This window comes from Phyllobates terribilis, unplaced genomic scaffold, assembly GCF_046119375.1.
Source record: "Phyllobates terribilis strain yellow unplaced genomic scaffold, ASM4611937v1 Scaffold_100__1_contigs__length_5926523, whole genome shotgun sequence".
NCBI classification, from domain to species: domain Eukaryota; kingdom Metazoa; phylum Chordata; class Amphibia; order Anura; family Dendrobatidae; genus Phyllobates; species Phyllobates terribilis.
In genome coordinates this window covers 5,694,973-5,767,061 of record NW_027362860.1, presented here as the reverse complement: position 1 = coordinate 5,767,061, position 72,089 = coordinate 5,694,973, and positions in this window count along the sequence as shown.

Genomic DNA, 72,089 nt, shown 5'->3' with positions numbered 1-72,089 from the left:
TACAGCGAATACGGGTCCCAATTCTCCCGATAGGTGCTAGGTTGCTCTTCCAGGACTTCTACATATCAAACATTTGTACCATATACGTTCTATGTGCCATTATCTCAGATGATAATACACCTTAAAGTTTTATTGTAGCCCTTGGGATTGGTTCATTCTGACAATGTGAACCTTGGACAAAAAAGCTAGTACATCCATGTTTTAATTTGTCTCTTTACTACTTTACCCAGCATTATCTCACCCCCTCCCACGAGGTATCATCTCCCATCCAAAAGATATCACTGCCCCTCTAATATATCACCTCTTCCCCTTCTACCTCCTCTCCCCCGAGTTTAATCCCTGTTAGGCATCAGCTCTCCTTTCTCTCCCCAAGCATCGGCTCCCCAAGTTCTCACGACCTCCCCTCCACAGATATATCTCCCCTTAGGTATCTTCTTACTCCCTTCTTTTTCGACCCATCATCTCGTTTGCTACCTGCTCTTACTCTCCCATCCCAAGTATCGATTTCCCCAGGTGTTACCTTTCCCCCCAATATCACCTCTACATTCCCTCCAGTATCATCTCTCTCGTCCTTAATATCATCTCTAGGATTATCCACCCATCTTTTTCCTTCAGTATTATCTCTCCTCCGTTATCATCCAATTCTAATTCACTAGAGATGAGCAAATCTTTTAAAATTTGTATTTGACAGATTTGCCCTAGTTGTCTCATGGAAACAGCCTCGCATCAAATCAAAATCTCTGCAAAGCCTCCAATTGCCCTGAAAAACAAGTATGACACTATTACACTATTCTCTTTTTCCTGACACACTAATTTACTTCACTATAATTGTGGACGTGTTCCATTTTTGCACCAATTGCAGTAGAGCCACAACATTTTTACTGCAATAGTCAAAAATCGTGGTAAAACAAAAGCTTTGCAGCAAAACTCCGGAAACATGTGAGTGCAGCCTTATAGGTACCTTAGTGTTTCATAGTTTCTCTCCCTATCTCTATAGCTAAGCTGTGAACTGTGACATTCTATCACTATCCAGAATGACTCTAAAATAGCTGCTTCATTTCCTGCTTCTGCTTTTATGCAGGCTATGATAGTTCCTTTTTATTTGTTGTGCTATGTAATGTGATGTGATAACTGCAAACCTGCCCCACGTCATTTGATCCTTCGGTCGCTGATGTAATCTTCTACATTGTATAAACTCACAGCAGCCATTTTAGGCAACTTTTGCAAAGCGAATCGCAGATTGTTCAAATTCCCTGAGTTCAGCAACTTTAAGCTTGTGGGCTCCAATGCAAATTCTCCACTAGGGGACTCAACCATCACGAGTCTTTGATAGGATTTGTGTACTCATATGATACAAAGGTACCTTTTGGGTCCACCTGAACTCCAGGTTCTGATAGCAGCATAATGTAGAGCCAGAGACCTTGACTCCAGCGATGTGTTACTTACTGGGCTGCTTAGTGTAGTTTTAATAAAATCACTGTTTTATCAGGAGGAGATTATCATTAGAGGATTAGTAAACTTGCTGCCAGGTAGTCAAGCATATTCATGAGCTCTGTGTACACTGTACATGAGTAGAAAGCTGCCAATCAGTGATGGGGGCGGTGTTTTACAGAGCTCAGCATTCAAAGAACTGCTAGATCTGCAGCAGATAAAACTGTGATTTTATCAAAATTATATTGTAAAGGACATATTGATATTCATGCTATAGCAACTCCATTTTGTCTGCTTGTTTCAAAATCATGCTATTATCACTCCTTGCATAACATTCTTCTTTCCTGCTTTTCTCATGCTTTACATGGAACTTTCTCACACTAACTTTTTATCTCAAGAACATTTTGTCAGACACCCGCTCTTGTTATCTAACTAGTCTAGGCCAGGATTGACCTTGTACATTTCCATCGAGCTTCGAACTAACGATGATAATATGACCATATATGTGTTTCCGTAATAATTGCACTAACATTGGCTCAAGCCTGTAGTACTGTAGTATGGCTGTAGGGGATTGGCTATTGATAAACTCAAAACAATATAAAATGCTAAGCAAAATAAACGGGATCAGAGATTCTTTGAATCCTCCCATACAGAGCATTGCCTCCGTTTGGTTTTCTGTGGATTGCGCAATCAACATAATAATTTGACACACACTTGGTCAACCGTGAAGGGTTATTGCCCTCCCTCAACTATATCAAGCAGCTCTGTAAGTGATACATCGTTAGAATCAGGGTCCCTGCCTCTATATTATGCTGTTCTCAGATGGGGTAGCAAAAACCTAGCGACAGATTCCCTTTAACTCTTGAACCAGACTTTCTTTTGTTCTTTCATTTTTTCATCCATTTGTTCCAAGAACCACAGGCTTTTTTTGGAGGATGAGTTGTAGTTTTATATGTCACTACTCATTTTATCATAAAATATATTGAAAAAGCGAAAAAAAAAAAAAGTGGGGTAAAATGGTGTTAAAAATGAAATTCCATAATTTGTATGTATGTGTGGCATTCAGTGTGCAGTAAAAATTACCTGTCAATATGATTTCCCAGGCCAGTATGAATAAGGCAATACTAATCTAAAAGGGGATCTGTCATAATTTTTTTCACCTTGATTCAAGGGATATGTCACTTACTAGGCCGCTTGCTGTAGTTTTAATATAATCACTATTTTAGCAGCAGGAATATATCACTAGTACACCTGCTACCAGGTAGTCCTCCATATTCATGAGCTATGTATATCCCTGTCCCTCACTGATTAGTTGATTTTGCCTTTGCACAGTGTACACAGAAAGCAGCTAATCAGTGGTTTGGCGGGGTTATACAGAGCTCCACATTCAGAGAACTGGTAGATCTGCAGCAGATAAAACAGTATATTTATCAAAACGGCAGCACACAGCCCAGTAAGTGATACAGGTGCATCTCACAAAATTAGAATATTATCAAAAAGTTTATTTATTTCAGTTCTTCAATCCAAAAAGTGAAACTCATATATTATATAGATTCATTACAAACAGAGTGATCTATTTCAAGTGTTTATTTCTGTTAATGTTGATGATTATGGCTTACAGCCAATGAAAACACAAAAGTCATTATCTCAGTAAATGTAAATAATTAACAAAAAACACCTGCAAAGGCTTCCTAAGCATTTAAAAAGGTCCCTTAGTCTGTTTCAGTAGGCTCCACAATCATGGGGAAGACTGTTGACTTGACAGATGTCCTGAAAGCAGTCATTGACACTCTCCACAAGGTCCCAGAGTTACAATTTTCATTTGGAAATCAAGGTCCCAGAGTCTGGAGGAAGAGTGGAGATAGTCCCAGTGTCAGCACCCGGGTAAGTGGCAGGGCCCTGAGCAGGCGGGGCGGGGGCCCACTCGCTGTCGGGCACCCAGCATGCTATGGGGCCCATGAGCAGAGGAGTGTGGTGCCAGCGCTCGCGAGTGGGTTCCCCCCGCTTGCTCAGGGCCCCGGCACAATACTTACCTCTCCCAGCTCTGGTCTCTTCCATCTCTTGACTGTGACATCTTAGGTCAGAGGGCGCGATGACGTCTTTCCAGCGTGCCCTGTGCTGAGCAGTCACAGTGCAGACAGTGGGAAGACACCAGCGACGCTGAGGAGTCCGGAGCAGCGGCAGCAGGAGAGGTGAAGTGAGTATTTGATTTTTTTAGTTTTTTTATGTATGGAGGCATGGGGCATTATATGGGGCCCATACATGATGGAGCCCATACAGGATGGAGCCCATACAGAATGGAGCAATCTATAGGACCCATACAGGATGGAGCCCATACAGAATGGAGCAATATATGGGGCCCATACGGGATAGAGCAGTCTCTGGGGCCAATACAGGATGGAGCAATATATATGGCCCATACAGGATGGAGCATTATATGGGGCCCATACAGGATGGAGCCTTATATGAGCCCATACAGGATGGAGCATATATGGAGCCAATACAGGATGGAGAATTATATGGGGCCCATACAGAATAGAGCATTATGTGGGGTCCATACAGGATGGAGCATTATATGGGGCCCATACAGGATGGAGCTTTATATGGGGCCCATACAGGATGGAGCATTATATGGAGCCCATACAGGATAGGGCCCATACAGGATGGAGCAATATATGGGGCCCAGTCTGCATGAAGCATTATATGGGGGCCAGTATACTGTATGGAGCATTATATGGGGCCCATAATACTGTATGGAGGACTATACTGTCCGCTCTGCACTGTGTGCTGCGAGGATTCACCAGTTTCTGAGATATTGTAGAATTTACAATAGATATCACTCATATAATGTAAGAAGTGAGTGAAATCTTTGGCATTGTACTATATATATATTTCTCTGCCGCATCTGTGCATCATGAATCATGAATTGTGGTATGTGCTAAAGGGACCCACTGAGACTCTTTCGCCCGGGGCCCACGAAAACCTGGAGCCAGCCCTGAGTGGAGAGGCACACAATCCAAGCTGCTTGAGGTCTAGTGTGAAGTTTCCACAATCAGTGATGGTTTGGGGAGCCATGTCATTTGCTGGTGGAGGTCCACTGTGTTTTATCAAGACCAAACTCAGCACAGCCGTCTACCGGGACATTTTAGAGCACTTCATGCATCTGCCGACAAGCTTTTGGGAGATGGAAATTTCCTTCTCCTGCAGGACTTGGCACCTGTCCACACTGTCAAAAGTACCAATACCTGGTTTAAAAACAACAGTATCACCATGGTCGGTCTGGCCTGGCGGGAAATCGGGAAATTTCCCGGTGGGCCCCGATATGAGAGTGAGAAAATTGGTGGCGGGGGCCCTTTAAAAGCGCGGCTGAAGCAAATGTAGCATCGCGCGCACGTCACATTCATTGGTGACAGCGGGCTTGCAGTGACGTGCATGCCGCATACTTACCACGTGAGTCTCTGACACTGAGAGGACGGATTCTTTCTGGGCGGTGACACGCACCGCGCTCTGCTTTCCCGCTGGCTGGCAGACTGTGGTGTGGTGTCAGGTGACACTGACGCTGACGCCGCTCTCTTCTGGCCTCTGATACGCCGCGGCCGCCCTCTGCAGTGCTTTCTCTCTGCTCCGGAGCTGGCCTCTGAGACGCCGGCACCACCGAAGCTGATGTCTCACTCTGCTCTCCCTGCTCCCGGGCTTCTGATACGTCCCATCCCGGCTCCATATCTGCCCTGGCCTGCTCCCCTGTAGTAATACTGGCTCCCGACCAGGTGGTGGCACCGGCGCACCACCCCCTTCTCTCGTGCTCTGACTCTGGGCTTTTTTATACCGGTTCCGGGGCTGGATATGTGTACGGTGACCGTCCTCTACAGTTCAACTCTCCAACCTGGCCTGGAATTGGAAACAAGGCTGCAGGCCTACAGCTCTCACTGCTTCAATTTCATATCAAGAGCACCGTGCCAAATATTCAATAACGTTTTTATGGGTGAGTCATATGCCTGTGTGTGTGTATATGCCTGTGTGTGTGTATATGCCTGCTGGTGCGTGTATATGCCTGCTGGTGCGTGTATATGCCTGCAGTGCATGTGTGTATATGCCTGCGGTGCGTGCGTGTATATGCCTGCGTGTGTGTGTACAGTGTGTGTGTAAATGCCTGTGTGTGTACAGTGTGTGTGTGTGTGTGTGTGTGTATATGCATGTGTGTACAGTTTGTGTATATGGCTGTGTGTGTACAGTGTGTGTGTTTATGCCTGCCTGCATGTGTGTGTATATGCCTGCATGCGTGTGTGTGTATGTATTTGAGTGCCTGCATGTCTACATGTGTATATGTGTCTTCACACGTGTGTGCATGCTTCCCTGCATGTCTGCATTTTTGTGTGTGATTGTCTGAGTGTGTCTGTGCATGACTGCGTGTGCATTTCTGTGTGTGCTTGCCTGCGTGTGTATGTGTCCCCATTTCTGTATGTGTATCTGCGTGTGTATATTAGGGCTCTTTCACATGTCCTGATATTTACGGGACTGGAGATATCCGTGTCCACCTGTGTGTCATCCGTGTGACACATACCAGCGCTTGGGAATCAATGTACAGTTAGCGCTGTTCCCAAGAGCTGGGTGCTGCCCTCATCATAGATCGCTGCAAGTAGCTGCGATCAGCAGCAGCAGGGTCAATGATGAGAGTAGTAGTCTACTCCCGCCGTGTCCAACTGTAAAAATAGGAATAAAATTAAAAAATCCTTATACTCACCTCTCCTAAGTGTCACCCACTGTAATCCGTGCGAGCGCTCACGCAGAGGAGAACAACTCCTGCAGCGAGCGGGCCCCGGAGCTGTGCTCAGTGATTGACAGGGCACCCCTTGTTGAGCGCAGCTCCGGGGCCCGCTCGCTGCAGGAGTCATTCTCCTCGGCGTGAGCGCTCGCACGGATTACAGCGGGTGACACTTAGGAGAGGTGAGTATAAGGATTTTTTTATTTTATTCCTATTTTTACAGTTGGACACAGCGGGAGTAGACTACTACTCTCATCATTGACCCTGCTGTTGCTGATCGCAGCGCCGGCAGGGATCTATGATGAGAGCAGCGTTCAGCACCCGGTGCTTGGGAAGAGCGCTGTCATCAGTGTGCGGGACGTTTTGCGGGAGGTGCAGCAGGTAAAAACATTCATTTGAATGGGTCTACGTGTACCAATGTCTCTGGTATGTGTGGAAACTGTCATCGCATGTACTGACGTGTGAAAGAGCCCTTAGTATGTGTCTGTGTGCGCTTGTTTTCGTGTGTGTAAGCGCGCTTCTGCATGTCTGTGTGCTCTTCCAAAGATTTATTATATTTGGGGAGAGATGGGAGAGAAATTTTAGGAGACAGAATGGGAAGATGTGTGAAATAACTAGGGGAGGTGTGGGAATGGGTGCGGGAACAGAATGGGGAAGGGGGATGTATGAGGAAACAGTACTGAGAGTGGGGGAATAGTGTGAGGAGACAGTATGGAGGGAGAAAAGTGTGAGGTGACACAGCACAGAGACTAGGTAGTGTGGGGGAAGGTATGGAGATGCGGCAGTATGGGGGAAACAGTGTGAGGGCACAGAAAGGGGGGAACAGTATGCTGAGGAGGGGGAGTGTGATGAAAGGGCACAGTATAGAGACTGGGCAGTATAGGGGGGACACAGTGTGAGAGGACAATGTGAACAGGGGGCCCAGTATAGTAAGGAGAGGACAGTGTGGAGAGCAGGTACCATAAGAGGGGTAGAGTGTATGTCATGTTTTGTGCAGGGAGCATTGTAAGAGTTAGGTTTATTCAGGGGCTCAGTGTAGATATTTTTATTCAGGAGCATTATAATGACACTGCTATCTTTAAGGGCATTGTGTGGGGATGTGCTGCAGAATACCAGAGAAGATGGAAGTCTGCAGAGACGAGCTGTGGATGAGAAAAGTCCTCAAGGGGTCTGGACAAGATGGAGATGAAAAGAAAGAGAACGACTCTAATCAGAGAAGGCGTCTCAGGTAAGATACCTGGATGTAAATGTTCATTTGTGATCCTGCCTGTGTCTCACAAATGAGACCTCAGGCTGAGCTTCATTGAATGACTAACATGGTAGCTGCACCTGGCAACTAGTGCTGAGTGAGTTTGGTCGGATAAGGTGTGATCCCAGCATGCTCGGGTGTTATCTGAGTATCTTGTAGTGCTCTGCTAATATGCTCGAGTCCCCGGGGTAGCATGTTTTGCGGTGATAGACAGAAGCAACACATGCAGGGATTACCTAACAAACCGGCAATTCCTGTATGTGTTGCGTCTGTCTACCTCCGTAAAACATGCTACCCCGAGGACTCGAGCATAGTAGCAGAGCACTACAAGATACTTGGATAACACCCGAGCATGCTGGGATCACACCTTATCCAACCACGTTCGCTCAGCACTAGTTGCCAGGTGCTGCTGCCATGTTAGTCATTCAGTGAAGCTCAGCCTGAGGTTGGCATCCATGGAAGATGTCACAATCAAGGTGCCGGACGTTATTGCAGCACCCTCACCGACCCTATGACAGGAAGCGAGTGGCGGCAAGGAGAATAAAATGTAATTTTCTCCGTGTAGCCAATGCTTTTCCAATAAGCCGTCTAACCAGGCTTTACACCCTATTTACCTGCAGATTACCCCTATATCTGCAGATAAATAGCATTTTTCAAGGTGACAAGTTACCATTAAAGGGACTCTGGCAGTACGGAATGACTGTTCGAAGAAAGTCCTGCCGCTTGGTTCTCCACAGCGCGGCCAAACATGTAATTATAGTACATTATAGAAAAACATAACAAGTAATAAAACCGTTTAGGTGGGCTGTAGTGTGGGCCCCTAGAGTCAGTTCCCCTGGTGGGCCCTAGGCACCCCAGTCCGACCCTGAGTATCACTGTGCTTGATTGGTCAGCAAACTCGCCTGACCTTAACCCCATAGAGAATCTATGGGGTATTGTCAAGAGGAAGATGAGAGACACCAGACGCAACAATGCAGACGAGCTGAAGGCTGCCATCAAAGCAACCTGGGCTTCCATAACACCTCAGCTGTGCCACAGGCTGATCGCCTCCTTGCCACGCCGTATTGATGCAGTAATTGATGCAAAAGGAGCCACGACCAAGTATTGAGTGCATTTACTGAACATACATTTCAGTAGGCCAAGATTTCAGATTTTAAAAACATTTTTCAAGCTGTTGTTATAAAGTATTCTAATTTACTGAGATAATGACTTTTGTGTTTTCATTGGCTGTAAGCCATAATCATCAACATTAACAGAAATAAACACTTGAAATATTTCACTCTGTTTGTAATGACTCTATATAATATATGAATTTCACTTTTTGTTTTGAAGAACTGAAATAAATTAACTTTTGATGATATTCTAATTTTGTGAGATGCACCTGTACATCCCCAGAATTAGGGTCTCTGCCTCTACATCGTGCTGCTCTCAGATGAAGTAGCAAAATCTGGGTGACAGATTCCCCTTAAGAAAAAAAAATTTGAACAAACGTATATATACGTTTATAAAACTTTCTCTCTCTCCTATTATTCAGGCATTTGGCAAATATTAAAAATTATGGTAATCCTAATTGACCTAAAACGGGAAAGGTTTATTCTGATTTCATGTCAGATATTGAGAAAAACATGCATATGTGTCTTTTTATATAATGTGTGTAAACTTCTGGTTTTAACTGTATATATATATATATATATATATATATATATATACATATATACATATATATACTGTATATATATATACTGTATGTATATATAGTTTGTATGTGTATATATATATGTATATATATCTCATATCTATATTAACAAACATCAGTCAAATTGGGCACTTGGTGCAGATTTAGTAATATTAGTAACAGTTGCACCTTGTATTCCACAGATCACCTGGCATAATTTTAAATACCCATGTATTAAATCTCAGTGAAAGGCTATGCATCTTATAAATGTCACTGGTCAGTGGCTGATCACATGACCAGTGGATTGCCGTGCGCTAGCTGAGATGCTTACAATTGATCGGCAGTGAGTGACAGTTGGAGGTGACTGGCGACAGTTGAGGAGATGTCTGCTGAGCAGAGCGACAAAATGGAATCGAATTTTAGGAGAGAAGGAGTGAAGAGACGAAGACCTACCTATGGCACATCTGATGATGTGAGGAAGTCTTCAGTCAAGAGGACAAAACAACCTGTCCAGAAGAAAGATGGAGAGGAAGAGATGAAGGCACATCCGAAGATGGGAGCCAAGAAGCGAGGAGCCATCTTCAGCTCATTGGGAGATGAAGAGACATCTTCAAAGGAGATCCAGGGTATAAAACGATGAAGGATTTCATCAGGACAGAAAGCCATGGATCTGAAGAAAGAAGAGGATAGCAGTGAAGCCACAGTCTCTGATAACTTCAAAAGGAGACTACTGTTCCATCATGTGCTCGGTCGGGGATCTTTTGGCATGGTCGTGCTGGCGGAGGATACATCTACCCGCAAATATTTTGCTACTAAGATCATCAGCAAAAGAGCCCTGCTTGCTTCCGGTGATGCTTCTGGGATGGTGGAGCGACGAGTTTTACAGCTGGCATCTGGGAGCCCCTTCCTTGTCCGCGCAGACTTTGCATTCCAGACCAAGGTAAGATATCCATTACTTAAGCCCCTTCCCAACACTGCCAATTTTCATCTTTACACTTTACTTTTTTCCGTCCCCTTCTTCCAAGAGCCATATCTTTTTTTCTTTTCCATCAACATAGCATATGAGGGATTGCGTTTTGCAGGATGAGTTGTAATTTCAAATTCCAAATTCATTGAAATGGTGAAAAAAAGAAAGAAGAAAAAAAGTAATTCCACCATTGATTTTTTTCTTTTGTTCATGTGGTATTCATTGTGCAATAAAAATGACTGGGTAAAATGAATCTCCAGGTTTGAACATTTACAAAGATCCCAAACTTGTCTATTTTTTTTTTTTAATTTAAGTGATGAAAAAAAATGTGAACATTTGTAAATAAAAAAACATTGGGTTTGTGCGTCCAATTTCTAAGACCTGCAAATGTTTTATTCTTTTTTTTGTGAGGTGGGGAGATGTTTTGATCACATTTTATTGCATTTTGTTAGGAAAGTGTGTCAGCCAAAAACACACTTAATTGAATATTTTGATATTAATATAATTATTTTTTTTATACTTAATAAAGGAAAAGGGTTGATTCAAATTATTATAATTTTTTATTTGGTTTATATTTTTAACACGTTTTTATGTATGTTTACTTTATTTTTTCAGTCCTCTTATGGAATTTAAAGGGGTTTTCCCACAAACAAAGTACATTTTAACTAAGAGATCTTGGAGTAAAAATAAGTTCTACAATTGGATGTGTTAAAAAAAATGTTCCTGTGCTGAGATAATCTTATAAAGGTGCCCTTGGTTTGTACTGTGTAATGGTTGTGTCTGACCGTACAGGGCCATGGACTGATCAAACCACAGCTCCTGGGCAGGGGAGGACGCAAAAGAGTATACAGACATTACAACACGGGATCACAGCTGATTCATTTTGTGAGGCAAAACATTTTGCTGTCTGTTTTTAAGCAATATTTTTCCTGAAAGAAATAATCCTTTGTGATCCTGTCTGTATCCTGTCTTTTGTTTCCTCCCCTGCCCAGGAGCTTTGGTATGATCAGACCATTTTCCTGCACGGTCAGACACGGCCATTACACAGTACACAGCAGGGGCACATTTATAAGATTATCTCAGCACAGGAACATTTATTTTTAAACTCATCCTAGTAGTTCTCATAGTCAGCTGCCATGATAACCCATCCGCACCCAGTGATCAGTGTAACAGCAGCGATCAGAACAATCTCTGATGGCTGCGGTTACAGATGCAGGCTATGTACAGGCATCTCCCTGTAGAACCGTGAGCAAAACGCGCGTGGGGTGGAGGTCACACAGCCCTAACCTGCTCATGCCATACTGCCTCTGTATTTGGCTAATCCCATGTTTAATTTTTCATTATATCCTGATATTTATTCTTATGTTGGCCAATGACTTTTGCACTATGTACATTATTACGGCCATATATTCAAGTTATGTGTCACATGAATTAAATGAGATTTTTCCTATTTATTTTATTAGATGTACTGTTTTTCTCTTTGATGTTATTCTGGTATATACATATATATATCTGCACATGCATTTTATGTATTTAATATATCGATGGTGTTAGTTTACTTGTATTCATGTATTTACTGCATGAAATTCAATATATGTGCATCCTAGGGAGAACCACTATTCAATACATAGGCCGTGTCTCTACACCCCACATGTGTTTTAATGTATAGTTGTCAATTACATGTTTTTTAACGTATTTTTCATGTCTGATCACTGATTTATCCAAATAAAGAATTTACTCCACTTATGTCTGCTGTATTATTTAATCCTTACTGGATTGTTGTAGGTCATTTCATACTTGAATTGTGGTCCAGTGGACATTAATGATTATACACATCTATTCTTTTTCCTGAATGTGTAGCTATACCCCATTCATTGTCAGTGTTATGTGTACAGGCATCTGCCAAGTATGATGCGGGCTCAGCTCCTGAACCTGCTCCATACATAGAGACCTGACATTGGATGAGCTATTACATCATATGTCGGCAAACGCTTTTCTGCGTCCTTTAAAAGTTAGCAGTGGGAGAGCATGATAAAAAGGCTTACCTACCCCCTGAGACCGACTTTAGCTCTTAGGCCACGGCCCCACTATCAGTATTTGGTCAGTATTCGGTCAGTATTTTTTCTCAGGAGTGGGAGCCAAGACCAGGAGTGGGTGATAAATGCAGAATTGGTGACTTGTTTCTATTACACCTTTTTTCTGATTGTTCCTCACCTGGTTTTGGCTTTGGGGTGACAGCTAATATTTTAACAATAGTAGGGGTAACATTAGGTCTTATTCAGAAAAACTGTCTAATATTAAAATTGGCTTTGTTATCAATAGTAATAAAACCTATTTTTTTTTTTTTTTTAATTTTATGTTTAAAAAGCAGATTTATCAGCCATCACCCCAAGATTGCCATGATTCTTTAGGTCATGGTACTCTTTGGATGACAGCTAATATGTTTAGGATTTACAGTAGGACGCACTGGTCCATGTTTATAGACGTCACAATGGTTTAGTAACGTGCGGAATTGTACTCATTACACTGAGCTCTGACTTCTTGGGATGGGTAACAAGGCCATTTTTGTGGTAAATGAGGCCCAATATACCCCTTACTATAGATTATTACATTTTTCGCAGTGTTCCCTCATCTGTATAATAACATCTTAGGTCCTGATGCTCCTAGGGAAACCACTAATATTAGTATAATTTGGAAAAAAACAGAGAAACTAGGAGTTTCTTATGCAAAAATATGACAAAATCTTTATTAAATACACATGTATACATAATAGCAAATAGACAATAAAGACACAGTGTGCATAGGGGTAAGTGTAAGGAAACCCCCCCAGGGGAAAACCAATCAGAGATTATATATAGCTCTATGCAAGGTATAGGCTGGGAAAAGCGGAGTGTTTTAGGCTAGTGGTAACAGGTTGACCCAGGTAATCTATATAGGGCAAGTGGTGAGAGTATAAGCACTAAGTGTGCCACTAAAATACCAACTCCCAGGGTCACCATCAACAAATGTATAAGTATCAGAATAATGGACCAAAGGGCCTATGACCGCTTACCCTAAACTGTAGTATCCCAAGGACCCTCAGACCGGTGGCTAGGGTGGTTTAGCTTCTTTCCAGGGAAACCACTAATATTAGTATAATTTACAGTATGGGGTAAATTATCACATGAATGTAAGCATCAGACCATCTCTGAGACCAGCACAGTTGTAATATGTGATATGTCTGTTTACATGTATTTTTCTGTATGTCTTCAAATATGTTTATGTCTGTATGTGTCTTTGTATATGTCTGTATATGTTTGTGTGCGCACATTTCTGCGACCCCTATATGTGCAAGTCTGCATGTGTATATGACGCACCCCCTGGGCCGTGGGGATACCCGGAACCGGGCCTGTATATGGCTGGGAGTTGTAGTCACCGTGGCGGCGACCCGGTCCGTGACCCAGGGCGGTCAAACCAGTGGCAGTCTATGTGTATTTGATTTAAATGTCCGACTACGCCACCTGTGGATTGCGGTTATGGAGAATCGCTGCTGCGGAGCAGTCCACTGAAGCTGGTGATATGCGCAGCAAGTGTAGTATAACTCCCCACAGGAAGAGTGTAGCTTCAGGGCAGCGCTGGTGAATGATGGTGGTGATTGTGCGGGGCGTCCCAGTGCAGTGAGTGCTGGTGCAGTAAGAAACACGGAGACAAAATGATGCAGTCCCAGGGTCTTTACTCACGGTTATCAGTTTCCAAGTTACACTGCAGATCATAACTTCCCACTTCGTGCTGTGCGTACTCAGTGAGGGGCTCAGTCCACCATCAGGTATGTCCAGAGCACTTTTCAGGACCCCGTTCTGTGTACCTTTTTTCTGGCCTCTCTCCTTGTACCTCACACCTAGCGGCACCTCTGTCCAGTGTCCTCGGGCCTTGGCGGGCGACGTGTGTTCCGTCCCCTGGCCCTATGTGGCTACCTTCCTGATGGCTGGTGTGGGCGGCCTGCTGTACTTAAAGTGCTGCAGCCTCCGGTTCCCAGTTGAGCCCTGTAGTCTCTGCTGGCTGAGGAATCCGGTTCCCTTTCTTCTGGCCTGACCCCCCTACCTCCTGGCAGCGGCGGGCTTACGGGTGGCAGCTGCACGGCCCGTACCCCTGGGGTCCCTTCTGTTCCTTTCCTGGAGCCTTCCTGCTCCCTCTTTCCTCCTTCAGGCTCAGGCCTCTTGACTAGGCCTGCCTGTGGAGCAGAGCTCGTACAGAGCCCCTGCTCCTGTCACTTCTCCACACTCTTCTCTCTTCCCTTCTCCATTGAACCAAAATGGTTCTTTACTTTTATATACTCCTGCTCAGTGCGCCCAGGATCTACGTCCTCCACCCATCCACTACCTAGTTCCCCCTCTCTAGGTGGTTCCTCCCCACTCCAGCCAGGGATCAGGGACAGTTGTGCTTCCCCATAGGAGCATTGTCGCCCTGTCCCCCGGAAATGTGGTGTAGTGGATGCAGTATTAGGGTCCTGAGCTTTACTCCTTCCTTACCTGAGAGTGAGATACCACATTTCTGGGTGAGATGCAATACCTCTGTGGCGACCGAACCCTCAGGGGCGCCACACACCACCCTGGTAAAACACAGCACGTCTGCGGGCTGGAACAGAGTAAAAGACAGGGTAAATTAGGACATGCAGAACTTTTAGGATGCATCCACATATAAGATTGTAAACAACACATCTTCCCTTTATGGGAGGCTCTTTTTCTTTTAACGTTACTAGTTATCAAAACATTATAAATGCACTTTTAATAACATTTTTCTTTCACACATAAGGCATTCTGGAACTCTTTTTCTCTGATATCTTATAAAACACTTTCTGCATATAAAACTTTTCATATAAAACATTTCTTCACATATATTAAACATTATAAACATTTCTTTTGCGTATAAAACACTTCCGTCATAAACATTCTTTATATCAACACATTTGTCATATCAAAAACAATTTTCACATAAACTTTTCAAGTAAACTTTTGGTCAACTGGTCACATTGATGTCTGCAACCAGGTGTCCATTTTGTAACAAGGTGCAAACTTGCAAACAGGAACATGAGGGACCCGTCCCAAACCCTCAACAGAGGCCCTCGGGTGGCTGCAGGGCTTAGATGATCCAGATGCTGGACCTCGTCTTCGGCCACCTCCAATGGGATTTTGTTCTGCGGTGCTCGTTGTATTTCTTATAAAACCAATAAGGGGCACCTGAAGAGGTGCAACTATTTACAAGAAGTGGCTGCTCCCAGTCCTCAGCCAGTTAGTCTCTGGACCCGTTCCGGGCAACTAACCGCACACAAGAAAACATTAACTTTTTGCAGTGTCCCTGCATACCCTAACGGGTAACTTATTTACATTTTAGGTGCTCAGTTCCTCTTGCAGTACTTAGTAAGGGTGCTCCCTGCAGGGAGGCTCTGGTGCATCACTGGCTGACACAGCCGTGTCTTCAGCTCGGTTGGACTCTGGCTCCACCCAGTGGACATTGAGGGCATACCAGCCCCTGACTCCTCGGTGCCTGGTGTAGGACACAGTGTCCCCGGGATACAGGTCTCAATCTGGGTGTCCCTCTGGCAGGCGGGACTCCACATCCCTCCTGTTTACAAAGAGGTCTGTGTCCGATGGCAGGTCCCAGACGAAACCCCATCCTGCGTCAAAGTCGAACTTCACCACGGTCCCAGTAATTCTGGGACCATGAGCCGCTCGCTTGTCATGGCGGGACCGGGCCTTCTCTTCCAGATTGCTGGCCTCAAGTCGCGCCCATCGCTCACGCCGTTGCTTCCGCTCCTTCTCAAACTTGAGCAGCTGTTGGCGGCAGAATTCCTTGCGGCGTGCTGCAGCTACCCTGGTCTCCTGGGAGAACCCCATTAGATCTTCCCCTGAGTGCTCCCACTCAAATTGGGCCTCCTCATCCGGTACCTGGGAAGCGGCGGTGGCGGGCTGGGAGCGGACAGGAGTGAAGGCCGCTGGTCCTCCACCTCCACGGACCAGTCCCAGGGGGAGCGCCCCCACACCCGTTCGGGCGTCGGAGGGGGCGGCTTTTGCAACGGGCCGAGGAGCGGGCCGGCGTCGCTGGTGGCTGGAGCTGGTTCCGGGGTCTGGAGGGCATTTGGACTTTGAGCATCCTGGTACGCGCATGGTGGGCACGTGGCGGTCTCGCCCTGGTTTAAAGGGCCTGGCTCTGGGGTCGGGAGTGGGGCTGCTTCGGTGACGCCTGGGATCTGCGATTCCACCAGGGGGCCCAGGGGCAGGTCGATGCTTACAGCGTCCGGCACAGGAGAACTTCTCCTACCTGCTCCTGCGGCCGCTCCTGCGTCAGACGCGGTCTCCTGATCCCGATCCCTGTCCTCGGAGGCTGGGGCGCTGCCGGTGCTGGGCAGCGTCGCTGGCTGCCGGGCCGCCATCCTCTGCTCCATCTCCTTCTTCCAGTCCGCAATGGCATCTCGCTGTGCCCTGGCCATCCTCCGGCCCAGATCTTTCATGCCGGCGCGGAGGAATTTGGTATCCTCCCGAGGAAGCTTGGTCACTAGCTCCTCCAGGGTATAAGGTGCGTCGACCGGCAGCATGGCGCTGGCAGAGTCTCCGGAGCTGCCACGGTCCATCTCCTTTCCCGGGTGCGGCCTGCCTGGACTGGTCCAGACCACACCTTGTCTCTCAGTTTTCTTGCCTCCCCTCCCCTTTCGGGAGCGGTCCCAGGGCAGTCTGCTGTCGGTCACCTCCAAGGGCAGCACCCCCACGTCAATGGACACATCCACATACATGATCACTGCTGGTGGGGGCTGGCTCCGCTTTTGGCGCCATTCTGGGACCTGGCCCACGATGGGAGGTGACCTTTGGTTGTTGTTTGGCTTACACATAATGGCGTCCATTCTTCAGGGATGGGCGCCACATTCAGTAGAAAACACAGTCTCTTAGGCACACAATACCCGAAGGTAACGGGTGAGTTACGCATCCTGCCGACTACGCCAAAGTTGACGCGCCCCCTGGGCCGTGGGGATACCAGGAACCGGGCTGTATATGGCTGGGAGTTGTAGTCACCGTGGCGGCGACCCGGTCCGTGACCCAGGGCGGTCAAACCAGTGGCAGTCTATGTGTATTTGATTTAAATGTCCGACTACGCCACCTGTGGATTGAGGTTATTGGTAACCGCCACGACGGAGCAATCCACTGAAGCCGGTGAAATACGCAGCAAGTGTAGTATAACTCCCCACAGGAAGAGTGTAGCTTCAGGGCAGCGCAGGTGAATGATGTCGGTGATTGTGCGGGGCGTCTCAGTGCAGTGAGTGTTTAACAAGATGGATCTAATGCCCCTTGGAAAAGTGGTATATGACACAGTAGCTTAACAAGATGGTTTTAATGCCCCTCGGTAGAGACGTGGAGGTCACAGTAGCTTAACAGGACGGTTTTAATGCCCCTTGGAAAAGTGGTGGAGGTCACAGTAGCTTAACAAGACGGTTTTAATGCCCCTCGGAAGAGACGTGGAGGTCACAGTAGCTTAACAAGATAGTTTTAATGCCCCTTGGAAAAGTGGTGGAGGTCGCAGTAGCTTAACAAGACGGTTTTAATGCCACTTGGAAAAGTGGTGCAGGTCGCAGTAGCTTAACAAGACGGTTTTAATGCACCTCGGAAGAGACATGGAGGTCACAGTAGCTTAACAAGACGGTTTTAATGCTCCTTGGAAAAGTGGTGGAGGTCACAGTAGCTTAACAAGACGGTTTTAATGCCCCTCGGAAGAGACGTGGAGGTCCCAATAGCTTAACAAGACGGTTTTAATGCCCCTTGGAAAAGTGGTGGAGGTTACAGTAGCTTAACAAGACGGTTTTAATGCCCCTTGGAAGAGACGTGGAGGTCACAGTAGCTTAACAAGACGGTTTTAATGCCCGTTGGAAAAGTGTTGGAGGTCACAGTAGCTTAACAAGACAGTTTTAATGAGCCTCGGAAGAGACGTGGAAGTCACAGTAGCTTAATAAGACGGTTTTAATGCTCCTTGGAAAAGTGGTGGAGATCACAGTAGCTTAACAGGATGGTTTTAATGCCCCTCGGAAGAGACGTGGAAGTCCGAGTAGCTTAAAAAGACGGTCTTAATGCCCATCTGAAGAGACATGGAGGTCCCAGTAGCTTAACAAGACGGTTTTAATGCCCCTCGGAAGAGAGGTGGAGGTCCGAGCAGCTTAACAAGATGGATTTAATGCCCCTTGGAAAAGTGGTGGAGGTCACAGTAGCTTAATATGACAATTTTAATGCCCCTTGGAAAAGTGGTGGAGGTCACAGTAGCTTAACAAGACGGTTTTAACGCCCCTCAGAAGAGACATGGATATCCCAGTAGCTTAAAAAGACGGTTTTAATGCCCCTTGAAAGAGACGTGGAGGTCGCAGTAGCTTAACAAGACGGTTTTAATGCCCCTTTTAAAAGTGGTGGAGGTCACAGTAGCTTAACAAGACGGTTTTAATGCCCCTTGGAAGAGACGTGGAGGTCACAGTAGCTTAAAAAGATTGTTTTAATGTCCCTCGGAAGAGACGTGGAAGTCACAGTAGCTTAATAAGACGGTTTTAATGCTCCTTGGAAAAGTGGTGGAGGTCACAGTAGCTTAACAGGATGGTTTTAATGCCCCTCGGAAGAGACGTGGAAGTCCCAGTAGCTTAAAAAGACGTTCTTAATGCCCCTCTGAAGAGACATGGAGGTCCCAGTAGCTTAACAAGACGGTTTTAATGCCCCTCGGAAGAGAGTTGGAGGTCCCAGCAGCTTAACAAGATGGATTTAATGCCCCTTGGAAAAGTGGTGGAGGTCACAGTAGCTTAATATGACAATTTTAATGCCCCTTGGAAAAGTGGTGGAGGTCACAGTAGCTTAACAAGACGGTTTTAACGCCCCTCGGAAGAGACATGGATATCCCAGTAGCTTAAAAAGACGGTTTTAATGCCCCTTGAAAGAGACGTGGAGGTCGCAGTAGCTTAACAAGACGGTTTTAATGCCCCTTTTAAAAGTGGTGGAGGTCACAGTAGCTTAACAAGACGGTTTTAATGCCCCTTGGAAGAGACGTGGAGGTCACAGTAGCTTAAAAAGATTGTTTTAATGCCCCTTTTAAAAGTGGTGGAGGTCGCAGTAGCTAAACAAGACGGTTTTAATTCCCTTTGGAAAAGTGGTGGAGGTCACAGTAGCTTAATATGATGGTTTTAATGCCCCTCGAAAGAAACGTGGAGGTCACAGTAGCTTAACAAGACGGTTTGAATGCCCCTTGGAAGAGACATGGAGGTCCCAGTAGCTTAACAAGACTGTTTTAATGCCCCTTAAAAGAGCCATGCAGTACAGCATATTACAAACATTATACCCATTATTGGGGAGTGGGTATCCCCTAGTCTTTGCTTATGCGTTTCAAGCAAAAGCTGCCAAAAATTAGGAGGAAATGCAATGCCCGTTCGAAGAGTCGAGGCGGTTAGAGTTAATTAAAAACAACATTTCAATGCCCCTTGGAAGAGCTGTGGAGTTCAGTGTGGTTTAACAAGACGCTTTTAATGCCCCTCGGAAGAGACGTGGAGGTCCCAGTAGCTTAAGAAGACGGTTTTAATGCTCTTTTGAAGAGACGTGGAAGTCACAATAGCTTAACAAGACGGTTTTAATGCCCCTTGTAAAAGTGGAGGAGGTTGCAGTAGCTTAACAAGACGGTTTTAATGCTCCTTGGAAAAGTGGTGGAGATCACACTAGCTTAGCAAGACGATTTTAATTCCCATTGGAAGAGACGTGGAGGTCACAGTAGCTTAACAAGACGGTTTTAATGCCCCTCGGAAGAGAGGTGCAGGTCACAGTAGCTTAACAAGACGGTTTTAACGCCCCTTGCAAAAGTGGTGGAGGTCGCAGTAGCTTAACAAGATGGTTTTAATGCCCTTTGGAAAAGTGGTGGAGGTCACAGTAGCTTAACAAGATGGTTTTAATGCCCCTTGGAAAAGTGGTGGAGGTCACAGTAGCTTAACAAGACGGTTTTAATGCCCGTTGGAAAAGTGTTGGAGGTCACAGTAGCTTAACAAGACGGTTTTAATGCCCCTCGGAAGAGACGTGGAGGTCACAGTAGCTTAACAAGACCCTTTTAATGCTCCTTGGAATAGTGGTGGAAGTCATAGTAGCTTAACAAGATGGTTTTAATGCCCCTCGGAAGAGACGAGGAGGTCACAGGAGCTTAACAAGACGCTTTCAATGCCCCTCAGAAGAGAAGTAGAAGTCACAGTAGCTTAACAAGACGGTTTTAATGCCCCTTGGAAGCGACGTGGAGGTCCCAGTAGCTTAACAAGACGGTTTTAATGCCCCGCGGATGAGACGTGGGGGTACAGGCAGCTTAACAAGACTGATTTAATGCCCCTTTGAAAAGTGGTGGAGGTCACAATAGCTTAACAAGACGGTTTTAATGCCCCTTGGAAAAGTGGTGGAGGTCACAGTAGCTTAACAAGACGGTTTTAATGCCCCTCGGAAGAGACGTGGAGATCCCAGTAACTTAACAAGACGGTTTTAATGCCCCTCGAAAGAGACGTTAAGGTCACAGTAGCTTAACAATACGGTTTGAATGCCCCTTGGAAGAGACGTGGAGGTCCCAGACGCTTAACAAGATGGTTTTAATGCCCCTTGCAAGAGCCATACAGTACAGCATCCTAAAAACATTATTCCCATTATTGGGGAGTGGGTCTCCCAAAGTCTTTGCTTATACCTTCCAAGCAAAAGCTGCCAAAAATTAGGACGGAGGAACTTGCAATGTCCCTTACAAGAGCCATGCAGTACAGCATATTGCAAACATTATTCCCATTATTGGGGAGTGGGTCTCCCATATTCTTTGCTTATGCCTTCCAAGCAAAAGCTGCCAAAAATTAGGATGGAGGAACTTGCAATGCCCCTTAAAAGAGCCATGCAGTACAGTATATTACAAACATTATTCCCATTATTGGGGAGTGGGTCTCCCATAGTCTTTGCTTATGCCTTCCAAGCAAAAGCTGCCAAAAATTAAGAGGAAATGCAATGCCCGTTCAAAGAGTCATGGAGGTTAGAGTTAATTAAAAACAATATTTAAATGCCCCTTGGAAGAGCTATGGAGTTCAGAGTGCTTTAACAATACGCTTTTAATGCCCCTCGGAAGAGACTTGGAGGTCCCCGTAGTTTAACAAGACGATTTTAATGCCCCTTGGAAAAGTGGTGGAGGTCACAGTAGCTTAACAAGACGGTTTTAATGCCCCTTGGAAGAGACATAGAGGTCACAGTAGCTTAACAAGATGGTTTTAATGCCCCTTGGAAAAGTGGTGGAGGCCGCAGTAGCTTAACAAGACGGTTTTAATGCCACTTGGAAAAGTGGTGGAGGTCGCAGTAGCTTAACAAGACGGTTTTAATGCACCTCGGAAGAGACATGGAGGTCACAGTAGCTTAACAAGTTGGTTTTAATGCTCCTTGGAAAAGTGGTGGAGGTCACAGTAGCTTAACAAGACGGCTTTAATGCCCCTCGGAAGAGACGTGGAGGTCACAGTAGCTTAACAAGACGGTTTTAATGCCCCTCGGAAGAGACGTGAAAGTCACAGTAGCTTAACAAGACGGTTTTAATGCCCCTCGGAAGAGACGTTGAGGTCCCAGTAGCTTAACAAGATGGTTTTAATGCCCCTCGGAAGAGACGTGGAGGTCCCAGCAGCTTAACAAGACTGATTTAATGCCCCTTGGAAAAGTGGTGGAGGTCGCAGCAGCTTAACAAGACAGTTTTAATGCCACATGGAAAAGTGGTGGAGGTCGCAGTAGCTTAACGAGACGATTTTAATGCCCCTCGGAAAAGACGTGGAGGTCCCAGCAGCTTAACAAGACTGATTTAATGCCCCTGGGAAAAGTGGTGGAGGTCACAATAGCTTAACAAGACGGTTTTAATGCCCCTTGGAAAAGTGGTGGAGGTCACAGTAGCTTAACAAGACTCTTTTAATGCCCCTCGGAAGAGACATGGAGGTCACAGTAGCTTAACAAGATGGTTTTAATGCCCCTTGGAAAAGTGGTGGAGGTCACAGCAGCTTAACAAGACGGTCTTAATGCCCCTCGGAAGAGACGTGGAGGTCACAGTAGTTTAACAAGACGGTTTTAATGTCCCTTGGAAAAGTGGTGGAGGTCACAGTAGCTTAACAAGACGGTTTTAATGCCCCTCGGGAGAGACGTGGAGTTCACAGTAGCTTAACTAGACGGTTTTAATGCACCTCGGAAGTGACATGGAGGTCCCAGTAGCTTTACAAGACGGTTTTAAGGCCCCTCGGAAGAGACGTGGAGGTCCCAGTAGCTTAACAAGATGGTTTTAATTAGAGTTGAGCCACCCCCGTAGTGGGCGAGTTCGGTTCGGTTCGTCGAACATCCGTATGTTCATCGAACTGTTCGTCGAACTGTTCGTCGAACACCGTTGAACACCGTTAAAACCAATGGCAGGCAAAAAAACATATAGAAACACATAGAAAACACCTTCAAAGGTGTCAAAAAGCTGACAAACTGCTTAGAAGACACAACTAAGACATGGAAAAGTGACAAGTACATATAGTCATGCGAAAAGAAAAGAGGTGGAGGAGTAAAAGGAGGGGGAGACACAGATATAGGCATGTCATGCCCATCTAAAACCAAAAAAGTGCGAAGCTGACACGTCCAGTCCGTTCCTGCCCATGCGACCTCCGTGTCGCCGGGTTTGTGCCAGAGCTGCGGTGGACCCTGACGGCCAGCCCCCCTCTCCCAATACTGGTGCCTGACCGCTGGTGGATCGAGCGAGCCCCCCTGTGGTGGAGGCAGGTCTAAGCTTTTTAATTTAAATTGTCTCTGTAATTTGAATGAGTACACATTAAATCCTTTTACAAGGATCTATTGGAGGGCAAGTCTGATGCCAGCAGCCGTGGGAATTCCAGCTCCAGTAGCGTCCACTAAACTGCTGCAGTTAAACAGCTTTTATAAGGATCAAGCTTGGCGGTCCACCGCAAGGCGTCCTACCGCCAGTCCCAGCCCCTGTGCCTTGGGGTGCCTCCCCGATGCTCTTCACTGAGTGTCCCGGGGGCCCGAAGCATTTCCTTTGAAAAAATTAAGTGTCCAAACTACAGGTGGTGTAGCTTGCTTAACAGGTGGGATAATCCGCTGACTAGCAGACACTGCTACTAGGTCCAAAGTATTTCCTGGGCTAGATGCAGTTAAAAATTTGTAATTAGATACTCTCGTTGGATGCTGAGAAAGCATTCCATAGAGTCTCCTGGCACACCATATATTATTCTCTTAAAAAGCTTGGGGTAGGGGTCTAGGGGACCCTTTTATAGCCAAAATCATGGCCCTGTATCGCAATCCGTCAGCTAGACTGAAGATAAATGGAACATTTTCATCACCTTTCATAATCACCAATGGGACAAGGCAGGGATGTCCTCTGTCCCCTCTCTTATACATCCTAGTGATGGAGCACCTGCACTCATCAATTCGCGATAACCCCAATATTAGGTGGATTGAGGTGGGAGGCACCGAGTACAAGTGCTCTGCATTTGCTGATGATGTCCTAGTATATATCACTCAATCACATCTATCCATCCTTGCTGCTATGGCTGAAATAGATCACTTTGTTACATGGTCAAATTTTAAAATCAATGCAGCGAAGTCTGAGACCCTCGATGTCTCCCTCCCCAAATCCATACAGGATTCCGTCCAGTCCAACTTTCCCTTTGCCTGGCCCTCACAGGGTATCAAATACTTAGGAATTTGTATTCATAGAGACCTCTCACGTCTATTTTATCTTAATTTTGGGCCCTTTATTGAACAACTCCATAAAGATCTTACTTCTTGGACGGTGAAGGATTTTTCCTGGTTCGGCAGAATAAGTATACTAAAAATGAACGTCCTACCTAAACTCTTAAACCTCTTTCAAACCATTCCCGTGGTAATTCCCTCAAATTTTTGGAAAAGACTACGCAGTAGCTTTTAGTCTCCCCAGGATGACACAGGTGGGGCAGATGGTGGTTGTCCCGGCTTGCTAGGCCGCATTGTAGCACAGTGAGCTTCGCACTGCAACTTATGCTTCATATCCATGTGACGGTTCATGCATGAAGTACTCAAACTATGGATTTTTTGGCCTCTACTTAGCTTTTGGTGACAAATGTTACAGATAACACGAGTTGGGTCATCCTTAGCGATCTGAAAAAATGCACAGGCTATGCAAGGTTTAGAGCCCATGCGACTCTGCTACTAGCAATACTATCAAATGATTGACTGGGTTAGATGCAGAGCGTCTGGGTTTGGTTGGGGGTCCCCACTGTCTGCCTAGGCTAGATGCAGTTAAAAATTCTCATTAGATACACAGGCGGTGCAGCTTGCTTCGCAGCTGGGCTAATACGCCCAAAGTATTGGTAGACTCTATACCAAATAAGGAAGCCGTGGTGGAGATTTGGTGGATGATTATAGGAGAAAGCTCCTTAATAGAGAAAGTTGGTGGATTTATACTTTAAATAGATGTGTATCAGGGGGTTTAAACATCAGACATGGATTTGATGTATCATTATGAGTGATCATTTATAGATCATTATTATATATGTTCCTTTTTTCTTCTTTTCTTTTTGATTATTTACATTTATATGCATTGTTTCTATGCTATATGATTTTAACATGGTATGTGTGTTTAAATTTCTGATTAACTCAACCTTGAACAGGTGCATAGCAGGACATGACATATAAATACCACTTCCTTGCTGTTTTTTTGCTATGCAATGATTAAGAACTCATATACATATTATGCAGAAAGAAGGGTGAAAGTCCGCCCAGGCGGGAGGAAATTGGAGTTTCATAATATATATTTGAACTGGAGAGGTATTAGAGGCCTGCAATGGCCACAGGTACTAATGGAGGTAATCAAGGTAGGGAGAGAGGCAAGAGGTCCTGTCATCTTAGTTATACAGGCCGGGGGAAACGACATAGCTTATCACAAGAGCGCATAACTAATGGCAATAATGAAACTAGACACTGAGCGCCTCAGAGAATTTTTCACAAAACTAACTATAGTATGGTCAGAGATTGTGCCGAGAACGGTATGGCAAGGTGCGTGAGACATCACGGCCATCGAATGGACAAGGCAGGTAATAAATATTCGGATGGCAAAATTTGTAAGAGACAGAGGCTGTGTAGTGATACGACACCGACAACTGGAAGGAGATAAAGCAGGCCTCATACAGCCCGACGGTGTTCACTTAATGGATATTGGACTGGACATATTCCTGACAGGACTCCAGGACGGAGTGGAACAAGCGTTAAGAGTGATGGATGGGGGTTGGAGTCCTGCATACGAGTAAGCCGGATCCTCCGTGGCCTGGAAATATAAAGGACATGTTGGAGAGTTCACTTGTTGGCCAACTTGCCGTTGTGGAGACTGGAGACACAGGGCATGCTGCAATAAGCTGAATTATTTTAGAAATAAAATGCATTTCTAATGGAATGAGTATAAACAGTTAATAAAGCTGTGACCGATCCTCACCCATCCAGTTGTAAGAGTTACATGATTGTATTGTCAATGAAAGGGGGGGCGTTAGGGGGCTGAGCGTCTGGGTTTGGTTAGGGGTCCCCACAGTCTGCCTAGGCTAGATGCATTTAAAAATCATTATTAGATACACAGGCGGTGCAGCTTGCTTCGCAGCTGGGTTACTACGCTGACTAGCAGACACTGAAGCTTTGGAGCAGACCTCTGAGTAAACAGCTCTTCAGACTCAACCATCTGTGTTACCCCAAGCCATAGTGTATGTATTTTCTTACGGTTAAAAGGGGGGAGGAGACCCAACCCACCTCTAATTGACGATGGCAACGTCAGGTAAAACAAAGCAAGGGGACTCCAAAAAGAGTCTCCATTTTTTCCAAAAATTTGTGGCACAGACACCACTTAAGTGGCATCAATTGCCCCAGAGTTGCTTAAAACGGTTGGTTAGAATGAGTACCACACACTGCTACTATGCCCAAAATTATTTTCCAGACAAGATGCAGCTAAAAATTATTAGTAATTTGCAAGCTGGTGGAGCTTAGTTTAGATGGCATAATAGAATGAGTACCACACACTGCTACAGGCCCAAAATTATTTTCCAGACAAAATGCAGCTAAAAATTATTAGTAATTTGCAAGCTGGTGGAGCTTAGTATAGATGGCATAATAGAATGAGTACCGCACACTGCTACAGGCCCAAAATTATTTTCCAGACAAGATGCAGCTAAAAATTATTAGTAATTTGCAATCTGGTGGAGGTTAGTATAGATGGCATAATAGAATGAGTACAGCACACTGCTACAGGCCCAAAATTATTTTCCAGACAAGATGCAGCTAAAAATTATTAGTAATTTGAAAGCTTAAAACAGTTGGTGAGGTGATTTTACGAAATCCTCAAGCTTTTACTCTCCCCAGGATGACACAGGGGTAGAAAAGTCCTTGCGGATCCATGATTTGTTCATCTTTATGAACTTGAGTCCGTCTACATTCTCAGTGGACAGCCGCGTGCGCTTATCTGTCAGCACACCACCAGCAGCGCTGAACACACGTTCAGAGAGAACGCTGGCTGCGGGCATGACAAGATCTCCAAGGCGTAAGTGGCGAGCTCCGGCCATTAATCCAGATTGGAAGCCCAAAAAGAGCAAGGGCCCAGTGACACAGTCATGGCTTCGATGTTTACTTGGAGATACTCCTGTACCATCGTCTCTAGGCGTTGACTATGTGTCAGACTTCTTGTCTCCTGTGGCCTTGCAAAGGATGGGCTAAAAAAGCTGTGAAATGATTCCGCAAAATTGCTGTTACCAGCAGATACTGAGTTTCTGTTACGTTTTGAGTGCTGAACACTCAACAGTCCCACGGTTGGCAAGTTAGAACTGTGAGATTCACTACATGCACCACTGGTGTTTTGTGGAAAAGCACATGTAAGATTCTGCAACAGTCTCTGCTGATACTCATGCATGCGTGCATCTCTTTCTATGGCAGGAATAATTTCTGCAAATTTACTTTTGTACCGGGGATCTAAGAGTGTGGCAACCCAGTAGTCAGGATTATTTCTAATTCTCACAATTCGAGGGTCATGTTGCAGGTAGTGCAGCAAGAAGGCACTCATGTGTCTTGCGCATCTAGGAGCACCAAGTCCCTGTTGTGTTGGTGGCGAGGTAACAATCATGCTTCCTTCCTCTGCCCTCTCCCCCCAACCTTGCACAACAGAAATGTGATCAAGGTCTCCCTTATCTGATGAGTCTTCCATCAGTTCGTCCTCCACTTCTTCCTGGGCTCCTGCACCTTCCTCACTAGTTTGGCTGCTACCACGCGCCCTGGTAAAACCATCTCCCCCACCCTCACATGCCTGCCACCTTGGTGCTGCCGACCGTCTGGACCTTGCAGATGTTAGCCCTTCCGCATACAACTCCTCCTCCTCTACTTCCTCCACCTCCTCTTGTCACACCACCTGACTCCGAATTCTGTTTAACATGTGCTCCAGCATGTAAATCACCGGAATAGTCATTCTGATAATGGCATCGTTAGCACTAAACATCTTCATCGCCATTTCAAAACTGTGCAGAAGGGTGCATAGGTCCCTGATCTGAGACCACTCCTCCAGCGTGATTTGCCCCACCTCTGGATCCCGTTGGCCCAGGCTATACGTCAGAACGTATTGCACCAGGGCTTGTCGGTGCTGCCACAGTCGCTGCAACATGTGCAGAGTTGAATTCCACCGGGTAGGCACATCGCATTTTAGCCGGTGAAGTGGCAGGCCCAGCGACTTCTGTAGAGATGTAAGTCGCTGAGCTGCAGGATGCAAACGGCGGAAGTGAGCACACAGCGACCGTGCCCTCTGCAGAAGGCCATCTAGTCCGGGATAGTGGGCTAAAAATTGCTGGACAACCAGGTTCAACACGTGAGCCATACAAGGCACGTGTGTGACATTGCCCCGGCGAAGGGCAGCACCCAGGTTTGCAGCATTGTCGCACACTGCCTTCCCTGGTTTCAGGGCCAGTGGAGACAACCATTCATGAAACTGGTTCTCCAGAGCTGACCACAACTCCTCAGCTGTGTGACTCACATTTCCCAGACATTTCAAAGTAAAAACCGCCTGATGACGTTGAGCCCTGCTGCCAGCATAGTAAGTAGGTGTGCAGGATCCCTTCTGCGCTGTTAGAAAGCTTGTGGCATGACTAGACAGGCTTTGGGTGCAGGTGGAGGACCGAGAGGATGTTGAGGAGGCAGAAGCAGTGGAGGAACTTCGAGATAAAGAGGATTGACGCACAACTCGTGGGGACGGCAAGACTTGGACAGCAGCCCCTTGTCCTGCTGTCACCATAGTTACCCAGTGTCCAGTCAGCGACATGTAACGCCCCTGTCCATGCCTACTCGTCCAAGTGTCTGTGGTGAAATGCACCCTGTCACACACAGAGTTTCTCAAAGAAGCGGTGATGTTGTGTGCGACATGCTGGTGGAGCGCAGGCACACCTTTCTTTGAGAAGTAGTGCCGACTGGGAATCTGGTACTGGGGCACTGCGGCGGACATAAGGTCTCGAAAATCCTCTGTGTCCACCTGGCGGAAAGGCAGCATTTTTGTAGCCAAGAGCTTGCAGATGGTAAAATTCAACCTCTTAGCTTTCTCATGGCTAGGAGGAAATGGTCTTTTACTTGTCCACATCTGAGGGACCGAGGGCTGGCTGTTGTGATTAGACGGGGTTGAGAAGGGTGTCCCCGGCAAACTACTGGTCTGTGAGGAAGATGCAGGCGGACATGTTAGGTTGCCTTGATCCAAAGGTGGTGCTATCGATGTCGGACAGCGCTGAACACCAGCTGGTGTTTCCACCTCCAAAGACAATGATGACCTGCCAATCACGCTGGCTGTTGCGGGTAAAGAGGTGGCAGGTCTGCGTCCCAAAACAGGTGTGACTGCTGTCCCCCCAGTCACAGAGGATGAAGAGGCCGCGGATGCACAAGATGTGGCAGACGGTGGTTGGCCCGGCCGGCTAGGCCGCATTGTAGCACAGTGAGCTTTCCACTGCAACTTATGCTTCATATCCATGTGCCGGTTCATGCATGAAGTACTCAAACTATGTATTTTTTGGCCTCTACTTAGCTTTTGCTGACAAATGTTAATGATAACACGAGTTGGGTCATCCTTATCGATCTGAAAAAATGCACAGGCTATGCAAGGCTTAGCACCCATGCGACCTGAAGAGCCACCACGACTTGTGGTCAGAGGCAGAGTTGTGTTTGAGGATGCAGTTGTTGATGTGCTTCCAGTACTACCTCTCTGTCCAGGAAGGCGCAACCTGACCTCGTCGTCACTAGCATCCTCCTCCACCTCCTCTGCTGACCTCATCTACTGGCTGACTGTGGGTTGACAGTAAGTGGGATCTCCAACCTCGTCATCATCACCCTGTGTGTTATCACACCCGCTGTCCTCAGAGCCAACCTCTTCCTGCCCTGACAAAAAACTAAAGTTGTCGCTCCAATCAGGTATTTGAGTCTCATCATCGTCTTCCTCATTGTCTCCACCAACAGGAGTTACAGTTTGGGAACGAGGGTCTACATTATGGTCAGAACCTTCTGCGTCTGGTCCTGGATCCGACTCATAAAGATTCTGGGCATCAGTGTAGATCATTTCCTCGTCTGGATTCACAGAAGCTCTGGAGCTGACCTCTGATTCCCAGGCTATAGTATGAGTAAACAGCTCTGCAGACTCAACCATCTGTTCTACCCCATACTCAGACGGGCAGCTGGAGACTTGGGAGCTGTGAAGAAGCAAGTGCGATTGGGGTGACACTTCTGAGGACTGGAGTATTTGTGATGTTGAAGTTGAGGTGGAGGAGAGCCCACTTAAAGGAGCACTTGATATCCGTTGAAGCACCTGCTGTTTTTGTGCCTCATCTGGAATTTGTAGCGATTGGCGTGGCCGTAAGAAAGGGATCGTATCACATTGTCCGCTAAAAGAAGTAGACATCTTAGTTTGGCTGGAAGATGGTCTTTCTTCTGCAGATGTTACTGTTGCTTTAACACCTACCCCACGGACAGAACTTTTTTTTCCCTTCCTAACATGTCTATTCCCCTTTCCACCAGCAGCATGCCTTTTTCCACTCATTTTGGTGGTTAACTAATTGACAACTCTGGAGTTGTTTGCACAAAAAATGATGGATGGGAACCGAGCAGAGCTGAGTGGCCAAATTGTGGTATTAGACCAAAAAGATTGGCTGGGTTAGATGCAGTAAAGCAATTTTATTACATACACAGGTGGTGGAGCTTAGTATAGATGGATTAATAGAAAGAGTCCCACACACTGCTACAAGCCCAAAATTATTTTCCGAGCTAGATGCATATAAAAATTATTTGTAATTTGCAAGCTGGAGGAGCTTAGTATAGATGGACTAAGAATAAGTCCCACACACTGCTACAAGCCCAAAATTATTTTCCGAGCTAGATGCTGATAAAAATTATTTGCAATTTACAAGCTGGAGGAGCTTAGTATAGATGGACTAAGAATAAGTCCCCACACTGCTACAAGCCCAAAATTATTTTCCTAGCTAGATGCAGATAAAAATTATTTGTTATTTGCAAGCTGGAGGAGCTTAGTATAGATGGACTAAGAATAAGTCCCACACACTGCTACAAGCCCAAAATTATTTTCCGAGCTAGATGCAGATAAAAATTATTTGTAATTTGCAAGCTGGAGGAGCTTAGTATAGATGGACTAAGAATAAGTCCCACACACTGCTACCAGCCCAAAATTATTTTCCGAGCTAGATGCAGATAAAAATTATTTGCAATTTGCAAGCTGGTGGAGCTTAGTATAGATGGCCTAATAGAATGAGTACCACACACTGCTAATATGCCAAAAATTATTTTACAGGCAAGATGCAGCTAAAAATTATTATTCATTTCAAAGCTGGTGGAGCTTGGTATAGATGGCCTAATACAATGAGTACCACACACTACTACTATGCCCAAAATTATTTTACAGGCAAGATGCAGCTAAAAATTATTATTAATTTCAAAACTGGTGGAGCTTGGTATAGATGGCCTAATACAATGAGTACCACACACTGTTACTATGCCCAAAATTATTTTCCAGGCAAGATGCAGATAAAAATTATTAGTAATTTGAAAACTGGTGGAGCTTAGTATAGATGGCCTAATAGAATGAGTACCACACACTGCTAATATGCCCAAAATTATTTTACAGGCAAGATGCAGCTAAAAATTATTATTAATTTCAAAGCTGGTGGAGCTTGGTATAGATGGCCTAATACAATGAGTACCACACACTGCTACTATGCACAAAATTATTTTCCAGGCAAGATGCAGCTAAAAATAATTAGTAATTTGAAAGCTGGTGGAGCTTAGTATAGATGGCATAATAGAATGAGTAGCACACACTGCTAATATGCCCAAAATTATTTTACAGGCAAGATGCAGCTAAAAATTATTATTAATTTCAAAGCTGGTGGAGCTTGGTATAGATGGCCTAATACAATGAGTACCACACACTACTACTATGCCCAAAATTATTTTCCGAGCTAGATGCAGATAAAAATTATTTGTAATTTGCAAGCTGAAGGAGCTTAGTATAGATGGACTAAGAATAAGTCCCACACACTGCTAAAAGCCCAAAATTATTTTCCGAGCTAGATGCAGATAAAAATTATTACTAATTTGCAAACTGGTGGAGCTTAGTATAGATGGCCTAATAGAATTATGCTATGCCCAAAAGGTTTTACTTGGCTAGGTGCAGTAAAAAAAATTGTATTCTATACACAGGTGGTGTAGCTTGCAACACAGATACGCTACTCCACTGACTAACACACACTGCAAGAGGCCAAAAATGATTTGCTTAGCTAGATTTAGCCAAATGCTGTGAAAAACAGTAGCACAGCACTAGCACAGACCTGCCTGGCAAAAAGTCCTAGGAAAAGCTGTAAAATAGTCCTCAAAAGTACTGCAATTACAATTAGTCCCTACTCCCAACCTATCTATTTAATAGCACAGACCTGCCTGCTAAAAGTCGTAGGAAATGCTGTAACCTAGTCCTCAAAAGGACTGCAATCACAACTATTCTCTACTCCCAAGCTATCTGTATATTTCAGAGAAAATTGGCTTGAAATTAACACTGAAAGTATAGCGCACACAGCAACAGCGGTGCCGTCTAACACGCAGCTGCAGCAGTGAGAAAATGGTGGCGACAGGGAAAATGGCTGGGTCTTAAAGGGCAAGGACATGTGACATACACAGCCAATGACACATGCCCTTGCTTGTGTGAAAAAAAGCAGTTCGCTCCGTGTGTGCGCTGCTGATAGGCTGACAGATTGCACCTCTCCACTGTAAATGCGGGAAAGAGAAAAAAAAATGGAGATCTTCATTATTTCTGCAGAGATCCATCCCCTGCCCCTCCCCCTGCCCCGCTGTAAACTCAAACTGCGTATTAAGATTGATTATCAGCATTAGTGTGAAAAAATCCAGTTATGATTTTGGTGCACGAACAGTTATCGAACATAACCTCGAACAGCCGGATTTTTTTCCAATCGTTCGTGTTCGCCAAACTGCTTGAACACCGCTCAAAACAGCTCTAATTTGAGATTGGCGAACAGTTCGAGTCGAACACCGCTCATCTCTAGTTTTTATGCCCCTTGGAAAAGTGGTGGAGGTCACAGTAGCTTAACAAGACGGTTTTAATGCCCCTTGGAAAAGTCGTGAAGGTCGCAGTAGCTTAACAAGACGGTTTTAATGCCCCTCGGAAGAGACGTGGAGGTCACAGTAGCTTAACAAGACGGTTTTAATGCCCCTTGGAAAAGTGGTGGAGGTCACAGTAGCTTAACAAGACGGTTTTAATGCCCCTCGGAAGAGACGTGGAGGTCACAGTAGCTTAACAAGATGGTTTAATGCCACTCGGAAGAGACGTGGAAGTCACAGTAGCTTAACAAGACAGTTTTAATGCCCCTCGGGAGAGACGTGGAGGTCCCAGTAGCTTAGCAAGACGGTTTTAACGCCCTTCGGAAGAGATGTGGAGGTCCCAGCAGCTTAATAAGACTGATTTAATGCCCCTTGGAAAAGTGGTGGAGGTCACAATAGCTTAACAAGACGGTTTTAATGCCCCTTGGAAAAGTGGTGGAGGTCACAGTAGCTTAACAAGACGGTTTTAATGCCCCTCAGAAGAGACATGGAGGTCACAGAAGGTTAACAAGATGGTTTTTATGCCGCTTGGAAAAGTGGTGGAGGTCACAGTAGCTTAACAAGATGGTTTTAATGCCCCTCGGAAGAGACGTGGAGGTCACAGTAGCTTAACAAGACAGTTTTAATGCCCCTTGGAAGAGACGTGGAGGTCGCAGTAGCTTAACAAGACGGTTTTAATGCCCCTCGGAAAAGAGGTGGAGGTCGCAGTAGCTTAACAAGATGGTTTTAATGCCCCTTGGAAGAGACGTTGAGGTCACAGTAGCTTAACAAGATGGTTTTAATGCCCCTCGGAAGAGACGTGGAGGTCACAGTAGCTTAACAAGACGGTTTTAATGCCCCTTGGAAAAGTGGTGGAGGTGGCAGTAGCTTAACAAGACGGTTTTAATGCCCCATGGAAAAGTGGTGGAGTTCACAGTAGCATAACAAGACGGTTTTAATGCCCCTCGGAAAAGACGTGAAGGTCCCAGTGGCTTAACAAGATGGTTTAAATGGCCCTTGGAAAAGTGGTGGAGGTCACAGTAGCTTATCAAAATGGTTTTGATGCCCCTCGGAAGAGACGTGGAAGTCACAGTAGTTTAACAAGACAGTTTTAATGCCCCTCAGAAGAGACGTGGAGGTCACAGTAGCTTAACAAGACGGTTTTAATGCTCCTTGGAAAAGTGGTGGAGGTCACAGCAGCTTAACAAGACGGTTTTAATGCCCTTCAGTAGAGACGTGGAGGTCACAGTAGCTTAACAAGATGGTTTGAATGCCCCGCGGAAGAGACGTGGAGGTCCCAGTAGCTTAACAAGATGGTTTAATGCCACCTGGAAGAGACGTGGAAGTCACAGTAGCTTAACAAGACAGTTTTAATGCCTCTCGGAAGAGACGTGGAGGTCACAGTAGCTTAACAAGACGGTTTAAATGCCCCTCGGAAGAGACGTGGAGGTCGCAGTAGCTTAACAAGACGGTTTTAATGCCCCATGGAAAAGTGGTGGAGTTCACAGTAGCATAACAAGACGGTTTTAATGCCCCTCGGAAAAGACGTGGAGGTCCCAGTAGCTTAACAAGACGGTTTAAATGGCCCTTGGAAAAGTGGTGGAGGTCACAGTAGCTTATCAAGATGGTTTTGATGCCCCTCGGAAGAGACGTGGAAGTCACAGTAGCTTAGCAAGACAGTTTTAATGCCCCTCAGAAGAGACGTGGAGGTCATAGTAGCTTAACAAGACGGTTTTAATGCTCCTTGGAAAAGTGGTGGAGGTCACAGCAGCTTAACAAGACGGATTTAATGCCCTTCAGTAGAGACGTGGAGGTCACAGTAGCTTAACAAGATGGTTTGAATGCCCCTCCGAAGAGACGTGGAGGTCCCAGTAGCTTAACAAGACGGTTTTAATGCCCCTCGAAAGAGACGTGGAGGTCACAGTAACTTAACAAGACGGTTTTAATGCCCCTCAGAAGAGACGTGGAACTCACAGTAGCTTAACAAGATGGTTTTAATACCCCTCAGGAGAGATGTGGAGGTCCCAGTAGCTTAACAAGACGGTTTTAATGCCCCTCGGTAGAGACGTGGAGGTCACAGTAGCTTAGCAAGACGGTTTTAATGCTCCTTGGAAAAGTGGTGGAGGTCACAGTAGCTTAACAAGACGGTTTTAATGCCCCTCGGTAAAGACATGGAGGTCACAGTAGCTTAACAAGACGGTTTAAATGCCCCTCGGAAGAGACGTGGAGGTCTCAGTAGCTTAGCAAGACAGTTTTAATGCCCCTTGGAAGAGACGTGGAGGTCGCAGTACCTTAACAAGACGGTTTTAATGCCTCTCGGAAAAGAGGTGGAGGTCGCAGTAGCTTAACAAGACGGTTTTAATGCCCCTTGGAATAGACGTTGAGGTCACAGTAGCTTAACAAAATGGTTTTAATGTCCCTCGGAAGAGACGTGGAGGTCACAGTAGCTTAACAAGATGGTTTTAATGCCCCTTGGAAGAGATGTTGAGGTCACAGTAGCTTAACAAGATGGTTTTAATGCCCCTCGGACGAGACGTGGAGGTCACAGTAGCTTAACAAGACGGTTTTACTGCCCCTTGGAAAAGAGGTGGAGGTCGCAGTAGCTTAACAAGACGGTTTTAATGCCCCATGGAAAAGTGGTGGAGTTCACAGTAGCATAACAAGACGGTTTTAATGCCCCTCGGAAAAGACGTGGAGGTCCCAGTAGCTTAACAAGACGGTTTAAATGGCCCTTGGAAAAGTGGTGGAGGTCACAGTAGCTTATCAAGACAGTTTTGATGCCCCTCGGAAGAGACGTGGAAGTCACAGTAGCTTAGCAAGACAGTTTTAATGCCCCTCAGAAGAGACGTGGAGGTCATAGTAGCTTAACAAGACGGTTTTAATGCTCCTTGGAAAAGTGGTGGAGGTCACAGCAGCTTAGCAAGACGGTTTTAATGCCCTTCAGTAGAGACGTGGAGGTCACAGTAGCTTAACAAGATGGTTTGAATGCCCCTCGGAAGAGACGTGGAGGTCCCAGTAGCTTAACAAGACAGTTTTAATGCCCCTCGAAAGAGACGTGGAGGTCACAGTAACTTAACAAGACGGTTTTAATGCCCCTCAGAAGAGACGTGGAACTCACAGTAGCTTAACAAGATGGTTTTAATACCCCTCAGGAGAGATGTGGAGGTCCCAGTAGCTTAACAAGACGGTTTTAATGCCCCTCGGAATAGACGTGGAGGTCACAGTAGCTTAACAAGACAGTTTTATTGCCCCTTGCAAAAGTGGTGGAGGTCGCAGTAGCTTAACAAGACGGTTTTAATGCCCCTCGGAAAAGTGGTGGAGGTCGCAGTATCTTAACAAGATGGATTTAATGCCCCTTGGAAAAGTGTTTGAGGTCGCAGTAGCTTAAGAAGACGATTTTAATGCCCCTTGCAAGAGCCATACAGTACAGCATCTTAAAAATATTATTCCCATTATTGGTGAGTGGGTCTCCCAATCTTTGCTTATGCCTTGCAAGCAAAAGCTGGCAAAAATAAGGACAGAGGAACTTTCAATAATGGCAAAACGGACCACAGTCACCCTGGTGGTATAGTTGTGGTGGAGGCTGAGGATAAGGAGAAGAACATAAACAGCCGAAATGAGGAAGAGTATACCCATGTGTGGGTGTGAAGCGGCGCATGTGAATACTCCTCCCGAAATAACACAGTAGATTTGACTTTATGTTACTCTGCTGTCATTTGGTGGTGATGAGAAGTCTGGCCCAATCCAGCCCTTGTTCATTTTGATAAGCATCAGCTTGTCAGCATTGTCAGTTGACAGGCGAGTGCGCTTATCAGTTGTAATTCCCCCAGCGGCACTAAAAACACGCTCCGATAACACGCTAGCGGCAGGGCAGGCCAGGACCTCCAAGGCATACAGAGCGAGTTCATTCCAAGTGTCCAGCTTGGATACCCAATAATTAAAAGGCACAGAGGAATCACGGAGGACGCTGGTACGGTTGGCAAGGTACTCCCTCACCATCTTTTGAAACTTTCCACTCCTTGTGAGAGTACCCCGCGCCTCACGGTGTGTCCGAAGGGATGGTCTGAGAAAACTGTCCCAGAAGGTTAACAGTGTTCCCCTGCCTCTGTTGGATTGGAGTTGCGTCTCTCTTGCATGTACGCCTTGGTTGGGCAACGAACTGTGACCTCTGCTGCTAGCGTGTTCAGATGGGAAGTTTTTTAACAGTTCTGCAGCAAGGGCCTTCTGGTACTGCCCCATTTTTGTAGACCTCTCCACCTCAGGAATAAGAAAGTGAAAGTTCTACTTGTAGCGGGGGTCTAAAAGTGTCACCAACCAGTAATGACTGACCATGCTCTCCTCCTCCCCCTCCTCCTCCTCCTCCCCCTCCTCCCCCCTGTCCTCAGGCCACCCAAGCTGAACCGACGGTATGCCAGTCCTACAGGTACTACCGTCTACAGCGCTTGATACAAGCTCCTGTTCTTCCTCCTCCTCCTCCTCCTCTCCCTCATTGTCCCCCAATGTACGTTGGGATGAGATGAGGCCGGGCTGTGTGTAATCGACCGCTACGGCTTCTTGATCCATCTCATCATACTCTGGCTGCAATTCCTCCTCTTTAATTCTCTGTAGAGAGCGTTGCAAAAGACAGACAAGTGGAATGCTGATGCTAATGATGGCGTCATCGTCACTCACCATCTTGGTGGACTCCTCAAAGTTTGTCAAGATGGTGCATATGTCAGACATCCAGGTCCACTCCAGAGGTCTTATGTGTGGAGTCTGACCTGAGTATCGATGGCCTTGTTGCAGCTGGTACTCCACAACTGCTCTCTTCTGCTCACAAATCCTTTCCAACATGTGGGGGGTAGAGTTCCAACGTGTGGGGACGTCACACACCAGTCGGTGTGACGGAAGCTTCAAACGTGGCTGCAACACAGCAAGGGCGGTGGAAGCTGTAGCCGACTTGCGAAAATGAGCTGACAGGCGGCGTACTTTGACGAGCAGATCTGGCAACTCGGGGTACGATTTAAGAAATCGCTGAACTACGAGGTTAAGCACATGAGCCAGGCATGGTACGTGTGTGATCTCGCCTCGCCTCAATGCCGCCACCAGGTTATGGCCATTGTTACACACGACCATGCCTGGATGGAGGTTCAGCGGTCTCAGCCACAGATCTGCCTGCTCTTTCACAGCTGTTCACAACTCACAAGCAGTGTGAGGTTTCTCACCTAAGCTTATGAGTTTCAGCACAGCCTGTTGCCGCTTGGCGGAGGCAGTACTGCAGTGCTTCCAGCTGGTAGCTGATGTGGTGATATCTGAGATGGAGGCTGAACATGAGGAGGAGGAGGATGATGATGCGCAAGAGCTGTACAATATGGGGGCAACTCTGACTGACATAAGGCCCGCAATCCTCGGTGTGGGGATGATGTGTTCCGTCCCATGGTCCGACTGGGTCCCGGCTTCCACTATGTTTACCCAATGTGCCGTCAGGGAGATGTACCGTCCCTGGCCACAAGCACTTGTCCACGTGTCCATTGTCAGGTGGACTCTCCCAGTAACTGCGCTGTTGAGGGCACGGCAGATGCTTTGGGACACGTGCTTGTGTACTGCGGGGATGGCACACCGGGCAAAATAGTGTCGGCTGGGGACCGAGTACCGAGGGACGGCCACCGCCATAAGATTGCGGAAGGATTCCGTCTCCACCAGCCTAAAAGGCAGCATTTCCAACGGAAGCAGTCGTGAAATGTGCAAATTTAGGACTGTGGCCTGTGGGGCGTTAGCTGCGAATTTCCGCTTTCGTTCAAAGGTCTGGGATATGGACAATTGAACGCTGCGGTGGGACGTGGACGTGGACGTTGATGCTGTTTCTTGAGAAACTGCCATAACAAGTGAAGACTGAGAGGAGGGGGAATCTTTACATGCAGTAAGGACAGGGGATTGCCTTGTACATACAACAGGGGGTTCTATTGCACGCACAACAGTGGAAGAAGCAGTGGTGACACCCGCTGACACTGGTCGTGGACCCTGGGTTTCGCCCCACAAAGTCGGGTGCTTTGTTGCCATGTGCCTGATCATGCTGGTGGTGGTCAGGCTGGTAGTTTTGTCTCCATTGCTGATGCTGGCATGGCAGGTGGAACATATGGCCTTTTGGGGGTTATGAGCAGAGTCTTTTAAAAATTCCAGACTCTGGAAGACCTACCGCTTGTACTGGCAACGTCCCTCGTGTTGGTGTTACGGGGAGCGGATGCCTGCCTTCTGTCTGCAGCCACCACACTGCTTCTTCCTGCCTGTTGGGGTACTCTGCCTCCCTCCACCTGTGTGCTGCTGGCCTCACTCTGCATGTCCTCCTTCCACGTTGGGTCAGTTACTAGATCATCCACCACCTCCTCCTCTTCCACTTGCGCAACACGATCCTCCTCCTCACTTCTTGGCAATTGTGTCTCGTCATCGTCCACCTCTTGTGACAGATTGCCAACGTCGACTTCCTGTGGCCGTGGCTGTTCAAATATTTGGGCATCGCAACATGGGATCTCCTCTTCCACCACTTCAAGCGTATCAGGCGAGGGGCCCAAATATGGAAATGGACCAGTGAACAGCTCTTCAGAGTGTCCAAGTGTGGGATCACTTGCTGACGACACTCGGCATGGTGGGAGGAAGGAGCATCAGGGTGAGGAGGAGTATGCGGTCGAGACTCATGGCTACTAAGAGTTAACCGTGTGGAAGACAGACCGGAGGTGGTGGTGCCCAGGTAACTGGAAGTATTATCTGCTATCCAATTAATAACCTGTTCACACTGATCAGTTCTCAATACTGGTGTTGTTCTGTGCTTCCCTAGTAATTCGGTCAAGAAGTGGGAGCGAGAAGATGTGGCTGTTGGTTGTGGCACATTTTCACCTTGGCCACGGCCCTGTCCTCTGCACGAACCATCACCAGAACGTCCACTTCCACGTCCCTTGCCACGCGCCTTGCCCATTGTAAATGAAGTAAAATAGCTTACACTTGCACTATCAATGGAAAAAGGGTAATAAAGAGTAGATTAGAACCGTGGAAGAGGAAAACCACAGTTATTGTTTACTGGGGTATACCACACTTTTTTAAATAGAGATATTTGCGGCTGAACAGTGAGCGACTCACTCAAACTGCTTTTTTTTTAGATACCAAAGGCCCAAAACTGGATAGTACAGCGATTTGACCCGTGGAACTGCAAAACCACACTGGGATGTCGGGCCTACACAAGACTATTTTCAACAGATATATTTTTGTGTCACAACAGTCAGGAGACACTACTGTTTTTCTTTACAGAAAAAACTACCAAAAGCTGAATAATAGAGATTTTTTACCGTGGGATGGCAAAACCACAGTTATTGTTTACTGGGGTATACCACACTTTTTAAAATAGAGATATTTGCGGCTGAACAGTGAGCGACACACTCAAACTGCTTTTTTTTTAGATAACAAAGGCCCAAAACTGGATAGTACAGCGATTTGACCCGTGGAACTGCGAAACCACACTGAGATGTCGGGCCTACACAAGACTATTTTCAACAGATATATTTTTGTGTCACAACAGTCAGGAGACACTACTCTTTTTCTTTACGGAAAAAGCTACCAAAAGCTGAATAATAGAGATTTTTTACCGTGGGATGGCTAAACCACAGTTATTGTTTACTGGGGTATACCACACTTTTTTAAATAGAGATATTTGCGGCTGAACAGTGAGCGACACACTCAAACTGTTTTTTTTTTTTTTTATACAAATGGCCCAAAATGGATAATACAGAGGTTTGAACCGTGGAAGTGCAAAACAACACTTCTGTTTCTCTAGCCTACACCAGACTATTTTCAACAGTTATATTTGTGTCTGAAAAATCAGAGACACGCTTTTTTTTGGGGGGGGGGGGGACACACCAAAAGGTTAATAAGACGGGTATTTGTACAGTGTGAAGGAGGAAAAAAAAGGAGGATTTAGATGAAAAAGAAAGGATTTTTCCTGGCCCCCGACACCTGGTGCTAAGTCCAGCAATTTCAGCAACAGGAGCACACAGGACTGTAATGCAGCGTTTGCTGGTATAACCTCTGTGTCTCCTATACAGCCTGCCTGCCTGGTATCTGGGATGGATATTAGTCCTGAAAAGGACTGTTTGTTTGTTCTGGCAGCCTTTACAGACCCTACACTAACTATTTCGCAGTTTATATCTCTCCCTAAATCAGCAGCGCTGTCCCTACACTGTCTAATCCGGAGTGACTGTGTCCAAGATGGCGGCGCCACTTTTTAAATACTCGAGGTGACGCTGTGCGGCCAGCCAATCACTGTAATGCCCACAACCAACATGGCTGCAGCATTACAGTGACTGGCTGGCAATCCCTGCATGTTCATTGGCTCTGTAAAGAGCGCCAAACATGCAGGGCGGAAACCCGAGCTCCCGCCCGAGTAACCCGGAAATGCTCCGTGCTCGCCGAACATCCCGAGTAGCGTGATGCTCGGGCGAGTACCGAGCAGTGTCGAGCATGTTCGCTCAACACTAGTGATTATGAAAGGTGATGAAAATGTTCTGACGCACCCCCTGGGCCGTGGGACACCCGGAGCCGGACCCTTTTTGGTGGATGCTGGTGGTTGTAGTCTCCGTGGCGGCGACCCGGTTCCGTGGCTCAGGGCGGTCAAGCCAGTGGCGGAACTATTTATGTGGTTTTGATGTTTAAATGTCCGACTACGCCACCCGTAGATTGCGGTCAGAGTGAACCGCCGCTGCAGGGCAGACCGCTGAGACTGGTGTTGTGGGTGCAGCAGAGCGTAGTATAACTCCCCACGGGAGGAGTATAGCCTCAGGGCAGTGTATGCGGAGGATGGGGGTGATGGTGCAGGGCAGAAGCAGTAATGACACGGAGTCAGTAGCTTACCAAACGGTTTTAATGCCCCTCGGAAGAGAGATGGAGGTCCCAGCAGCTTAACAAGACGGATTTAATGCCCCTTGGAAAAGTGGTGGAGGTCACAGTAGCTTAACAAGACTATTTTAATGCCCCTTGTAAAAGTGGTGGAGGTCACAGTAGCTTAACAAGACGGTTTTAATGCCCATCGGAGGAGACGTGGAGATCCCAGTAGCTTAACAAGACGGTTTTAATGCCCCTCGAAAGAGAAGTGGAGGTCACAGTAGCTTAACAAGACGGTTTTAATGCCCCTTGGAAGAGTCGTGGAGGTCATAGTAGCTTAACAAGACGGTTTTAATGCCCCTTGGAAAAGTGGTGGAGGACGCAGTAGCTTAATAAGATGGTTTTAATTCCCCTTGGAAAAGTGGTGGAGGTCACAGTAGCTTAGCAAGACGGTTTTAATTCCCCTCGGTAGAGATGCGGAGGTCACAGTAGCTTAACAAGACGGATTGAATGCCCCTCAGAAGAGACGTGGAGGTCCCAGGAGCTTAACAAGACAGTTTTTGTGCCCCTCGGAAGAGACGTGGAGGTCACAGTAGCTTAACAAGACGGTTTTAATGCCCCTCGGAAGAGATGTGGAAGTCCCAGTAGCTTAAGAATACGGTTTTAATGCCCCTCGGAAGAGACATGGAGGTCCCAGTAGCTTAACAAGACAGTTTTAATGCCCCTCGGAAGAGAGTTGGAGGTCCCAGCAGCTTAACAAGACGGATTTAATGCCCCTTGGAAAAGCGGTTGAGGTCACAGTAGCTTAAGAAGACGATTTTAATGCCACTTGTAAAAGTGGTGGAGGTCACAGTAGCTTAACAAGATGGTTTTAATGCCCCTCGGAGAAGACGTGGAGATCCCAGTAGCTTAACAAGATGGTTTTAATACCCCTCGAAAGAGATGTGGATGTCACAGTAGCTTAACAAGACGGTTTAAATGCCCCTTGGAAAAGTGATGGAGGTCACAGTAGCTCAACAAGACGGTTTTAATTCCCCTTGGAAGAGACGTGGAGGTCACAGTAGCTTAACAAGACGGTTTTAATGCCCCTTGGAAAAGTGGTGGAGGTCGCAGAAGCTTAACAAGACGGTTCTGTTGCCCCTTGGAAAAGTGTTGGAGGTCACAGTAGCTTAACAAGACGGTTTTAATGCCCCTCGGAAGAGACGTGGAGGTCACAGTAGCTTACCAAGACGGTTTTAATGCTCCTTGGAAAAGTGGTGGAGGTCACAGTAGCTTAAGAAGACTGTTTTCATACCCTTTGGAAGAGACGTGGAGGTCACAGTAGCTTAACAAGACTGTTTGACTGCCCCTCGGAAGAGACATGGAGGTCCCAGTAGCTTACCAAACGGTTTTAATGCACCTCGGAAGAGAGTTGGAGGTCGCAGCAGCTTAACAAGATGGATTTAATGCCCCTTGGAAAAGTGGTGGAGGTCACAGTAGCTTAACAAGACGATTTTAATGCCCGTTGTAATAGTGGTGGTTGTCACAGTAGCTTAACAAGACGGTTTTAATGCCCCTTGGAGGAGACGTGGAGATCCCAGTAGCTTAACAAGATGGTTTTAGTGCCCCTCGAAAGAGACGTGGAGGTCACAGTAGCTTAACAAGACTGTTTTAATGCCCCTTGGAAAGGTGGTGGAGGTCACAGTATCTTAACAAGACGGTTTTAATGCCCCTTGGAAAAGTGGTGGAGGTCGCAGTAGCTTAACAAGACGGTTTTAATTCCCCTTGGAAAAGTCGTGGAGGTCACAGTAGCTTAACAAGACGGTTTTAATGCCCCTCGGAAGAGACGTGGAGGTCACAGTAGCTTACCAAGATGGTTTTAATGCTCCTTGGAAAAGTGGTGGAGGTCACAGTAGCTTAACAAGACGGTTTTAATTCCTCTTGGAAGAGACATCGAGGTCACAGTAGCTTAACAAGACGGTTTTAATGCCCCTTGGAAAAATGGTGGAGGTCGCAGTAGCTTAACAAGACAGTTTTAATTCCCTTTGGTAAAGTGGTGGAGGTCACAGTAGCTTAACATCACAGTTTTAATGCCCCTCGGAAGAAACATGGAGGTCACAGTAGCTTAACAAGACGGTTTTAATACACCTTGGAAAAGTGGTGGAGGTCGCAGTAGCTTAACAAGATGGTTTGACTGCCCCTCGGAAGAGACATGGAGGACCCAGTAGCTTAGCAAACGGTTTTAATGCACCTCGGAAGAGTGGTGGAGGTCCCAGCAGGTTAACAAGATGGATTTAATGCCCCTTGGAAAAGTGGTGGAGGTCACAGTAGCTTAACAAGACGATTTTAATGCCCCTTGTAAAAGTGGTGGTGGTCACAGTAGCTTAACAAGACGGTTTTAATGCCCCTCGGAGGAGACGTGGAGATCCCAGTAGCTTAACAAGACGGTTTTAACCCCCCTCGAAAGAGACGTGGAGGTCACAGTAGCTTAACAAGACGGTTTTAATGCCCCTTGGAAAGGTGGTGGAGGTCACAGTAGCTTAACAAGGCGGTTTTAATGCCCCTTGGAAGAGTCGTGGAGGTCACAGTATCTTAACAAGACGGTTTTAATGCCCCTTGGAAAAGTGGTGGAGGTCACAGTAGCTTAACAAGACGGTTTTAATTCCCCTTGGAAAAGTGGTGGAGGTGACAGTAGCTTAACAAGACGGTTTTAATGCCCCTCGGAAGAGACGTGGAGGTCCCAGTAGCTTAACTAGAACGTTTTAATGCCCCTCGGAAGAGACGTGGAGGTCGCAGAAGCTTAACAAGACGGTTTTAATGCCCCTTGGAAAAGTGGTGGAGTTCGCAGTAGCTTAACAAGACGGTTTTAATGCCCGTTGGAAAAGTGGTGGAGGTCACAGTAGCTTAAGAAGATGATTTTAATTCCCCTCGGAAGAGACGTGGAGGTCACAGGAGCTTAACAAGACGGTTTTAATGTCCCTCGGAAGAGACGTGGAGGTCACAGTAGCTTAACAAGACGGTTTTAATGCACCTCGGAAGAGACGTGGAGTTCACAGTAGCTTAACAAGACGGTATTAATGCCTCTCGGAAGAGATGTGGAGGTCCCAGTAGCTTAACAAGATGGTTTTAATGCCCCTCGGAAGAGACGTGGAGGTCCTATTAGCTTAAGAAGACGGTCTTAATGCCCCTTGGAAGAGAAGTGGAGGTTCCAGTAGATTAACAAGACGGTTTTAATGCCCCTCGGAAGAGCCGTGGAGGTCGCAGTAGCTTAACAAGATGGCTTTAATTCCACTTGGAATTGTGGTGGAGGACACAGTAGCTTAACAAGACGATTTTAATTCCCCTCGAAAGAGACGTGGAGGTCACAGTAGCTTAACAAGACGTTTTTAATGCCCCTCGGAAGAGCCGTGGAGTTCACAGTAGCTTAACAAGACGGTTTTAATGCCCCTCGGAAGAGACGTGGAGGTCACAGTAGCTTAAGAAGACAGTTTTAATGCCCCTTGGAATAGTGGTGGAGGTTGCAGAAGCTTAACAAGACGGTTTTAATGCTCCTTGGAAAAGTGGTGGAGTTCACAGTAGCTTAACAAGACGGTTTTATTGCCCCTCGGAAGAGACGTGGAGGTCCCAGTAGCTTAACAAGACGGTATTAATGCCCCTCAGAAAATACGTGGAGGTCACAGTAGCTTAACAAGACAGTTTTAATGCCCTTTGGAAAGGTGGTGGAGGTCACAATAGCTTAACAAGGCGGTTTCAATTCCCCTTGGAAGAGTCGTGGAGGTCACAGTATCTTAACAAGACGGCTTTAATGCCCCTTGGAAAAGTGGTGGAGGTCGCAGTAGCTTAACAAGACGGTTTTAATTCCCCTTGGAAAAGTGGTGGAGGTCGCAGTAGCTTAACAAGACGGTTTTAATGCCCCTCGGAAGAGATGTGGAGGTCACAGTAGCTTACCAAGATGGTTTTAATGCTCCTTGGAAAAGTGGTGGAGGTCACAGTAGCTTAACACGACGGTTTTAATTCCCCCTGGAAGAGACGTGGAGGTCACAGTAGCTTAACAAGACGGTTTTAATGCCCCTTGGAAAATTGGTGGAGGTCGCAGTAGCTTAACAAGACAGTTTTAATTCCCTTTGTTAAAGTGGTGGAGGTCACAGTAGCTTAACATGACAGTTTTAATGCCCCTCGGAAGAAACATGGAGGTCACAGTAGCGGTCTCAGCCACAGATCTACCTGATCTTTCACAGCTGTCCAAATCTCACAAGCAGTGTGAGGTTCCTCACCTAAGCTTATGAGTTTCAGCACAGCCTGTTGCCGCTTGGCGGAGGCAGTACTGCAGTGCTTCCAGCTTGTAGCTGATGTGGTGATATCTGAGATGGAGGCTGAACATGAGGAGGAGGATGATGCGCAGGAGCTGTACACTATGAGGGCATCTCTGGCCCGTTACCAGTCTGGCACGCATGGCTGACTTTATGTTACGCTGCCTTAACCGTGACCCTCGCGTTGTCAAAATGTTGGGTGACAATCATTACTGGTTGGTGACATTTTTAGACCCCCGCTACAAGGAGAACTTTCACTCTCTTATTCCTGAGGTGGAGAGGTCTACAAAAATGGGACAGTACCAGAAGGCCCTTGCTGCAGAACTGTTAAAAAAATTCCCATCGATGCTACTCCACTGACTAACACACACTGCAAGAGGCCACAAATGATTTGCTTAGCTAGATTTAGCCAAATGCTGTGAAAAACAGTAGCACAGCACTGACACAGACCTGCCTGGCAAAAAGTCCCAGGAAAAGCTGTAAAATAGTCCTCAAAAGTACTGCAATTACAATTAGTCCCTACTCCCAACCTATCTATTTAATAGCACAGACCTGCCTGCTAAAAGTCGTAGGAAATGCTGTAACCTAGTCCTCAAAAGGACTGCAATCACAACTATTCCCTACTCCCAAGCTATCTGTATATTTCAGAGAAAATTGGCTTGAAATTAACACTGAAAGTATAGCACACACAGCAACAGCGGTGCCGTCTAACATGCAGCTGCAGCAGTGAGAAAATGGTGGCGACTGGGAAAATGGCTGGGTCTTATAGGGCAAGGACATGTGACATACACAGCCAATGACACATGCCCTTGCTTGTGTGAAAAAAAGCAGTTCGCTCCATGTGTGCGCTGCTGATAGGCTGACAGATTGCACCTCTCCACTGTAAATGCGGGAAAGAGAAAAAAAAATGGAGATCTTCATTATTTCTGCAGAGATCCATCCCCTGCCCCTCCCCCTGCCGCGCTGTAAACTCAAACTGCGTATTAACATTGATTATCAGCATTACTGTGAAAAATTCCAGTTATGATTTTGGTGCACGAACAGTTATCGAACATAACCTCGAACAGCCAGATTTTTTTCCAATCGTTCGTGTTCGCCAAACTGCTTGAACACCGCTCAAAACAGCTCGAATTTGAGATTGGCGAACAGTTCGAGTCGAACACCGGTCATCTCTAGTTTTTATGCCCCTTGGAAAAGAGGTAGAGGTCACAGTAGCTTAACAAGACGGTTTTAATGCCCCTTGGAAAAGTGGTGAAGGTCGCAGTAGCTTAACAAGACAGTTTTAATGCACCTCGGAAGAGACGTGGAAGTCACAGTAGCTTAACAAGACGGTTTTAATGCCCCTTGGAAAAGTGGTGGAGGTCACAGTAGCTTATCAAGACTGTTTTAATGCCCCTCGGAAGAGACGTGGAGGTCACAGTAGCACCATGTACAGCGTGTGCTCGAGTGACATGCTCGAGTCCCTGCTCCGCATGTTTCACGGTTATTAGACACCCAAAAAAAAACATGCGGGGATCGCTCGTGCATGGCAGGCAATCCCTGTAAAGTTTTTTTGGCCGCGAAGCCTATGGGGCAGAGACTCGAGCATGTCACTCAAATACCCACGATACTCAATGCATACCAGAGCACCCGATGCAAACTCAAGTAGCGAGCACTTGCGCTCAACACTAGTCGCCATATCGTCATCTTTTTTTCTTCTGAAAAAAATCCCAACCCCATCACAACCCTAACCCCAACCCTAACCCCAACCCCAGCCCTAACCGTAGCACAACCCTAACCCTAGCACAACCCTAACCCTAGCACAACCCTAACCCCAAACCCAGCCCTAACCCTAGCCCAATCCTCACCCAAGAGTTTATTTTTGCCGCCGTTTCTCGTGTGGTATAAGTGATTAGACGACTTTATTCTTCGGGTCGGTGTGATTACAGCAATACCAGAATCATATGGGGTTTTTATGACTGACAGCTGTCACACACTAAAAGACGCATTTTTTTGTAAAATCTAGTTTTTGCATCGCCATATTTTGAGAGCTATAATTTTTCCAGATTTTGGCACAGTCATGTGACAGCTTGTTTTTTGCGGGATGAGTTGACGTTATTATTGGTGCCATTTTCAGGCACGTGACATTTTTTGATCGCTTTCTATTCCGATTTTTGGGAGGCAGAATAAACAAAAACCAACAATTCAGGAATTGTGCTTTTTTTTTTTTTTTTTTATTCTGTTCCACGTGTGGTAAAATTGATAAGGTAGCTTTATTCTTTGGGTCAGTACATTTACAGCGGTACCACATTTATATCGGTTTTCTATGTTTTGCACTTTTACATAATAAAAGCAATTTTATAGAAAAAATTATTTTTTCGCATAGCTTTATTCTGAGAGCTATAACTTTTTTATTTTTCGGCTGATGGAGCTGTTTGTTGGCTTGTTTTTTGCAGGACGAGATGATGTTTTCAGCGGTATCATTTTTATTTATATTTGTCTTTTTGATCGCGTGTTATTCCATTTTTTGTTTGGCGGTATGGTGATAAAGCATTGTTTTTTGCTTCGTTTTTTTTTTTTTTTTTTTACCGTGTTCACTGAAGGGGTTAACTAGTGGGAAAGTTTTATAGGTCAGGTTGTTCCGGACGCGGCGATACCAAATATGTGTACTTTTATTGTTTTTTTTGTTTTTTTTTATAATAATATTTATTGATGGGTACATTATATTTTTATTTTTGGTGGATTATTATTTTTTTTTTTTTGCAATTTTTTTTTTTTTCTCTTTCTGGGTGTTTTTACACTTTTTTACTCTGTCCCACTCTGGGACTTTCACTTTTTTTTCTCTGATCGCCTGCATGGCACAGGAATGCAGCACCATCCCTGTGTCATGCAGGCTGTCAGCGCTGGACGGGGAGAAGATTGTTTGGAGATGCACTGCGCATGTCCAAACAATCTTCCTGCTGCCTGGTGACCCGGATGTTGTCATGACGACATCGGGTCGTCATGGCAACACCCGGGAAGCCTTTGCAGACAGCGCTGGAAGCCGGAAGAGGAGGTGAGTATCTGCGATCACCTCCCCTTGCCCCCGCAATGCTGCGATCGACTTCGATCGCAGCATCAGCTGACAATCAGCTGACACCCGGCGGCGATCGCGCCCGCACAGCCTGTGTGCGCGCGTGATCGCCATGACGTACTAATACGGGTCTGGCTCTTAAGTCCCAGGGCACAGACGCGTATTAGTACGTCCGATGTTGTTAAGGGGTTGATGCCCCTCGGAAGAGACATGGAGGTCACAGTAGCTTAGCAAGATGGTTTTAATGCCCCTTGGAAAAGAGGTGGAGGTCGCAGTAGCTCAACAAGACGGTTTTAATTCCCCATGGAAAAGTGGTGGAGTTCACAGTAGCATAACAAGACGGTTTTAATGCCTCATGGAAAAGTGGTGGAGTTCACAGTAGCATAACAAGACGGTTTTAATGCCCCTCGGAAAAGACGTGGAGGTCCCAGTAGCTTAACAAGACGGTTTAAATGGCCCTTGGAAAAGTGGTGGAGGTCACAGTAGCTTATCAAAACGGTTTTGATGCCCCTCGGAAGAGACGTGGAAGTCACAGTAGCTTAACAAGACAGTTTTAACGCCCCTCAGAAGAGACGTGGAGGTCACAGTAGCTTAACAAGACGGTTTTAATGCTCCTTGGAAAAGTGGTGGAGGTCACAGCAGCTTAACAAGACGGTTTTAATGCCCTTCAGTAGAGACGTAGAGGTCACAGTAGCTTAACAAGATGGTTTGAATGCCCCTCGGAAGAGACGTGGAGGTCCCAGTAGCTTAACAAGACGGTTTTAATGCCCCTCGAAAGAGACGTGGAGGTCACAGTAACTTAACAAGACGGTTTTAATATCCCTCAGAAGAGACGTGGAACTCACAGTAGCTTAACAAGACGGTTTTAATACCCCTCAGGAGAGATCTGGAGGTCCCAGTAGCTTAACAAGACGGTTTTAATGCCCCTCGGTAGAGACGTGGAGGTCACAGTAGCTTAACAAGACGGTTTTAATGCTCCTTGGAAAAGTGGTGGAGGTCACAGTAGCTTAACAAGACGGTTTTAATGCCCCTCAGTAAAGACGTTGAGGTCACAGTAGCTTAACAAGGTGGTTTGAATGGCCCTCAGAAGAGACGTGGAGGTCCCAGTAGCTTAACAAGACGGTTTTAATGCCCCTCGGAAAAGACGTGGAGGTCACAGTAGCTTAACAAGACGGTGTTAATGCCCCTCGGAAGAGACGTGGAAGTCACAGTAGCTTAACAAGACGGTTTTAATGCCCTTCGGAAGAGACGTGGAGGTCCCAGTAGCTTAACAAGACGGTTTTAATGCCCCTTGGAAGAGACGTGGAGGTTCCAGCAGCTTAACAAGACAGTTTTAATGCCCCTTGGAAAAGTGGTGGAGATCACAATAGCTTAGCAAGACAGTTTTAATGCCCCTCAGAAAAGACGTGGAGGTCCCAATAGCTTAATAAGACGGTTTTAATGCCCCTCGAAAGAGACGTGGAGGTCAAAGTAGCTTAACAAGATGGTTTTAATGCCCCTTGGAAGAGACGTGGAGGTCCCAGTAGCTTAACAAGACGGTTTTAATGCCCCTCGGAATAGACATGGAGGTCACAGTAGCTTAACAAGATAGTTTTATTGCCCCTTGCAAAAGTGGTGGAGGTCGCAGTAGCTTAACAAGACGGTTTTAATGCACCTCGGAAAAGTGGTGGAGGTCGCAGTATCTTAACAAGATGGTTTTAATGCCCCTTGGAAAAGTGTTCGAGGTCGCAGTAGCTTAAGAAGACGATTTTAATGCCCCTTGCAAGAGCCATACAGTACAGCATCTTAAAAATATTATTCCTATTATTGGTGAGTGGGTCTCCCAATCTTTGCTTATGCCTTCCAAGCAAAAGCTGGCAAAAATAAGGACAGAGGAACTTTCAATAATGGCAACACGGACCACAGTCACCCTGGTGGTATAGTTGTGGTGGAGGCTGAGGATAAGGAGAAGAACATAAAACAGCCGAAATGAGGAAGAGTATACCCTTGTGTAGGTGTGAAGCGGCGCATGTGAATACTCCTCCCGAAATAACACAGTAGATTTGACTTTATGTTACTCTGCTGTCATTTGGTGGTGATGAGAATTCTGGCCCAATCCAGCCCTTGTTCATTTTGATAAGCGTCAGCTTGTCAGCATTGTCAGTTGACAGGCGAATGCGCTTATCAGTTATAATTCCCCCAGCGGCAATAAAAACACGCTCCGATAACACGCTAGCGGCAGGGTAGGCCAGGACCTCCAAGGCATACAGAGCGAGTTCATTCCAAGTGTCCAGCTTGGATACCCAATAATTAAAAGGCACAGAGGAATCACGGAGGACGCTGGTACGGTTGGCAAGGTACTCCCTCACCATCTTTTCAAACTTTCCACTTCTTGTGAGAGTACCCCGCGCCTCACGGTCTGTCCGAAGGGATGGTCTGAGAAAACTGTCCCAGAAGGTTAACAGTGTTCCCCTGCCTCTGTTGGATTGGAGTTTCGTCTCTCTTGCATGTACGCCTTGGTTGGGCAACGAACTGTGAACTCTGCCGCTAGCGTGTTAAGATGGGATTTTTTTTAACAGTTCTGCAGCAAGGGCCTTCTGATACTGCCCCATTTTTGTAGACCTCTCCACCTCAGGAATAAGAAAGTGAAAGTTCTCCTTGTAGCGGGGGTCTAAAAGTGTCACCAACCAGTAATGACTGTCACCCAACATTTTGACAACGCAAGGGTCACGGTTAAGGTAGCGTAACATAAAGTCAGCCATGCGTGCCAGACTGGTAACGGGCAAGACTTCCGTGGACTCACCAAGATGATGACTGACCATGCTCTCCTCCTCCCCCTCCTCCTCCTCCTCCCCCTTCTCCCCCCTGTCCTCAGGCCACCCAAGCTGAACCGACGGTATGCCAGTCCTACAGGTACTACCGTCTACAGCGCTTGATACAAGCTCCTGTTCTTCCTCCTCCTCCTCCTGCTCCTCTCCCTCATTGTCCCCCAATGTACGTTGGGATGAGATGAGGCTGGGCTGTGTGTAATCGACCGCTACGGCTTCTTGATCCATCTCATCATACTCTGGCTGCAATGCCTCCTCTTTAATTCTCTGTAGAGAGTGTTGCAAAAGACAGACAAGTGGAATGCTGATGCTAATGATGGCGTCATCGTCACTCACCATCTTGGTGGACTCCTCAAAGTTTGTCATGATGGTGCATATGTCAGACATCCAGGTCCACTCCAGAGGTCTTATGTGTGGAGTCTGACCTGAGTATCGATGGCCTTGTTGCAGCTGGTACTCCACAACTGCTCTCTTCTGCTCACAAATCCTTTGCAACATGTGGGGGGTAGAGTTCCAACGTGTGGGGACGTCACACACCAGTCGGTGTGACGAAAGCTGCAAACGTGGCTGCAACACAGCAAGCGCGGTGGAAGCTGTAGCCGATTTGCGAAAATGAGCTGACAGGCGGCGTACTTTGACGAGCAGATCTGGCAACTCGGGGTACGATTTAAGAAACCGCTGAACTACGAGGTTAAGCACATGAGCCAAGCATGGTACGTGTGTGATCTCGCCTCGCCTCAGTGCCGCCACCAGGTTACGGCCATTGTCACACACGACCATGCCTGGAAGGAGGTTCAGCGGTCTCAGCCACAGATCTGCCTGCTCTTTCACAGCTGTTCACAACTCACAAGCAGTGTGAGGTTTCTCACCTAAGCTTATGAGTTTCAGCACAGCCTGTTGCCGCTTGGCGGAGGCAGTACTGCAGTGCTTCCAGCTTGTAGCTGATGTGGTGATATCTGAGATGGAGGCTGAACATGAGGAGGAGGAGGAGGATGATGATGCGCAGGAGCTGTACAATGTGGGGGCAACTCTGACTGAAATAGGGCCCGCAATCCTCGGTGTGGGGATGATGTGTTCCGTCTCATGGTCCGACTGGGTCCCGGCTTCCACTATGTTTACCCAATGTGCCATCAGGGAGATGTACCGTCCCTGGCCACAAGCACTTGTCCACGTGTCCGTTGTCAGGTGCACTCTCCCAGTAACTGCGTTGTTGAGGGTATGGCAGATGTTTTGGGACATGTGCTTGTGTACTGCGGGGATGGCACACTGGGCAAAATAGTGTCGGCCGGGGACCGAGTACCGAGGGACGGCCACCGCAATAAGGTTGCGGAAGGATTCCGTCTCCACCAGCCTAAAAGGCAGCATTTCCAATGCAAGCAGTCGTAAATTTGCGAATTTAGGACTGTGGCCTGTGGGGCGTTAGCTGCGAATTTCTGCTTTCGTTCAAAGGTCTGGGATATGGACAATTGAACGCTGCGGTGGGACGTGGACGTGGACGTTGATGCTGTTTCTTGAGAAACTACCATAACAAGTGAAGACTGAGAGGAGGGGGCATCTTTGCATGCAGTATGGACAGGGGATTGCTTTGCACACACAACAGGGGGTTCTATTGCACACACAACAGCAGAAGAAGAAGTGGTGACACCTGCTGACACTGGTCGTGGACCCTGGGGTTCGCCCCACAAAGTCAGGTGCTTTGCTGCCATGTGCCTGATCATGCTGGTGGTGGTCAGGCTGGTAGTTTTGTCACCCCTGATGATGCTGGCATGGCAGGTGGTACAAATGGCCTTTTAGGGGTTATCAGCAGAGTCTTTAAAAAATTCCGGACTCTGGAAGACCTACAGGTTGTACTGGCAACGTCCCTCCTGTTGGTGTTACGGGGAACTGTTGCCTGCCTTCTGTGTGCGGCCCCCACACTGCTTCTTCCTGCCTGTTTGGGTACTCTGCCTCCCTCACCCTGTGTGCTGCTGGCCTCGCTCTGCATGTCCTCCTGCCACGTTGGGTCAGTTACTAGATCATCCACCCCATTCTCCTCTTCCACTTGCGCACCACTATCCGCCTCACTTCCTGGCAATTGTGTCTCGTCATCGTCCACCTCTTGTGACAAATTACCAGCGTCAACTTCCTGTGGCCGTGGCTGTTCAAATATTTGGGCATCTCTATATGGGATCTCCTCTTCCACCACTTCAAGCGGAGCAGGCGAGGGGCACAAATATGGAAATGGACCAGTGAACAGCTCTTCAGAGTGTCCAAGTGTGGGATCAGTTGCTGTCTGACGACACTCGGCATGGTGGGAGGAAGGAGCATCAGGGTGAGGAGGAGTATGCGGTCGAGACTCACGTCTACTAAGATTTGACCGTGTGGAAGACAGACCGGAGGTGGTGGTGCCGAGGAAACTGGAAGTATTATCTGCTATCCAATTAATAACCTGTTCACACTGATCAGTTCGCAATACTGGTGTTGTTCTGTGCTTCCCTAGTAATTCGGTCAAGAAGTGGGAGCGAGAAGATGTGGCTGTTGGTTGTGACACATTTTCACCTAGGCCACGGCCCCATCTTCTGCATGCACCGTCACCAGAATGTCCAGTTCCACGTCCCTTGCCACGCTCCTTGCCCATTGTAAAAGAAGTAAAATAGCTTACACTCGCACTATCAATGGAAAAAGCGTAATAAAAAGTAGATTAGAACCGTGGAAGAGGAAAACCACAGTTCTATTTCTCTGGCCTACACCCAACTCTTTTAAACAATCTGAACAATCAGGGAGAAACTATTACAGTTTTTCTTTATGGAAAAAATAACAAAAGCTGGATAATAAAGATTTCGTACCGTGGAACTGCAAAACCACAGTTATAATTTACTGCTGTATACCAGACTTTTTTAAATATGTATATTTGCAGCTAAACAGTGAGCGACACACTCAAACTGTTTTTTTTTAGATACAAATGGCCCAAACGTGGATAACACAGAGGTTTGAACCGTGGAACTGCAAAACCACACTTCTGTTTCTCTGGCCTACACCAGACTATTTTCAACAGATATATTTGTGTTTGAAAAATCAGGGAGACACTATTAGTTTTTTTTTTACGGCAAAAAATGCCAAAAGCAGGATAATAGAGATTTTTTACCGTGGAACAGCAAAACCACAGTTATAATTTACTAGTGTATACCAGACTTTTTTAAATATATATATTTGCGACTAAACAGTGAGCAACACACTCAAACTGTTCTCTTTTTAGATACAAATGGCCCAAAAGTGGATAATACAGAGGTTTGAACCGTGGAACTGCAAAACCACACTTCTGTTTCTCTGGCCTACACCAGACTATTTTCAACAGATATATTTGTGTCTGAACTGTCACTTTTTTTCTTTTTTTTTTGGGGGGGGGGGAACACCAAAAGGTTAATAATACGGGCATTTGTACAGGGTGAAGGAGGAAAAAAAATAGAGGATTTAGATGGAAAAAAAAGGATTTTTCCTGGCCCCTGAGACCTGGAGCTAAGTCCAGCAATTTCAGCAACAGGAGCACACAGGACTGTAATGCAGCATTTGCTGGTATAACCACTGCGTCTCCTATACAGCCTACCTGCCTGATATCTGGGATGGATATTAGTCCTGAGAAGGACTGTTTATTTGATCTGGCAGCCTTTACAGACCCTACACTAACTATTTCGCAGTATATATCTCTCCCTAAATCAGCAGCGCTTTCCCTACACTGTCTGATCCCAGCCGTCTGTGTCGAAAATGGCGGCACCCGGTTTTAAATACTCGAGGTGACGCTGTGCGGCCAGTCAATCAATGTAATGCCCACAAACAACATGGCTGCCGCATTATAATGACAGGCTGGCAATCCCTGCATGTTCATTGGCTCTGTAAAGAGCGCCAAACACGCAGGGCGGAGACCCGAGCTCCCGCCCAAGTAACCTGGAAATGCTCGGTGCTCGCCGAACATCCCGAGTAGCGTGATGCTCGGGCGAGTACCGAGCATGTTCGCTCAACACTAATCATGTTACATTTGGAGAGCCACTGATGTGCCTAAACAGTGGAAACCCCTCACAAAGGACCTCATTTTCAAGAAATTTATCCAGATATGTGGTGAGTACCTTGAACTCTTAGGTGCTTCACAGAATTTTATAACGCTGAACCAAGAAAATAAAAAATGATATTTTTCCCACAAAAATTTTGTTTTAGCCCAAGATATTGCATTTTCACAAGGATAAGAAGAGAAAATTCCCCATACAGTTTGTTGTACAATTTCTCCTGAGTACGCTGATACCCCATATGTAGTGGAAAACTACTGTTTGGGCGCACAGCAGGGCTTGTAAGGGAAGGAAGGAGCACCATTCGACTAGGAACACAAAATTGGTTGGAATCGGATATCAGACATCATAACGCGTTTGAAGAGCCCCTGATGTACCTAAACAGTGGAAACCCCCACAAGTGACTCCATTTTGGAAACTACACCTAGCAAAGATTTTATCCAGGGGTATAGTGAGCATTTTGAACACACAGATACTGCGCAAAATTTGTTAACATTAGATCGTCATATAGTAATATATACATTTTTCACAATAATTTTTTTTTAGCCCCAATATGTTCACTTTTGCAAGCGGTAACTTGAAAAAACTGACTACTCAGTTTGCTACCTTCTTTCTTCTTAGTGTGGCGATGCCTCACATGTCATTAGAAACCTCTGTTTGGACAAACAGCAGGGCATGGAATAGAAGACGCATTATTTGAATTTTGAAGCACAAATTTGGCTGAAATAGAGTTCTTGACATGCCAAAACAACGGAAACTCCACAACTAACCCATTTTCTAAACTGCACCCCCTAAAGAATTAATTTATTGGTTTAATGAGTCTTTTGAGCCCACATTTTATTAAAGGATTTAATTCAAAATTAGTGTGAAAAAATAAACTTTAATTTTTTTATCACACAAGTGTCATTTTTAGGACAAATTTTTCATACATAGTAGAGAGAGGTAAGGAAATGGACCCCAAAATTTATAGTGCAATTCCTCCTGTGCTCAAACATAACCCCATTAGTATAGTTTGACTGAACAGTCAGGCCCAAAAGGGATGGGCACTCTGGGGCTTTTTAGGTCATAAATCCATATATATACAGTTATATGAAAAAGTTTGGGCACCCCTATTAATCTTAAGCTTAATGTTTTATAAAAATTGGTGTTTTTGCAACAGCTATTTCAGTTTGATATATGTAATAACTGTTGGACACAGTAATGTTTCTGCCTTGAAATGAGGTTTATTGTACTAACAGAAAATGTGCACTCTGCATTCAAACAAAATTTGACAGGTGCATAAGTATGGGCACCCTTATCATTTTCTTGTTTTAAATACTCCTACCTACTTTTTACTGACTTACTAAAGCACTTTTTTGGTTTTGTAATCTCATTGAGCTTTGAACTTCATAGCCAGGTGTATGCAATCATGAGAAAAGCTACTTAAAGTGGCCACTTGCAAGTTGTTCTCCTGTTTGAATCTCCTCTGAAGAGTGGCATCATGAGCTCCTCAAAACAACTGTCAAATGATCTGAGAACAAAGATTATTCAACATAGTTGTTCAGGGGAAGGATACAAAAAGGTGTCTCAGAGATTTAACCTGTCAGTTTCCACTGTGAGGAACATAGTAAGGAAATGGAAGAACACAGGGACAGTTCTTGTTAAGGCCAGAAGTGGCAGGCCAAGAAAAACATCATAAAGGCAGAGAAGAAGAATGGTGAGATCAGTCAAGGACAATCCTCAGACCACCTCCAGAGAACTGCAGCATCAACTTGCTGCAGATGGTGTCACTGTGCATCGGTCAACTATACAACGCATTTTGCACAAGGAGAAGCTGTATGGGAGAGTGATGCGAAAGAATCCGTTTCTGCAAGCACGCCACAAACAGAGTCGGCTGAGGTATGCAAAAGCACATTTGGAGAAGCCAATTTCTTTTTGGAAGAAGGTCCTGTGGACTGATGAAACCAAGATTGAGTTGTTTGGTCATACAAAAAGGCATTATGCATGGCGGCAAAAAAACACAGCATTCCAAGAAAAACACTTGCTACCCACAGTAAAATTTGGTGGAGGTTCCATCATGCTTTGGGGCTGTGTGGCCAATGCCGGCACCGGGAATCTTGTTAAAGTTGAGGGATGCATGGATTCCACTCAGTATCAGCAGATTCTTGACAATAATGTTCAAGAATCAGTGATAAAGTTGAAGTTACGCAGGGGATGGATCTTTCAGCAAGACAATGATCCAAAACACCGCTCCAAATCTACTCAGGCATTCTTGCAGAGGAACAATTACAATGTTCTGGAATGGCCATCCCAGTCCCCAGACCTGAATATCATTGAACATCTGTGGGATCATTTGAAGAGGGCTGTCCATGCTCGGCGACCATCAAACTTAACTGAACTGGAATTGTTTGTAAAGAGGAATGGTCAAAAATACCTTCATCCAGGATTCTGGAACTCATTAAAAGCTACAGGAAGCGAATAGAGGCTGTTATTTTTGCAAAAGGAGGATCTACTAAATATTAATGTCACTTTTCTGGTGAGGTGCCCATACTTATGCACCTGTCAAATTTTGTTTGAATGCAGATTGCACATTTTCTGTTAGTACAATAAACCTCATTTCAAGGCAGAAACATTACTGTGTCCAACAGTTATTACATATATCAAACTGAAATAGCTGTTGCAAAAACACCAATTTTTATAAAACATTAAGCTTAAGATTAATAGGGGTGCCCAAACTTTTTCATATAACTGTATATATATATATATATATATATATATATATATATATATATATATATATATATATATATGGGGTACAATGTCCCCAGCATCCCATTTGCCAGTAAATATGACTATGCTGTGCTGACAAAGCCGCATACCACTGTTATTTCATAGGAGCTGAAAAAATTGCATTGAAATGAAAGGCAACATGTTTCAAACTGGAGGAGTGTAACAATGTTGCAAAGGTGAGCAAGTTCACATGATAAAAGAACATCCAGGGCTGCTGCCACTCTTTCTTTTTATTCATTCTCCTTCTTTTTAAAAGGGACTAGTTGTACAACGTCTCTGTAGCCCAATTAATCCCTCTATGAGGGACTGATGTGCCATGTAACGCTGGCGCACTATAACAGGTCCCTGCCCGGTAAGGTAGGAACCACCATGTGCGCAGAACAACCCATTCTTTTACAGAGTATATAAAGAGGCAGTATGCCATGGTACATGTGGATAGTTTTAGCAGGTATAACGGGATTTGCAATACCCAAATAAAATAATAAGAAAGCCCATTCTTTATATACCAGGAACAGCTCGTGTACTAGGTGTCCTCCGTGAAAAACAGCCATATCTATGTCACCAAATAGTACAAACATTCAGAATGCTTTAGATGGCACGGCATAGTCATAAACTGGCGGAAAAAAGGATGCCATTTCAGAAAATTCCCCTCACAGTATGTAAGGGTATAGTGAGCATTAACTTTTTCAGCTTGTTTTTTTTGTATACCAGTATATAAATGGCCAATGAATAAATAAAAAGTGAATCAAGAGAAAATGGCAGAAGGTGACAACGGTAAAAACAAAAAAAATCAACACTGTTATCCTCGGGATATGTGGTAGCGACAGAAACATTCCCTAATGAAGTGGCCAGGTTTATTAGGACGAGTGTCACACTGGTAGCTGATTTCCCTTCTAACTCCATCTTTGTAACACACCCTGTAGCTCTTTTGGGGTCTGTCTTTTTTGATTGTAGGTGGAACTTGTGAGGGAAAATGCTGATTGGGGACAATTCTGCTAGACTTACTAGATAATTCTCACCTCAGCCTCCCTTGGTCACCAAATATGAAATGTTCTATCACTTTTTCTTGGAACTCAAGGTAAGATCCTCGTTTCCCAGTTTTTTGGTACAGCACAAATGCGTTATATATGGCCATCAGATCGTAAGATTTTTGTACCGTATGCAAGACTTGTAAACAGCAATGTATAGCTGTAGCATCTGGTCCGCAAGATCCACACTAGTGTTGAGCCACCCCCGTAGTGTTCGAGTTCGGTTTGGTTCGTCGAACACCCTTGTGTTCGCCGAACTGTTCGTCGAACTGTTCGTCGAACACCTTTGAACACCGTTAAAACCAATGGCAGGCAAACAAAAACACATAGAAACACATAGAAAACACCTTCAAAGGAGTCCAAAAGCTGACAAACTGCTCAGAAGACATAACTAACACATGGAAAAGTGACAAGTACATATAGTCATGCGAAAAGAAAAGAGGTGAAGGAGTAAAAGGAGGGGGAGACACAGATATAGGGATGTCATGCCCTTCTAAAATCCAAAAAGTGAGAAGCCGACACGGCCAGTCCGTTCCTGCCCGTGCCACCTCCGTGTCGCCGGGTTTGTGCCAGAGCCGCGGTGGACCCTGACGGCCAGCCCCTCTCTCCCAATACTGGTGCCTGTCCGCTGGTGGGTCGAGTGAACCCCCCTGTGGTGGAGGCAGCTCTAAGCTTTTTAATTTAAATTGTCTCTCTAATTTGAATGAGTACACTTTAAATTCTTTTACAAGGATCTATTGGAGGGCAAGTCTCATGCCAGCAGCCGCGTAATTCCAGCTCCAGTAGCGTCCACTAAAGCTGCTGCAGTTAAAAAGCTTTTATAAGGATCGAGCTCAGCGGTCCACCGCAAGGCGTCCTACCGCCAGTCCCAGCCCCTATGCCTTGGGGTGCCTCCTGATGCTCTTCACTGAGTGTCCCGGGGTCCCGAAGCATTTCCTTTGAAAAAATTAAGTGTCCAAACTACAGGTGGTGTAGATTGCTTAACAGCTGGGGTAATCCGCTGACTAGCAGACACTGCTACTAGGCACAAAGTGTTTCCTGGGCTAGATGCAGTTAAAAATTTGTAATTAGATACTCTCGTTGGATGCTGAAAAAGCATTCCATAGAGTCTCCTGGCACGCCATATATTATTCTCTTAAAAAGCTTGGGGTAGGGGTCTAGGGGACCCTTTTATAGCCAAAATCACGGCCCTGTATCGCAATACGTCACCTAGGCTGAAGATAAATGGAACTGTAGCACCCCGAGGGCTCGGTTGCTACAGAGGTATTGCACCTCACCCAGAGGTGTGATATCTCACTCTCAGGTAAGGATGGAGTGTGGATCAGGACCCCGACACCTGCATGCATTACACCACATTGCCGTGGGGCAGGGCGACCAATATGCCCCTGAGATGGGCACGACAGTCCCTGTCCCTGGCTGGAGTGGGGGGAGGGAACACCGAGGAAGGGGAACCCTGTAGTGCAGGAGCAGGGAGGAAGCAGTTCCTGGGTGCATTGAGAAGGGAGTATAAAAGGTGGGCACCATCTTAGTTCAGTGCAGAGAAGTTTGAGCAGAAGTGACAGGGAGCAGGGGCTCTGCATGAGCTCTGCTCCGGAGGTGGGCCTAGTAACAGAGGCCCAGGCCTGGAAGAGGGAGAAGGAAGGAAGAGGAGCGGAGAAGGCTCCAGGAGCGAGGAACAAAGGGATCCCAGGGGTGTGGACGGGCGAGTCGCCACCGCACGCCCGAATCCACCTGCGTGGAGGGGTCAGGCCAAAGGGGGAGACCGGTCCCCGAAACTAGTGGAGGCGGGAAACGACCCTCAGCTAGAAACCGGAGGCTGTGACATTTTATGTGGCGCAGCCCCTCGCTACACCCGCTAGGAAGGCACCACATAGGGTCAGGGAAACTGGCGCCAAGTTTACCAAGAGGAGGCCCGAGGCAGCCGGACAGAAGCGTTGGTAAGAATGGCCAGACAAAGGACACACAAAGGGGGTCCTGTGAAGCGCTCCAAAGTTATCTGGGAGTTGTCTGAGCCCCTCACCTGGTGAGCACAGTATGACGTGGGCAGCGGTTACCTGCAGAAGTGGTCTGGATAATAAGAACTGTGAGTAAAGGCCCTGGACTGCATCACTGACTCCGTGTCGTTACTGCTGCTGCCCTGCACCATCACCCCCATCCTCCGCATAAACTGCCCTGAGGCTATACTCCTCCCGTGGGGAGTTATACTACGCTCTGCTGCACCCACAACACCAGCCTCAGCGGTCTGCCCTGCAGCGGCGGTTCACTCTGACCGCAATCTACGGGTGGCGTAGTCGGACATTTGAACATCAAAACCACATAAATAGTTCCGCCACTGGTTTGACCGCCCTGAGTCACGGAACCGGGTCGCCGCCACGGAGACTACAACCACCAGCATCCACCAAAAAGGGTCCGGCTCCGGGTGTCCCAAGGCCCAGGGGGTGCGTCAGAACATTTTCATCACCTTTCATAATCACTAGTGTTGAGCGAACATGCTCGACACTGATCGGTACTCGCCCGAGCATCACGCTACTTGGGATGTTCGGCGAGCACGGAGCATTTCCGGGTTACTCGGGTGGGAGCTCGGGTTTCCGCCCTGCATGTTTGGCGCTCTTTACAGAGCCAATGAACATGCAGGGATTGCCAGCCAGTCACTGTAATGCTGCAGCCATGTTGGTTGTGGGCATTACAGTGATTGGCTGGCCGCACAGCGTCACCTCGAGTATTTAAAACGGGGCGCCGCCATCTTGGACACAGTCGCTCCGGATTAGACAGTGTAGGGACAGCGCTGCTGATTTAGGGAGAGATATAAACTGCGAAATAGTTAGTGTAGGGTCTGTAAAGGCTGCCAGAACAAACAAACAGTCCTTTTCAGGACTAATATCCATCCCAGATACCAGGCAGGCAGGCTGTATAAGAGACACAGTGGTTATACCAGCAAACGCTGGATTACAGTCCTGTGTGCTCCTGTTGCTGAAATTGCTGGACTTAGCACCAGGTGTCGGGGGCCAGGAAAAATCCTTTTTTTTCCATCTAAATCCTCCTTTTTTTTCCTCCTTCACACTGTACAAATACCCGTCTTATTAACCTTTAGGTGTGTCCCCCCACCCCCAAAAAAAAGCGTGTCTCTGATTTTTCAGACACAAATATAACTGTTGAAAATAGTCTGGTGTAGGCTAGAGAAACAGAAGTGTTGTTTGGCACTTCCACGGTTCAAACCTCTGTATTATCCATTTTGGGCCATTTGTATAAAAAAAAAAAACAGTTTGAGTGTGTCGCTCACTGTTCAGCCGCAAATATCTCTATTTAAAAAAGTGTGGTATACCCCAGTAAACAATAACTGTGGTTTAGCCATCCTACGGTAAAAAATCTCTATTATTCAGCTTTTGGTAGTTTTTTCCGTAAAGAAAAACAGTAGTGTCTCCTGACTGTTGTGACACAAAAATATATCTGTTGAAAATAGTCTTGTGTAGGCCCGACATCTCAGTGTGGTTTCGCAGTTCCACGGGTCAAATCGCTGTACTATCCAGTTTTGGGCCTTTGGTATCTAAAAAAAAAGCAGTTTGAGTGTGTCGCTCACTGTTCAGCCACAAATATCTCTATTTAAAAAAGTGTGGTATACCCCAGTAAACAATAACTGTGGTTTTGCCATCCCACGGTAAAAAATCTCTATTATTCAGCTTTTGGTAGTTTTTTCCGTAAAGAAAAACAGTAGTGTCTCCTGACTGTTGTGACACAAAAATATATCTGTTGAAAATAGTCTTGTGTAGGCCCGACATCCCAGTGTGGTTTCGCAGTTCCACGGGTCAAATCGCTGAACTATCCAGTTTTGGGCCTTTGGTATCTAAAAAAAAAGCAGTTTCAGTGTGTCGCTCACTGTTCAGCCGCAAATATCTCTATTTAAAAAAGTGTGGTATACCCCAGTAAACAATAACTGTGGTTTTGCCATCCCACGGTAAAAAATCTCTATTATTCAGCTTTTGGTAGTTTTTTCCGTAAAGAAAAACAGTAGTGTCTCCTGACTGTTGTGACACAAAAATATATCTGTTGAAAATAGTCTTGTGTAGGCCCGACATCCCAGTGTGGTTTCGCAGTTCCACGGGTCAAATCGCTGAACTATCCAGTTTTGGGCCATTGGCATCTAAAAAAAAAGCAGTTTCAGTGTGTCGCTCACTGTTCAGCCGCAAATATCTCTATTTAAAAAAGTGTGGTATACCCCAGTAAACAATAACTGTGGTTTTGCCATCCCACGGTAAAAAATCTCTATTATTCAGCTTTTGGTAGTTTTTTCCGTAAAGAAAAACAGTAGTGTCTCCTGACTGTTGTGACACAAAAATATATCTGTTGAAAATAGTCTTGTGTAGGCCCGACATCCCAGTGTGGTTTCGCAGTTCCACGGGTCAAATCGCTGAACTATCCAGTTTTGGGCCTTTGGCATCTTAAAAAAAAGCAGTTTGAGTGTGTCGCTCACTGCTCAGCCGCAAATATCTCTATTTAAAAAAGTGTGGTATACCCCAGTAAACAATAACTGTGGTTTTGCCATCCCACGGTAAAAAATCTCTATTATTCAGCTTTTGGTAGTTTTTTCCATAAAGAAAAACAGTAGTGTCTCCTGACTGTTGTGACACAAAAATATATCTGTTGAAAATAGTCTTGTGTAGGCCCGACATCCCAGTGTGGTTTCTCAGTTCCACGGGTCAAATCGCTGTACTATCCAGTTTTGGGCCTTTGGTATCTAAAAAAAAAGCAGTTTGAGTGAGTCGCTCACTGTTCAGCCGCAAATATCTCTATTTAAAAAAGTGTGGTATACCCCAGTAAACAATAACTGTGGTTTTCCTCTTCCACGGTTCTAATCTACTCTTTATTACCCTTTTTCCATTGATAGTGCAAGTGTAAGCTATTTTACTTCATTTACAATGGGCAAGGCGCGTGGCAAGGGACGTGGAAGTGGAAGTTCTGGTGATGGTTCGTGCAGAGGACGGGGCCGTGGCCAAGGTGAAAATGTGCCACAACCAACAGCCACATCTTCTCGCTCCCACTTCTTGACCGAATTACTAGGGAAGCACAGAACAACACCAGTATTGAGAACTGATCAGTGTGAACAGGTTATTAATTGGATAGCAGATAATACTTCCAGTTACCTGGGCACCACCACCTCCGGTCTGTCTTCCACACGGTCAAGTCTTAGTAGCCGTGAGTCTCGACCGCATACTCCTCCTCACCCTGATGCTCCTTCCTCCCACCATGCCGAGTGTCGTCAGACAGCAAGTGATCCCACACTTGGACACTCTGAAGAGCTGTTCACTGGTCCATTTCCATATTTGGGCCCCTCGCCTGATACGCTTGAAGTGGTGGAAGAGGAGATCCCATGTTGCGATGCCCAAATATTTGAATAGCCACGGCCACAGGAAGTCGACGTTGGCAATCTGTCACAAGAGGTGGACGAAGGCGAGACACAATTGCCAGGAAGTGAGGAGGAGGATCGTGTTGCGCAAGTGGAAGAGGAGGAGGTGGTGGATGATCTAGTAACAGACCCAACGTGGAAGGAGGACATGCAGAGTGAGGCCAGCAGCACACAGGGGGAGGGAGGCAGAGTACCCCAACAGGCAGGAAGAAGCAGTGTGGTGGCCGCAGACAGAAGGCAGGCAACCGTTCCCCTTAACACCAACACGAGGGACGTTGCCAGTACAAGCGGTAGGTCTTCCAGAGTCTGGAATTTTTTAAAGACTCTGCTCATAACCCCAAAAAGGCCATATGTTCCACCTGCCATGCCAGCATCAGCAGGGGAGACAAAACTACCAGCCTGACCACCACCAGCATGATCAGGCACATGGTAGCAAAGCACCCGACTTTGTGGGGCGAAACCCAGGGTCCACGACCAGTGTCAGCGGGTGTCACCACTGCTTCTTCCACTGTTGTGCGTGCAATAGAACCCTATGTTGTATGTGCACGGCAATCCCCTGTCCATACTGCATGTAAAGATGCCCCCTCCTCTCAGTCTTCACTTGTTATGGCAGTTTCTCAAGAAACAGCATCAACGTCCACGTCCACGTCCCACCGCAGCGTTCAATTGTCCATATCCCAGACCTTTGAACGAAAGCGGAAATTCGCAGCTAACGCCCCACAGGCCACAGTCCTAAATTCGCATATTTCACGACTGCTTGCGTTGGAAATGCTGCCTTTTAGGCTGGTGGAGACGGAATCCTTCCGCAATCTTATGGCGGTGGCCGTCCCTCGGTACTCGGTCCCCAGCCGACACTATTTTGCCCGGCGTGCCATCCCCGCAGTACACAAGCATGTGTCCCAAAGCATCTGCCGTGCCCTCAACAACGCAGTTACTGGGAGAGTCCACCTGACAACGGACACGTGGACAAGTGCTTGTGGCCAGGGACGGTACATCTCTCTGACGGCACACTGGGTAAACATAGTGGAAGCCGGGACCCAGTCGGACCTTGGGACGGAACACATCCTCCCCACACCGAGGATTGCGGGCCCTATGTCAGTCAGAGTTGCCCCCACAGTGTACAGCTCCTGCGCATCCTCCTCCTCCTCCTCATGTTCAGCCTCCATCTCAGATATCACCACATCAGTTACAAGCTGGAAGCATTGCAGTACTGCCTCCGCCTAGCGGCAACAGGCTGTGCTGAAACTCATAAGCTTAGGTGATAAACCTCACACTGCTTGTGAGTTGTGGACAGCTGTGAAAGAGCAGGCAGATCTGTGGCTGAGACCGCTGAACCTACATCCCGGCATGGTAATGTGTGACAATGGCCGTAACCTGGTGGCGGCTCTGAGGCGAGGTGAGATCACACACGTACCATGCCTGGCTCATATGCTTAACCTCGTGGTTCAGCGGTTTCTTAAATCATACCCCGAGTTGCCAGATCTGCTCGTGAAAGTACGCCGCCTGTCAGCTCATTTTCGCAAGTCGGCTACAGCTTCTGCCGCCCTTGCTGTGTTGCAGCAGCGTTTGCAGCTTCCGGCACACCGACTGGTGTGTGATGTCCCCACACGTTGGAATTCTACCCTCCACATGTTGCAAATGATTAGTGAGCAGAAGAGAGCAGTTGTGGAGTACCAGCTGCAACAAGGCCGTCAATATTCAGGTCAGACTCCACACATAAGACCTCAGGAGTGGACCTGGATGTCTGACATATGTACCATCCTGACAAACTTTGAGGAGGCCACCAAGATGGTGAGTGGCAATGACGCCATCATTAGTGTCCCCATCCCACTTGTCTGTCTTTTGCAACGCTCTCTGCAGAGAATTAAAGAGGAGGCATTGCAGCCAGAGTATGATGAGATGGATCAAGAAGCCGTAGCGGGCGATTACACACAGCCCAGCCTCATCTCATCCCAACGTGCATTGGGGGACAATGAGGGAGAGGAGGAGGAGGAGGAGGAAGAACAGGAGCTTCTATCATGCGTTGTAGACGGTAGTACCTGTACAAGTGTCATACCGTCGGTTCAGCGTGGGTGGCCTGAGGACAGGGGGGAGGAGGAAGAGGAGGAGGAGGAGGAGAGCATGGTCAGTCGTCATCTTGGCGAGGACACGGAAATCTTGCCCGTTACCAGTCTGGCACGCATGGCTGACTTTATGTTACGCTGCCTTAACCGTGACCCTCGCGTTGTCAAAATGTTGGGTGACAGTCATTATTGGTTGGTGACACTTGTAGACACCCGCTACAAGGAGAACTTTCACTCTCTTATTCCTGAGGTGGAGAGGTCTACAAAAATGGGGCAGTACCAGAAGGCCCTTGCTGCAGAACTCTTAAATAAATTCCCATCTTAACACGCTAGCGGCAGAGGTCACAGTTCATTGCCCGACCAAGGCGTACAGGCGAGAGAGATGCAACTCCAATCCAGCAGAGGCAGGGGAACACTGTCAACGTTCTGGGACAGTTTTCTGACACCCGCCCAGCTTACAAGCCCTGAGGCGCGGGGTACTCTCACAAGGAGTGGAAAGTTTCAAAAGATGGTGAGGGAGTACCTTGCCGACCGTACCAGCATCCTCCGTGAGTCCTCTGTGCCTTTTAATTATTGGGTATCCAAGCTGGACACTTGGAATGAACTCGCTCTGTACGCCTTGGAGGTCCTGGCCTGCCCTGCCGCTAGTGTGTTATCGGAGCGTGTTTTTAGTGCCGCTGGGGGAATTATAACTGATAAGCGCACTCGCCTGTCAACTGACAATGCTGACAAGCTGACCCTTATCAAAATGAACAAGGGCTGGATTGGGCCAGACTTCTCATCACCACCAAATGACAGCAGAGTAACATAAAGTCAAATCCACTGTGTTATTTCAGGAGGTGTATTCACATGCACCGCTTCACACCCACACATGGGTATACGCTTCCTCGTTTCGGCTGTTTTATCTTCTTCTCCTTATCCTCAGCCTCCACCACCACTATACCACCAGGGTGCCAGCATTGCAAGTTCCTCCGTCATAATTTTTGGCAGCTTTTGCTTGCAAGGCATAAGCAAATACTATGGGACACCCACTCCCCAATAATGGGACTTATGTTTGTAATATGCTGTACTGCATGGCTCTTGTAAGGGGCATTGCAAATTGCTCCGTCCTAATTTTTGGCAGCTTTTGCTTGCAAGGCATAAGCAAATACTAAGGGACACCCACTCCCCAATAATGGGACTTATGTTTGTAATATGCTGTACTGCATGGCTCTTGTAAGGGACATTGCAAGTTCCTCCGTCCTTATTTTTGGCAGCTTTTGCTTGCAAGGCATAAGCAAATACTATGGGAGACCCACTCCCCAATAATGGGACTTATGTTTGTAAAATGCTGTACTGCATGGCTCTTGTAAGGGGCATTGCAAGTTGCTCCGTCCTAATTTTTGGCAGCTTTTGCTTGCAAGGCAAAAGCAAATACTATGGGACACCCACTCCCCAATAATGGGACTTATGTTTGTAATATGCTGTACTGCATGTAATGGTCCCCCTGGGCCGTGTGTACACGTGTGTGGGATACCCGGTGCCGGGTCTCTGGGGTCTTTAGTCTCCGTGGCGGGGACCCGGTCCCGTGGCTCAGGCTGGTCAAACCAGTGGCAGTCTTTCTTAGGTTTTGAGGTTAATTGTCCGACTGCGCCACCCGTGGATTGCGGTCAGGGAGTACCACCGCTGCGAGGCAGACCACTGAGGCTGGTGTTGTGTGCGCAGCAGAGAATTGGATAACTCCCCACGGGAGGAGTATAGCCTCAGGGCAGTGAGTGTGGATGATGGGGGTGATGGTGCACGAGCGCAGCAGGAACGACTCAGAGTCTGTGCAGTTCAGGGTCTTTACTGATGATTATAAGGTAGACTCTCCCGGGAGAACTGGCTAGCATAAGAGGCCTGGTCAGTCTGTGAGCAAGCAGGAGTTCCCCTGGCCAGGTGGAGTTGTAGGCCTACCCGTCTGTCTGCACTCTTCCTGGCTACCTTGCTGTAAGCGGGTAGAAGTAGCCCACGTCCCTGAGTGTACCGTGTAGTGCTTACCCGTATGGCTGGTGACTTGGGGCCTTCTGTTAGCCTCCGCTCCACGACGGCGGTGCTGGTCCCTTGCTTGTGACTGAGCCTCCGGGCTTCTATGGCCAGAGGACCTGAAATCCCGTGCCGGCTGGTTTCTGCTGCTGGATATATAAGTCCTCGCAGCCTCGGACTCCTGTGTCCGGTTCCTATTGTCTTCTGCCAGGGTGAGCTCTGCTCAGCTTCCAGCCCCTGGTCTTTAGCTCCTAGCTCCTACAGAGCTCCTTGCTGTTACTTTCCCTTGCTCTCACTCTGACTCTGACTGTTCTCTGTTCTCTGACTCACTCAACCCCACCCCAGATCCAGTTTATAAGGACAGAATTCTCCCCTCCCAGGACTGGGGCAGGAGGATGTTGCATGTTTAAGGGATCCTGACCAGGAAACCTCCCACTTGCTCTCCGACGTAATATCTCTATTACTGTGGTGACCAGACCCTTGGGGTGCCACACATGGCTCTTGTAAGGGGCATTGCAGTTCCTCATAATTTTTGGAAAGCCTTCCATTCACTGCTTAGGCCAACAGTGCACAGGAGACCCAGTTGCTATAAATGGAAAAAAAGGTTTAGTTAACGCCCTCTGACCTCCATGTAATTTCCAAGGGGCATTGGAGTGCCTCGAAATATTTGGTAGGCATTGCACTCACTGTATGCCCTATAACTGTGTAGCCGAACCGCTCCTTTTGTTACAGAAACATATCCTACAAGACATATCTGGTTGACTGGCCAGATATTGATGTGAATGGTCCCTGTTCCTCCTGCTCTTTCTCCTTTGCCACTACCTCATCCATCATTTATCACCTGAAGCTTTGTTTTAACGGGAGTCATAGAACTTGGATAGTAGCAGGAAAACATCCAGCAATCCTCGGAGGAGGTAGGATATGCGCCAAAATGTTGACCACCTCAGGCCTAGCCGCTACTACATACATGCGCTTGCATTACAACAAAACAAAGCAGATGCTAACTTCTATCATCCTCATCATGCTCCTCACCTTGGCACTCTCAACTCCCCTGATGGAGAAGCCAGGGCCCACCGGAGGAGTCTGATAGTCCGGTGGGCTCGGCCAATGCTGCCCTAAAGCAGGTCAGGCTAAGAAAAGTGTGGGAAAGGTTACCGGGACAAATAGGGGTGGCTGGGGACCGAGTATGGACACCCGGCCACCCCCTGGAGGCTGGGGAGCAAGCGGGGACACCCGGCCACCAGGCGGCTGGGGACTGAGTATGGATACCAGGCCGCCGACACAGCCTTGGCGTGGTGGCCAGATTCCGCCTCCACGTGCCTAAAAGGCCCAATTTAAAGTGCAAGCAAGCAGTATGGTATTGCAGCCTGGAGGTGGGTGGGTGGCAGGCTGCATACTTGCGCTTGCATAGCAAGGAATGGGAGAGGTACAATTGGGACAAGGACTTGAATGGGGATAGTTGCAAGTCTGCAACGACAGGTGCAAGGTGGGAGGCATCTTCGCATGTACCATGAACAGGGGTTTGGCATGCACACACTACAGCGGAATAGGCTCTCGTTCCCACTAAATGCACTGGGGAGGGCACAGGTAATGTTTTGGTATACGCGCTTAATCTTATGCATAAGGCACACCAGGACAAATAGGGGCGGCTGGGGACTGAGTATGGATACCTCGCTGCCGAAGCAGCCATGAGGTAGTGGCCAGCTTCGGCCTCCTCCAAACTAAAAGGCCCCATTTCAAGTGCAAGCTAGCAGTATGGAATTGCAGTCTGGGGGTGGGTGGGTGGCAGGCTGCACACTTACACTTGCATTAAAAGAAAACATAGCAGATGCTAACTTCTGTCATCATCATCATGCTCCTCACCTTGGCACTCTCAACTCCACCGATGGAGAAGTCAGGGCCCACCGGAGGAGTCTGGTTCTCTGGTGGGCTCGTCCAATGCTGCCTAAAGCAGGAAGTGATAAGAAAAGTGTGTGGGGGGATGTTCCAAGGAGAAATAGGGGCGGCTGGGGACCGTTTATGGACACCCGGCTGCCCCCAGGCGGCTGGGGACCGTGTGTGGACACCCGGCCGCGGGGCGGCTGGGGACCGAGTATGGACACCCAGCCGCTGGGCGGCTGGGGACTGAGTATGGATTCCAGGCAGCCAACACAGCCATGACGTGGTGGCCAGATTCCGCCTCCACATGCCTAAAAGGCCCAATTTCAAGTTCAAGCAAGCAAGCAGTATGGTATTGCAGCCTGGGGGTGGGTGGGTGGCAGGCTGCATACTTGCGCTTGTATTGCAAGGAATGGGGGAGGTACAATTGAACACTGCCCTGGGACTAGAACTTGCATGGGGATAGTTGCAAGTCTGCATCTTCTGATGCGGCAAGGATCACTTATGATGGGCACACTTTTAGACAGTGACCTGGGAGTCAGAGATGCTTCCAGGGGTCTTCCCCATGCTGTTCCCATGTCTTTTCAGCACTTTATGCATGTGTCACACAGCACATGGCCAGATAAGGTTGTAAAATGTTAAAATGACATTTCCCGGTGAATGCATTTGTCATAGTTGAAAGCAATACAAAAGTGCAAAAACGCATAAAAAATGCTACCTGTGAACATAGCCGAAGGTGTGGAGGAGTATTTTTGTTTTTGGTCATTTATTTTAACTTATACACAAGTCTTTTCCCTGGAAAGGATGTTCCTTAACATATTTCACAGGAAAAAAGTTTCACTTTCGTTTTTGAACGTTTTATTGTGAGCCCGTAAAAGTGGCTTAATACCTCTGACCACGTTGTTGACAGCAGTGACCTGGGGGTCAGAAATGCTTCCTGGGGCGATCCCCATGCTGTCCCCATGTCATTTGAGCACTGTCACTATCGTTTTGGGCACTTGTTAGGCTTTTAAAAGACTGCCGGGTGTGCCACCGCAAAAATGCTCGAGTCTCCCATAGACTAACATTGGGCTCGTTGCTCGGGTCAAGCACCCGAGTATCACGGCAAGCTCGGCCCGAGCTTCGAGCACCCGAGCATTTTAGTGCTCGCTCAACACTACTTATTACTATTACTTTATTCCCGCTGCCCC